Here is a 60,948-nt window from a genome sequence, read left to right on the forward strand (position 1 = left end):
TTTTGATATATGTTTAACTTATTCATTTAGATTACATTATTTTCACTATAAATATTGACTTTGATCCAATGATCATCTGAAAAATACGATTTCGCGATTTCTTCAAAGATCGAGCGAGCCTTTTTACCTGTTTACTTATATATATCTAATTTAAGGTTACACAGATGTAAAGTTGTCGTGGCCGAGTGGGTAAGGCGATGAGATGGAAATCTTTTGGGATTTTCCCGCGCAGGTTCGATTCCTGCCGACATCGCATACTTTTTGCGACGCGTTTTATTTCTTTTCTAACGTAATTTGATTTAATATAGCACATAAGCTATGTTTATTGTTAAATATGTTGAAAATTGTATGCACATCCTTCAATTTTAAAATTAAAACAACGTTATGGCTAAATTGATTAATTTACTGCTGAAAATACGAATGATGCATGTTGCGTTTTTATTTTTATTTCAAAAAGTAAACGGTAAATCTGTCTATTTTTTGGTATTTTTGCTGTATATAGTGTTTCTATAAAAACTTAATTTAAAATATAACTTAAATGATACTATTTTGAATTTTATGACACTTTGTTTTTAACCGACCCAATTTTTACTTGGCTGAAATCACTTACATTTCATGGCGCTATTCCATAGATTAAAATTTGTAAAAAATAAATGTCTGTAAAAGAATACTTATTTCATCTTGTTTAAACTTTAAACACCTTTACTGCATCTGTACACACCAACTGCATGCCCATATTTGGAAATATGAATGAATTATGGAACTTTTATATACCCCAGGGGTGAAAATAAACTGGACAAAAGCCGAGCGTGAGGGTGGTTTTGAAAAAATCGGTTTATTTTTTTTTAAGCATGGAAAGCTACCTACAAATTTGCATGTAGTTTAGTGAAATGATGCTGATTAGGAAAATAATTAATTAAATTATATTTGGATATGTGCCCATTAGAGGTGCGCAAGCTTAAAAAGGTAGAATTACCGAAATTCCCGTTCTTACACGTTGTAGCATGGATCGGGTATTGAACACGATACACGTGTGTATTAGCACCCTACTGTAGTCCCGGCGGGGTTATCAACTGCACCAATACACCGGTAAGCAACCAGGGGAATATCATATGAAAAAAGAACTATCATGCATGTTTGATTTGTTAAAGTGTGTCACAAAATTTCCCTAACTGCCGATGTCGGCTATAATTTCGGTATAAACATGCAAAGAAATTAACATATATATAATGTTAATGCCGATATGTTATTGGACATTTTGTATGTCAAATGTTCATTATTTGTATTAAAATTAAGACGATTGTATTGAACACGATACACGTGTGTATTAGCACCCTACTGTAGTCCCGGCGGGGTTATCAACTGCACCAATACACCGGTAAGCAACCAGGGGAATATCATATGAAAAAAGAACTATCATGCATGTCTGATGTGTTAAAGTGTGTCACTAAATTTCCCTAACTGCCGATGTCGGCTATAATTTCGGTATAAACATGCACAGAAATTAACATATATATACTGTTATTGCCGGTATGTTATTGGACATTTTGTATGTCAAATGTTCATTATTTGTATTAAAATTAAGACGATGCTTATTTGCCAGAAAGCGTTTATTTCAAATTCAAAACAAGCAATAATCATACATAATACCAAAATATAAAACTAACAAAATGACAACACTCTCGCTTAACGCAACGTTCAGAAGCACGCGCACTTAACAAAATTATTGCAACTAATGCAAGCTGTAATTAATATGTGACTACTTGCTATACAACCAGTATCATGCGAAAATTGATCTTATTTAATTGTGGTTCCCTCTTTGAATTTATGTTGCCTGTCGACTTTTAGAATAATGTGTCAGTAAGAAATGTATTGCTTGCTCTACAACCAGCATCATGCGAAAATGGATCTTATTTAATTGTAAATCCCTCTTTGAACTTAAGTTGTCAGTCGACTTTTAGAATAATGTGTCAGTAATAAATGTTTTTCTTCAGTTTCACATGTTTTTTAAAGAAAATTTAGTGAAAGATGCAAATGTGTCTTATTTATTTTTTTCTGTGTCTTCAATGTATCTTATTTATATGTGACTGCGTGCTTATTTTTTTTTAAAGAAATGAAAGATGCAAATGTGTCTTATTTTAATTTTATCCATGTCTTAAATGTGGCTTATTTATATAAGATAAAATGATATACTGCCAGTGTCATGCAAAAAAGGATCTAATTTCTTAATATCCACATTCACGCTTTGTTCTTTATTAGCACCGTCTTTAATTAGGCTATCTATTTAAAGTACAGATTACTGTGAACTTAATAATTGTGCAACGGTGATGTTGATCCATTATCGTTGTTAATTTAAAATGTAGACAACAAGTTAGCAATTAATGAAATCAGTTATTTTGGAAGTAAATCTAATTTTTTCTGTTCAGTAGCCAGGTGGATGTGTATTGAGCGGATAAGATAGGGATCACCACAACAAGTTTCTAATACACAGTATAGACTTCCCCTATTATTATTAATTACCTGATTGGAATAAATAAAGTGTTAAAGATCATTTCATGTGAAAAGCAGGATTTCTGACATAATTTCAATCGTTTTGCTTTTATACACAATTTCATGGAACAATGAATATATTGGCGCGATGGAACACAATTTATAAATCAAGCTGACAGTATAGTATCATTTTTTAATTATGTGTAATTTAATTCGCATCTCTCCCTTAACTCGTTCAATGACACGTGAACTTATATCAATTATAAAACATCACGTGCATCATTAAATTTTTTTTTTAATTATGAAAACATATATGTTCTACATGGTTTTGTTTAGTTTTTTTTCTCAACCAGAGAGACATTATAAAACAATGTTATATATAAAGCGCTTTACTTTTCTACATTACATAAAGATATATCGATTTTTTTGTTAAGTGTACGTGCTTGACATATTTATAAAAAGGCAGTGTTTATTTTTGTAATAAAATCGAAAATTGACATTTAATTTGATGCTATCCACATTGTTTAGCGGCCAAGCGCAGTATTCCGCTCTCGGCGGCCGATGGTGTATTGCAATATATACAATGAAAAGCTGGGTTTCTGACATAATTTCAAACGTTTTGTTGACGCGGAAGTGCTTTTTGGTGGCCAAAAAATACTATTGTTCCCTTTATTTAAACCTAAATCAGTATTTTTTTACACTTGAAGGTTTGTACAGCGGGGATTTCGGTACCGGCGCGGGTTTATGTGCTTGTTAAGAATTACCGAAATCCCCGCTAAGAGGCAACACATTATCCTGATTTATGCTTTGATTAAACATTGATAACTAAATTGCAAAAGTGTATAGCATATTGTAAATAAGGTAGTACGATATCATTTGTTTCATCAGATTTGTTTGGAAAATACTTTCTGAAGACTTATTATTACTATGCCATGTTATATTTACATATACTTTTGTGTAACCAATGTTTTAAATGTACATTTTACCTTTTTTACATTCGTTTACACATTTTTCACATTAATAAACTATTTAATAATGGAAAAAATATTCTGATAAGAGTGTTTAAATGATTAACACTAATATGATTGTGTACAAATCAACATTAATGCAAAGCCAAAACCCAAACATAATGACATATAGACCCTTTAAGGCGGAATATGGGGGATTGGCGTAAACATGGGTGATTTCGGCTCTGGGCGTACGAATGCAGCAGTACCGAAATCCCCGCTAATTATTTTCCAAAAGAAGTAACCGAATGGGAGATAATACATGTCACTGGTTGCTAATGAAAAAAACACTATAATAATTTTGTTGACACTTGAAGGTTTGTACAGCAGGATTTCGGTACCGGCGCGCGTTTAAGTTCTAGTGTAGAATTACCGAAATCCCCACTGAGAGGCAACTTAATGCTGTCAAGAGTGCTTAATAATTAAAATTAATATCATTTTTTTGCACCTTAACATTCATGTGAAGTCAAAAACCATTCATACCGATGACCTATTGACCCTTTAAGGCGTAAATATGGGGATTTCGGTACTAGGCGGGCGAATGTAGAATTACCGAAATCCCCTTTTCATCATCGCACATTAGTGTAACATAAATTTTAACACAATATATGTAGGGAAACTCATATGATTCGCGTAATGTGAAAATGATTATTATGCTATAATTCGACCACGAAACTTGACGTGACTTAATACCGGACATTATGGAATGGAGCTACGCTTGCCGTATTTGACATAAGATCCATTTTCGCAAATTATCTAATCAATGCTTATATGAATTTGATTGCTATAATCTAATGCGTATTCGACACGGAATTATTGTCAAGGTTTTTCATTTTGTCAATATTTATCATAGCAGGGGACATTGCTGACATCAATATGGATACTGTTTTCATTTTCTGTCGAGAAATGATATGACTTATTATCAAGATTATTTTATAGTACGGTAGCGTTCTCTTCACAAGTGAGATTTATTTGTACTGGTAAATTGCTCTTATACTCACCATTCGGACTCGACGATCGGCTCGAATAAAAATGTTAGTCGCTTAAAAGTACAAATTCATCATATTGAGCACGATTATTATTATTATTATTATTATTATTATTATTATTATTATTATTATTATTATTATTATTATAATTATTATTATTATATAGCTTTTAGAAACTTATACCTTAAAAAAAATCCCATTGGAAAAAAAATCCCATGGGACAAAAAATCCCATGGGACAAAAAAATCCCATGGGAAAAAAATCCCATGGGATTTTTTTATTATTTTAAAACACGATATAACGCGTTGAAATCGCGAGAAATGCTCATCATTTGTTAAAAGGTAGTGTTTCTGAAGGTTACATGAATACATCTCTAAAAATCAGAAAAAAATCCCATGGGATTTTTTTTTCCCATAAAAAAATGGGATTTTTTTTCTATCAAAGTAAATTGAACGAAAATAAGCACAAATGCTTTAACAATGCTTAAAATCGATAACTAAGCACAAACGAACGTGATTTATGTTTTTGAAAATCCCATTGGATTTTTTCTCCCATAAAAAAAGCTGGAGAAAAATCCCATGGGAGAAACCAAAATTCCCATGGGATAATGAAAAATCCCATGGGATATTACAAAAATCCCATGGGAACCCCAACTTTGCAAATAAAGTTCATAGTGAAGAAAACGCATTTAACAAGCAAAAATAACCAATTATTAATCACAAGTTAGACTTTTATCTTATACTTTATCACAAATAAGCAAGCCTTCAAGAAAAAGGGTACTTAAGTTTGCGAAATTTCGGTTTCGCAAAGTTTTTCCGGTGGCCGTTACTTGTAAACAGCTTTCAATGTTTTTCCTCAAAACTATCAAGATCGGTACAATATGCTTACATTGTTTATAAAATAAAAGATTTACAAGTTTAGGGCAACTGATCAATGTTTAATGATATAATTCAATTTAATAAAACGCAAAGAAATCACAGTGTGCCAAGGAAATATTAGCTCACTTTAATATTAGCAACAAATGTGTTTGTTTAACGTGTATTATTTGTTACACAACACAAATATAATCATTGATTTGCAAATTAACAGACTATTGATTCATTTATGAACATTTGGTAACTAAATAACGCCCATATGTTTTAAACGCAAAACATAATAAATATGTCGTTAAAGAAGATAAAGTTAAGATCTGGCAAACGTGCCATTTAAAAAAAAGTGAAAATACAAATTATATTTTTCTTTCTATATATACACAACATTATCTATACGGTCGGCGTTTTATCGTCTGCCTTTTAACAAGCGCGCTATAATTTTATTGAAGTCAGTCGAAATTGAAACATGATTTTATTTTACTTGATCTCATACCATAAATACTCTTACATAGTGTATAAAGTAAAGTTTATCATTTCGTATTAGTGCATTCAAAGTACTCGAGTAATTTAATCATTATATAGATTTTAATATTAGACCATATTTTTAATGAAACGACGGTAACGATAGCAAGAAATATCTTTAAAAAAATGATGTTCTTCATATATCCTGATTTCGATATCCAGTACATGTACGCGTTTATTCAAACTGCATGTGTACGTAGATTTAACTGATACTGCTTTGGATCTAATCACACGTTTATGCGTTTGTTTTCAGCGCGTTTTCTAAATGAAAAATCAAACCACAATGACGGTGTTACACGTCCCGTTAAATTTAATGTACTCAACAATTTAGCAATAAATGACATCATTCATGAATGTAAATCCAATTGACATCTCGCCTGGACACTTAATCACGTGGCTAATGCCTAAGTCACAGATAGACAACGATCACCGTCCGATCAGCGGCCGACGTATTTTTCCGCTAATCGGGCTGACGACCGGCCGATGATCGCACGGAAACCGGCCCAATTTGTAGCATCGGGCGGCGTCCGGATTAACTTTAAGTCTTACTTAAAATTTTACCCGACGTCGGGCCCGGGAAGGAATCGAGTTGAGATCGAAACAAGATCGGATGATCAACGCACGGGTATTGCCCGGCTATCGCCCGACATCGGATTCATTGAACGTGTATCGGCAAAAGTAAAGGTATTTCCCAGAGGCATATACATCGGCCGGCGACCGCTAGATTGCCGGAGGGCCTCCGCACAATGCCCGACGGACGCCGGACGATGCTCGTGATGATGCACGCACAATAAATCCGATGTCAGGCGCACGCCGGGCGATAACCGTTCGTTGATCGTCCGATCTTGTATGATCTCAACTCGATCTCTTCCCGGGCCCGATGTCGGGTAAAAGAAACTATGATATAAAAAATTATTCCGGACGCCGCCCGGTGCTGCAAAATGACCCGATGTGCGTGCGATCATCGGCCGGCGCCAGCACGATGAGCGGAAGAAAAAAAACGTCGGCCGCTGATCGGACGGTGATCGGTGTCTATTTGTGACTGAGGTTTTAAACTTTGTCAATCATCGACCGGCGGACGGCTCCGACGTGTCCAGTCTTCCCGATGCCTGTAGATCGGACACATCGGCCGGCGACCGGATTATCTGTAAGTGAGGCATAATAGGTTAGAAAATATCAAAGTGTCTTCTTTGCCTACAGATTACGCGATATTGCGGGTGATTTTTATGGACTTTTTAATCCCCTATAACACTGGCTAAAGGGGATTTTGTCATTAAGGTATAATGGAAATGCAGAAATTATTATTACAAAAAATATTAGCTATCTATAACGGGTATTTCGGTACGCTAAACACGCTCTCAAACGCGTGCGCGTTTACCGAAATCTAGCATGTCACTACTGTACGTGTAAATTAACACGTCTTCACTGGTATGTACACATGTTATGTACTAAAATATTAACGACATATTTTTCTCAACATATTTTGTACACGAAAAAGCGCTGTATACCTGGCATTTTGGTTAGATTTTACACTCTCTCGACGCCGAGTGGGTACCGAAATCCCCATGCTCAAACGTATAAAAGTGGATTTTGTTAAGTTACGCAAAGTGGGTACCATTCCATATTGTTGTTCATATACACGTGAAATAATCCACACTTAATAATGCTTATATGCCATTAAAAGTTCTGAAATAAATTAATGTTGTTTAAGGGGGATTTCGGTAATTCTAAACATTGAAGCTTACACTCGCACTTGTCAAGACCACATTTCCGCATTGGAAATGGTATACATGCAATTTCCCTAACTTATCTTTTGATCTACAAGCGTGGATTAAAAGGGCTAATTGATGTCACCATATGTCTGCACATGTGTAGATACCGTCATTAAGATAATATATCACTCGTCAAATTCTAATAACAGGTATAATGGAAATCAAGACCTAAGTCGTGCTGAGTTTTATTAATCTTAAAATAATGCAGATTAACTTTGCTTATATTAATAACCTTATAACTGATAAAAATATAATAAAACAATAAACATGAACTATTATGTGATTATCAGATCGATAGCATGCAATATAATTCGATCATTTACGCTAATTATTACCCCCCAAAAATTAACAATACAATCTATTCCAATGCCGATGTTGGTGTTGTGTGATATAGTTCTTAATTCATTAATCGTGTTTTAATATCCATTTTAGAAGTTCTGACTTATTTTTTAAAATAAAAACATGACTTACATGACTAATTCGTCCTTGTTAGGAATTGGATGCTCAAATTTCGGATTTTGATTATTAAGATGTAGAACTTTTATAATATGTGCTGAACTGAAAAAGTCATGTTTGACCAAAATAGTCAAAATCGCGTTCCCAGCTACATATAATTATTACTTTTCGCAACATATCTAAATGTCTGAACGAAAATATTGATAAATACATACTGATACGTTCATCACTAAATTGGTCTCCCGATAATTTTCTTGTCCAATGAGAATTACATACAAGGTGCACCGATTCGACAATATACGTACTAACTTAAAAAAAACGCAGTTTATCCGGTACATTGCAAGCTTTACATATACACGAAATTAAAGTAGTAAGAAAGTTAGCCATCGTTAAAATGAGTTATCATATTATTGTAAACTTATTCAGATTTGTTTATTAAATGCTGGGAGTCTCGGTGTTCTAATTTTAGTTAACGTCAATTGCAGATAAATGTATAGGCTGTACATTTAAAGGTAGTATTGTAGATTAGGCCGAAAGGTATTTAATCGTCGCATGCAGAAAGAATAACCGTTGCAGATTCTTTCAGAAAAACAAAAGCTCATATTTGACGTCAAACGTGCTTTCTTTTTTAACATACATTATATTGTAAAGTTCAATAACGTGAACGTTTAAAGGGGCCTTTTCACAGATTTTGGCATTTTTTTTAACTTATTCATTAAATGCTTTATTTTGATAAATGTAAACATTGGATCATAAAAGCTCCAGTAAAAAATCAAGGAAAAAATTAAAAAAAGGAAAAGAACATTGCCCGGAGCAGGTTTCGAACCAGTGACCCCTGGAGTCCTGCCAGAGTCCTGAAGTAAAAACGCTTTAGCCTACTGAGCTATTCCGCCGTGTACACATTCGTGACGTATTTTATACGTTATATAAGCAATCTTCGTAGTTTCACAAAATTTAACGACAAAAACAGAACTCTCCAAATTATTCAATCGTTTCGCGTTGCAACGCTTTATAATTTTTAGGTTTTAAAATCTTCAAAAGATGCATATAATGGCTATATTAGAGCATGGTTAATGTTCAGTATTACTGTTTCCTCACAAATATCATAACTAAAACGAAAACTTACGAATCTGAAACAACTTTTTTCAATTTTGTCAATTTACCAACGCGTGAAAAGATCCCTTTAATGTAAGCCTAATAAAAGAACATGCACAACCCTTTATTTTAAAACGTAATACATATAGTTCAAATTGAATAGATTTTGAAGAGTACATTAAACAAACTAGAACACAAACAATGACAACGTTATTCCTGCAGTTATCAATGTAAATATGTACACGCCGGGTATGCGAATACTTCGTTGACGGATGGCACTTCATTAACAGAGAAGAACAAAAGCCACGCGCGAGAGGTGAGTTCTTCAGCTTTTTTGTATTTATGTTCTGTTTATTTGGTTTTTAGACACAGAACATCGTTTGGGTGATTAATGGTATAGCACTTCGTATTGCGAAGAAAGAAATTCGCGGAAAAACGGTGAATTATTAAAAAAACGATAAAATTCCATCGATAATCAGCATGAATTGAATGATCAGTACATATTTTAACAAAATAAACATACTTGGAAATAAATCAAGAACGTGCTTACTATTCGAAATAAAAGATCAATATATCCAGTAATGTTACAACATGTTACATTTTAGTTTACTAATGTATTTGAGAAAATTCAAATGTTTTAAGAGTCGCATGCACATTTTTCATCTGCACTTCGTTTACCGATCATCTAAAAAACAATGGCACTTCGTTTCCCGACATCTAGACACTTTTTTACAGATATAACACACTCGTTTTTTGTGAATCGCTGTGGAATACTGATAAAGTAAGCAGGCAATAAATAAAAATGTATGTACTTAGTACGCAAATAAAAAACGAATTACCGAAGCATGTTCTTATCCCTTTGAAATATGATTATGATTTGGTATAAATGTGAAAGATAAATGTTAAACAAATTGGCTATGTCTAATGAGTAAAATCTATATGACCATAAATTTACGTTCTAAACGGTTGATCTAAAGCATTTATCTTTATGTCCAAATGAAGGTACTAAGGCTATTTACTTATATATTAGATAGCATGTCATGAATAATCACTCTACTTAAACTGCCTCTCAGAGATTAACATCAGCAGCGATGCAGGTCCGAAATTCTATTGGAACTTTTTGGTTCAATGCCAGTAAACGAAAATAGCAATAAAAGAACGGGCGGGGTCGATTTAATCACACGACAGTGGTGTAAAAAGTTATGCATATCCGTCTTTGTTTTTAATATAAACACAACACATGCTGCATATGAAGTTGCATATAAGTGACACAATTATTTATTACAGGATGAGTGAATCGGAGCTTATGAATGTCGCCGACGGTTCGTTGTTGGGCATTAGTTTAGAAGAAGAATTGTGTACAAGCGAACGGTTCTCGTGTGGAATTTGTGAGGCCAGTTATGCTAGGAAAGCCTACTTGAAGCGTCATTTGAAGACACATGACTTAGTTTTGACCCCGCATGGCCCATGTTTGAACTTTGCCTATACATCATCAAGATACAACTTCTGACCAAGTTTGGTGAATATCTGATGAATACTACTTGAATTAGAGAGCGGACACCATGCTGAATGTTAAAAAACGCACCAAGTGACCCCGTGACCTAGTTTTTGGCCCGGCATGGCCCATGTTCAAACTTGGCCAAGACATCATCTTAATACAACTTCTGACCATGTTTGGCAAATATTGGATGAACACTACTTGAATTAGAGAGCGGACACCATGCTGAATGTTTAAAACGCACTAAGTGACCCCGTGACCTAGTTTTTGACCCGTCATGACCAATATTCAAACTTGACATAGACATCATCTAGATACCACTTCTGACCAAGTTTGGTGAAGATCGGATGAAAACCGAGAGAGCGGACACTTAATACGGACCGACCGACAGACAGACAAGTTCTATCCTATATAGCACCCTAAACTTCGTTTGTGCGGGTATACTAAGTACTGACTCCATAATATGACATTTACACATTTTATGTACGCATTCCTTTTTTTCCAGAATCAGTTGTTTTTACGATTTAATTTTACCCGTGTTTCTTTAAACTCAACTAATACAGTGATTTAGGGTCAGGTGAATCGCACTTCGAGCAAACGTTAGCGTTGCTTAAAGGGAAGTGCTCCCTATAAGCAGGGCTCAAAATTAAGGGAGTTTTACCATTCTCTTTTTAAATTTGTTGCTACGCATAAGTATCGTCTTGATGATTCGATTAAAATAAGCACAACCGACATAGGATTTTATGAAGAACAAATGTGTCTTTGCCTCATAAAGACCCCTTCACTACCGTTATCCAGAGCCCTGCTATAAGTAAAATTAAACACGATTGTGTTGATCCGCATTATCCGTTGTATTTTCATTTCTCTGAATCTCAAGTAACCAATAAAAAACAAGTTCATTATGTACACATTTATTTAATAATACATATTATCTTATTTGAAAATTGCAAGTATAAAAAACATAGTATAAAATAATAGTAATGTGATTTTTGAAAAATATATTTTCAAAATGTTTCGTATGAATAGCCATAATATAAATAAATGCATTTAAGGTAGAAGATAAAACTCAGTTATTAGAGTGCCCGCTTTGTTGAAAGTCTCCGTAATCTGAAGTGCCCTTTATCGGTAAACAAAGTGCCTGCAACTTTATGTATGCCACCTATTACAACATGCACTATCTTTGTTAATATTTCATTGAATACCATCCAAATTTCAGTATTTGAAGCACAGTGATTGCTCTACATGCTGGAATAGCAAACAATTTCGTGCAATAATTCTAAGTAGTTTTATTTTGTTAAAATGTTTACTGTTCATCCAGTTTATGCTGTTTTCAGATCGAATTTTCTATTTTTTGGGCAAAACGGTACCATTCTTCCGTGAAATTGTGTATTCCCAATACAAAAGGATACACCATTTATCAACTCTACCATGTGTTTTGTCTTAAAAACTAATCTTTAGGATATAACTTTAAATAAAACAGTGGAACTTACCTCTCGCGCGTGGCGTTTGTTGTTCTCTGTTAGTGAAGTGCCATCCGTCAACGAAGTATTCGCATACCCGGCGTGATGTAGGAATCACGAAACTGTAGACAAATGTCTTTGAGATAAATTCGTATTAATCCTTTAGTTATTTGAGGCAAGTGGCGAATAGCCTATACAATACATGACGACACAAACATGCAATAAAACATAACACGATTTTATATATGGTACCCGCCTTAAAACTTTGAATTCAAATTATTGTTTATACCGATTGAATAACACGCAAAACTTTAAACCTTAAACTTAAACACACGAGCCGCAAATTGTTAATATTGTTTGCTTTCGGGTGAATATTTACAGCGTCGTTCTATCGAAGCCTGTGTCTTCATATATCATGTAGCTGGATGTTGTGTGGAAAGTCACCCTCCCTTGAAGTTGAATTTTACAGAACTTGAAGTCAACTCGCTTGTCTGGTTCCCTTTCAAGGCGGACACGGATAGCATAAGGCGGGTCATACTGTATTTTACACCATCGGGCCTCGTGTTTTCATCGTGGAAAATCATTCACGTCATTTTGCAATACAAATCGATATTTTCAATATGAAACCCGCGGCGAGACACATGTTCACACCATAAACAGGTTTTGAACAAACTTAGCAGATAATAAATCTTCGCCTTTACATATTAAACAGTACACTTTTATAATTTGTGGTTTTAGAGCAGTACATAAATTAATATATTTATTTTAATACATATTTCAACATCAATCTATTCAAACTAGTGTAATAATGTGAACTTTCTTTGTTGAGAACTATACTTTGATGTTTTATTAAATATTAAATAAGAAAAAGCCAAATAATCGTTGTTTAAAAAAAGTAATATTATCAATAATAGCATACATCCTTGTCTAATGCAAAATATACATAGATTTAGGTATGTTAACTAATTTGAAAAAGAACAGTGGTTGGTTCAAAATTGTTCCAATGTTGGTCAAATATGCGTATTTACTTTATTTTCTCTAATTCTATTTATTCAAAGCAAAGAGTAGTTTTTTTTATAGATTCAATATAGTTTCATAAACATTGATGTGAGTCCAGTGAAAAAACTTCACAATGACACTACAATTTCATCGGTCGAGCTAAACTTGTCAAACGTGTCAACAACTTGTTCATTGATTAAAACCTGTACTTTCAGGACATCGATCGCCTGTTTATAGCATCTTTAAAACAACACGCGTAAATGTTTTGATAACCGATCTAAAATACAATTTAGAAATGTGCGTATGTAAGTGTAAGTGTGAAGGAATATGTAAAACATCTACGTTTTGCGTGAATATTTGGTAATGATGACATTTAAGTAATTCATGTTTGAGTGTTTGGTATTGTCAGTCATGTGGAACTCATATAAACGACTCTTAAATGTAATATATTGAATTTAATTAAACATCTCCAATTATGCTAACAATTTCCACAGTATGGTAAATTGAATTGTCCATGATATATATGAACATCTACACTTACAGTTATGCATTAATGAATTATGTGCAATGTTTCATTTCGCGATTAACGCCTACAATTATATTTGCAAAAGCATGTATTATAATGAATATTATTTTATTTTCTTCGTTGCATCTGAATGTCAGTTAGATGATAAGTTCAAATAAGTTCAAATAAGTTCAAATAACTGTTATTGACTGATATGAAGCTACCTCAAAAATTTGAGTTTTGGTGTATAGTCTTCTATCCCTTTAAAGGGGCCTTTTCACAGATTTTGGCATGTTTTGAAGTTTGTCATTAAATGATATTTATTGATAAATGTAAACATTAAATTTTAAAAGCTCCAGTAAAAATCAAAAATAAAATTTGAAAAAGGGAAAAAAAAAAGACCGCCGCACGGCTCGAACCAGTGACCCCCAGAATCCTGAAGTAAAAACGCATTAGCCAACTGAGCTATCCTGTCAAGCTTGCATAAAAAGCGTATTTTATACTTTATATAAGAAAAATTCGTAGTTTCACAAATTTAAACGACAGCAACAGAACTCTCCAAATTATTCAATCGTTTCGCGTTGCAACGCTTTATAATTTTTAGGTTTTTGAATCGTCAAAAGATGCAATTAATGGCTATATTAGACCATGGCGAATGTTTAGTAATATTGTTTCCTCACAAATATCATAACTAGACCGAAAATTTGCTAATCTGAAACAACTTTTTTCAATTTTGTCAATTTACCAAACCGTGAAAAGATACCTTTAAAACATTATTTTATGTTTGGGTAACCTTACACACTCTGACGGCCATCTGTTTTACAAATAGAACAACAATGAATTCTTCCACAATTGTCTTACAAATGTATTAATTGATTAGTTCGTTTTTCAACAGAAGTTGTGTACTTATTACAAAAAAAAACAAGAGCTGGATGACCAACGACACAAATAATTTACAAAGTTATTATTGCCCTATACTTATTTAACCGCAGCACAATATTCCAGTTCTATGTCAAAGACGATTTGCTATCCGATCAGATGTACTGCATCTACAAAAACAATAATTTTGAAAGAATATGTTCAAGCGGTTGATGAGAAAATATAGTACGTTATTGAAAGAAAGTTTTCTATACGAATTATATATAAATGCATCGTATGGATAAAAGATGAATCTGAAGAATATATGTGATTGTTTTATGTTTTCAGTTAAGTGAGAAAGTATATGTTTTCATAATGATTGTAGAAGACATAGCCGTGTTAAATATACAAATACGAGATTAAAATTATATATAATGTATTTTTTATATATACTCTAAGATATTATAAGCAATAACGGTTTTATTTAAATACATTGCTAGCCATATTTTGATTTTGATGAATTTGTAAATGTAAGCTCACAAGACATTCTGCATTAAATGCAATTCAATTTTTAAAAATGTAGTCCCTACTCAGACTTCTAAAACAATTATGTCATCACTAAGAAATTAAAAAAAACACTACAAAACACTAATATACACTCTTAGAAACTGAATAAGATATGTAATGGTATATAATTACCTATCTTCTGGCAAATCGAGTGGGATTTCCAGGCACCATCTCTGCACGTGATTTGAAAGTGGTCTGAGTATGTGTGTTGGCTAGCCAGGAATGCGTTATAACCAGGTTGACAATACACCAAAGCATGATTAAGAATTGGTTGGATCTTCATATGTTGAATGTTGGGTCCGATTGTTTCCCAGTGTTCGGGATAGTAGAGATCGACGCAACCTAAAACTGTATTTATTTGATATAAATATGTGCAAAGTACTATAATTAATATACTATAGCATTTGAAGTAGATGAATCTTCGCAGCTAAATATACGGAATGTTTATATTATAATGCGCCTGATAAAGGCAATACAACTTTAGGTCTCATAAAAGAACTGTTCAAGATAATGGAATAAACATATGCTATTCTTATTTAAGCATACGTTTAGCTTTACCTCGTTTGAAACGTGTTTAACATACACATATACCATTTTTATACACACGTTTTGGCTCCTATGAAAACAATGAAAAAAACATGGGCAGTATTATTGCAGCTATTTTACTGTTTGTTTGACATTTGTGAATATGTGATAATAATGAAATGTACTTTCAAATGCATGGCGAATGATTAAAGTAACACAGTGGCACGATACACTCCATCATAATATGTATATGTATATATTTGATGTATTTTGTTTTAATTAATTTGGGCGGACCGATAAAAAAAATTGCAGTTTTAGACAGTTTTAAAAATTTAGATTATTATCGAGATTAGATCAATACAATAACAAGATTAGCCCAGATCTGATCTGACGCCTTGAATATTTCGTAAAAAATATCAAGCTAAAATTCATTAACTTTTAAACATAATTCGCTTTTTTATGCACTTAAGCAAGTATAAAAAGAGAAATGAGCATACAACACAAGATAAACTTCTTATTCAATAATACATATGTTAAAACACATTCGAATGAGCAATCCAAAGTTCCGTATGAAATTGGCATAACATGTCGACAACTTTGTCGAAAGCAATGTGTTTAGTTTATTGTTATTTGATTTAATAAATAATTGTGTTAAACATTATATATGATATTTTATTACATAAAATAAAGCAGGCTGTTTTCTCTGTCGGTATTACCTGTGCTGTTGATGGTACTTGTTGAAGTCGACATCGTTGTTGCCGTTTGCTTTGTGGTAGGCATCCAGTTGTATGCAGTTGACGTAAATATTGGTGTGGCGGCTGACGTAGTAGCTACAACTCATAACGTGACTATTATTAACATAAGTGAACGTATCCGTCTTATATGTAGTGACTAAGAATCCCAACAGGTGACTGAAATGCTGGCGGTGTAAATTTAAGATAGATGAACTATTTTTACGTAATAGTTGCTTTTTAATTTTATATCTTAAAATAATACATCTGCATAGTTGCAATAAGTGTAACTTCACACATAATTTTGAAATGCAATTCTCAAGGAATAACGCACAAAAGAAGGAAACACTTCTTCAAGTTTCCTTTTAATCATACACATGATCAGCTTTAAACATAAATCAATTTATTTTGTATTTACAGTTTAAGATATAGCATTGGTTAACAATAACAAAACACTTGTCTAACGTTTCAAACTTGTTTGATTTTATTATTTTTAATTTGTTTAGCAGTCACATAAACAACCAAGCTATGTTATATGGAATTTTTACACCCATTATGTCTGCTTCTTCCTGTATTTGCGCGATGATTATCTGAGATATTAACTCTATGATTCTATATTCTCAAATCTTTTCTATAAAGAAGGAATGTAGTTGACAATTGTTAATAGTTTTATTTGATCGTTCGTCAAAAAGTTGTAATTCTGTTACTCTTGTATCTTCAATGCAATTGAGTAATTAAATAGTAATCAAATTGAATGCGTTTTAATTCCCTTTTATTATTGTTTAATTTGAGTTACAATGCTATGACGTTAAATTTTATTTACACTTAAATGTATTATGAATATTGCTGGGCCAAGTGTGAGGTTGAGCGCTCTATAACCAGGTTTAAACCCCCAATGCTTTGCATTGACCGTTCCAAGGCGGTGACCCCAGCTTTATTCATATTTTGTGTTTATGTTGGTTTGTATTTTGCTGTATTGTGCTGTTTTGTACTGTTTGGGCAATCGGTCACTTGCCTTAAATAAAGGACCATCTAATTGTTTTTAATGAAAATTCAATACTGTTCCAGCAGCTAGAATTTCACTTCCTTATATTGAAGTTATGAGTTATGAGTGAAGCTTTTGGTATTTGGTATAAAACAACATTTTCAAGTAAGAAAAGTGCTGCTTTAGGGAAGTCTGCATGTGCGTAGAAAAGTTTTAAAAATTTTGCCCATATTCGGCTAGGTTCTGACACATTTTTTGCGGCAACAGCTTTCTGATATATTTAACGATAACGATACTTAAATTAAAACACATACTTATACTGACAGATCATACTCATAATTATGTTGTGTATCAATTTATACTATGTAAATATTTTTTTGTTAAAGCAGACATATAATTCATTTTACCTAACACAGATGTTCAAGTGTACGGTATACAAATCTATCGGACGCACCGAATGGAAATACAGGTGTTAAGGAAAACGACATTTGACACCTAAGGTGAAGCCTAAGAACCTTGTGTAACCGGATAAAGACTGTTCATTCAAGCATTCATTCTTATGAACAGTATCAGTTATAAATATGCCGACCGATATTGCTAAAGAGAACCAGACTTCAGCAACTTGCATGACGAATCATAATATATAATATATATATATTATTGAATTTAAACTTATATACAGGAAATATATTTTGGGACCTCCCATCTTCACTCTAACATCGGCACTTCTTAAGAAAGTAAATTTAAATGTGCGGCTTTGAAAGTCATATGTTATTTATTATTTTGTGCGTGGGTCTCAAAAATGCACGAAGGCCAACACTGGCTAGCAATATATTATAAGTCTAGCATTTTAAATAAATTGAATTGTTCCATCACTGATGTTGCAGATCGCCTCAATTCAACTCCAATTACCAAACGAGAGGCATGTGGTTAAGTTCTCGCTGTGCATAACATACAATAATACACAAACGGAAGCTACGGACTCGATGTGGAATTGTAGGTTATTTTAAGGCAATGGAAAATCATATTTGCAGGACTGGCGGACTATGACAATATGTTACACTAGTAGCATTTTTTGCATCGAACCGATTGGCAAACTATATGTTCGAATATTCAATATGCATATTGTGTTTTGCAACATTGTACGTACACGAATATATATAAAGAGGCACGATCTTGACTCATAAATTGCATTCTTTTGTTGTGCAATAAACAAGCAGTTCGCTCAACATCCCAGTTCCAATGCGGGTGATTTAAGAAATAATCGACGTGTAAGCGTTGGTTTTTGCGGTGATAACCAACGGTTTGGAGTTCCGATGCGAATTAATTACACGTCGATTATTTCGATTCTTACGCGATTTCTTAATAAGTTATCCGCGATGTAAAGGTTATAAATGAGAATTATATTAACGGAACGTCCTCCACCTTTCCGCGAAAACGTGACGTCACCGCATCAATGCAAATCAAATGACGTTTATAAACAGTGCGCGGACAATCAAAGCTACGTCACTTGAAACAACCGTTGGTATATCGGGGTAATAGGTTTCCTGCCTGATGATTTAGCTGCCTTTCGTGTAATATTGTGTATAATTCTTAGTTGAACTATTTGCAACGCGTTTGTTCAACGTGTAAGAATTATCCTATTTTAAATAAGAATGGAATATGTTTGTAAACTTTAAATGACATTTTAAGATGTTTTGTTTAGTGTTTCTTAATAATTACATTTGCGTTTAGATTAATAAGGGATGATATATACCAAAGAAAAGGCAATTTCTGACTTTCGCTGAAAACAATGACATCGACCTTGACCGTAATCAAATTACGTTTCACAGCTTCGATGAGCCAGCCGTTACATTTACAATATTTGTCATTTAAGTACGAGTTGGACTACAGCGGGGTTTACTTATTCTTAAAAGTGTATATAGGGTTATCACACTCTTCGTGGTGCAATTGGCCCCGGGATTACCCCAGTTTTAATTGCGTGACACGTGATGTTCTTTTCCTGTAAAAGCTTACCTGCTTTACACGTATTTATGACAGTGGATGTGTTGGTTGTCTTTTGGTCGGTCCCATTCGGCAGAATTGAAAACATTGACATCTTACAATACAGGTGCATGACTAGGACAAAATTATGACAATTAGTAAACTTAAGCACGAATTAACCAAAAAAGAAATGAACGTAACCAACACGTTTAAAATCATCTTAAAATAACAATAACTATTTGTGAAGGAACATTTCATGAAAATGCACTTTCATTAAATTTTACTTTTACACCAGTTTTATGTCGATCTTTTTCATTATAAAAATGTGCATTTACTTTTCTTCCCATTGATTGTGAAGTACACCTCAAGTGCATCACATTTCCCATTTTCCTGGCACGTGATGGAGTTTTTTCCGAGTATCTCATAACCCATCTTTATGGTTTTAATAACATATTATCGGTTTATATATTGTAGCAGCAGCCACTTATACAAATACTAGCCAGCTAAAAGTGCTACACAAATACTACACAGCTCATAGCGCTAAACAATTATTACATAGCTGTTCGATTTATTACAATTATCAAACTAAAGCTGTTTTTTCACAATGTAACACAATTATATGGTAGGTTGATATGACTTATTACCTGTGTATTATTGCATGAGCCTTATCCACAACAATAAGTTTAATGGAAGTACCTTAAAGTGCAGACAGATGTATAATACAATAATTTCATTGCCATTTTAATAATGTCATTTTGAATGTCAATTCTATATTTGATAGTAAAATATTTGGTAACTACAATCAAAAGCAAGAAAGAATAAAGTGATAGATACCTTATATTTTGTACATCCTTAAAACATTGCATTGATGTGTATACACTGTTAAGAATGGAACTGGATAAAGACATAAACTATGTGCATATGTACCATTCCTAGACTGCAGCACATGTCAAGGAGGATATGAAAAAAGACATGGGGCATGATGATGGCTTGATTAGACTGTTAGTTGCAACTAGTGCTGCTGGCATGAGTGTTAAATGTAAAGGGGTAAATCTAAAATTGAAACAATCTCTTCTAGTTCAGAAATTTTAGCATTAAATTTGGAAACATTTTGTTGTGTTCATTTTCATCCTTTTTCGGCAATAAAATGGGATTAATCAGGTATGTCATCAGAGCTCCAAATATTTTTTTCAGCCCAGGCGTATTTCACTCATGAAATTTTAAATTGAGGAGTAAAAATAGAAATCCGATAATTTTAAGAAGCATTTATATTCAAAGGATCAGAATTAATAATATATTGTACATGTAGTGTTAACTCTCTATAACAAGCAGTCATGTACACAATAAAGCAATCCCTTTTGTTTTATTTAACAGTTTTTCTGTTTTATTTGCCCTTGGCTTTTAAGTGTCGTATATTTATATAGACATCAAATCATCGTCATCAAATTAAATCGAGCATGTTCGTTGTGATAATATTACAATAAGCAGCCAGTACTCTCTTTTTTCCGTCTTGATTTAGCAAGCCACTGTTTAGCACACAATATACAGCCACGATCAAAATCTAAGCTTGGCCAACAAGACTTGTTTAATATATGTGTATGTCGGCTGCCATTTAAAAAAGTGCTTGAAGAAAAAGGGTTTTCCATATTGCCACACAAGAGATGAACTGATAGCAAAAGTTATATGCTTGATGTTGGACGATTGGGGTTTTATCGAATGTGATGTCAAATGTTTTCACTGTAAGCGTATATCGATTCTCAACAATGCAGCGAGGAGTCCGTTGTGTAAACATCGGCTTTTATCATGGGCCAAAATTAAATGATCTGACTGAGGAGTAAATTAGGTCGGGAACCACATTCTAAACATAGATGGTAATGTCACTTATATAAACGGCTAATACGCATTGAAGTTGCACACGATGCGTAATCCGAATTTAGCCAGGATTTTTTAACTCAGCACAATTTTAAGTCATGCGTATTTTCTTTGTTTTCATGCGTATTTTACGCAAATACGCATCTTATCTGGCCCTCTGTATGTCATCTGACATACTGTTTAAACCTTTAAACATGTTGGTTGTTTGGGACATTTTCATATTATTTGTGTTTAAAAGAATGAAATACTTTTTATCAAAACACACTTGTTTATAGAAGTATCCAGTGGTTTAATTTAAAATCTTCACCTCCGAACTAAAATAACAATAGTTTACATCATGTTGTTTAGGTTGTTTAAACAAATTATTCAAAAGGGTAATTTGCCAATTTTAGCTTTAAATTGGATATAAAATGTTCAAAATCCCCTGTAATTATGATATCAAGCTTTCTGAAAAATGTCTATATAGGATACCAATCGGGATATTTAGAAGCATTATTCCCAAATGTATGATTGGATACTTTTATAACTGATTATCAAGCTTTATACACACATAGCAAATATTTGTTAATTTGTTTATCAGGTCCAGGTGACCGTTTCAACAAACATCATACTATAAATTTTAAACACAATACATATTTTAAGGAAACATCATTGCAAAATACCAAAGTATATCATTACGAATTTCAAGTAAATGTATTCATTTCATCAGTGTCTTACCGTCGGAACATGTTTTGCGTGGATATTCATCGACATCTTGTATAGTTTACTTTTCAAATTTTAGTCGTAAATTAAGATTGTCGTACGATATTTGATAAAACGACCCCCAGTGTTTTATAAGCTCCTTCTGGAATAATTACCAGTATGCGTTATAAAAAGCCCTATTATTGGGAACATGTTAATGCATTACTTTTTTATAACCAATTTTTAAATATTCTGGTAGTTTTACACCTTTCAAAGAATTGTGCGTTTAATTATTTCGTTCCGCGTGTTCAACATGTACTTCAACAAATCAAACCCAAAATAAAAATATTAACGATTTGTTTTTTTTTTAACATATATAAATTGAATGTTTCACTACATACATGTAAATATTAGAATTAAGGAGAACAAGAATGACAATTTTAACACATAACCGCACATGCGCCCATGTAGTATACTTCCGAATTATCACAATAAAATAATAATACAAGTTGCATCATTAAATATGCTAACATTGTTAAGGGACCCATCATGAACTGATAGGACATGTCAGTTGCATTGAAATGTAAAACTGTTATAGAAGTACTCTAATTTCATTTGATATTGGCAAAAAAAATCGTTTCACATTTTTAGCACTGAGTTCTGCATTAGCACAACGAATGTCAACACTTCCTGATACAGTACATATCATGCACAGTAAATATGATGCAGCAAGATACTGGATGAAACATCAGAGATAGGAAAATAAGAATCAAGAGTTTAATCTGCAATCACGTCACATGACCCATCACAAATCAGTTTACGCTAACAGTGCAGACACATGTTAACAATCAAAATAAGTGGGAATTTATTTATTCCATTTATGAATTTTAAGCTCAGAATAGTGAACAAACACACTACTTTTTGGAATTGTGAAGTAGCCCGAAATTGGTGCAAACAGCATAAAACCAGAACAGCCTGCGAAAAACTCGCAGTCGGGTCAGGTTTTATGCTGTTTGCTGCTCATCATGTACCTATGGGTTGGAAATGAAGCCTTTAAGACTTGAATCTAGTAAGAAAGGTTTCTAATTTAATGTAACTTTGTAAGGTTCTACTAGATGCGTCAAAATGCGTATCTAAGTGATAAGGGTGAAAGAATCCTGACTCAGAGTAATATTATCATTTAATGGACAATTTAAAGATGGTAAAGCTGCCAACAACCTACCGTGACAGACTGCATCTACAGCTGGGGACCATGCCTGGGTCTCATTGGAGGTTTCTACGCATGTGTAGGTAGCGGTTCCCTGCAGCTGACCCACTCTGCAGCTGGTTATCGTGGTCGTGGTTCCCAACGTGTAATCATAGTTTGTCTTCCTGGACCGGGGCACGTCAAGTATGCCACATGACCTCACTACAGGTTGTATTGCAATAGATGTCAAGAACTTAACAAAATTGAACAAGAGCTGTCCCAAGACGTTTGCTCGACCACACTTCTAGTTGATAGTATTACATATACCTTGTATATGCCTTCTAATATAATTACCACAGGGGCATATTTGAAGTTGACAATATGTGGTTGTCATAAGGTATATATTAACTAAAAGATGAAGATCTCTAAAATTTTATCAACAAATTTGACAATGTCCAAGAATTAGATTTTTATTTTTGTTTCGTTATGAGCTTTGGTCTGTCAACTCGCATAATGATCTTCAAAACATTTGTGAATATCAGTCATAATTACAGAGATATTTAGTTGTTGCACGCACATCTTACCTTCATTTCATATTTCATGCATACCTTAACTTGACGTTCCTAAGTATAACAGGGGTGCATATTTCTTCTTAAACGCTTGTCACAGTTAAAATCTTGATGAGTGATTGTTCATGAACAACCAGAACTTGTCAATTCAATTTATGCACTATATAGAGATATGGAGTAGTAGCACACTAATGTTAACAAGAATTGTGTACGTACAAAAAGAGGCATAATTCTGCTATATTGCAGGTCAGAGTTATGGAACTTGGTCTGGGACCCTTACAATCACCCAAACACATGTGTGAAGTTGCAAATAAATACCTGTAGAAGGAACAGTGATAATGGAGATTGTAAGCTTCCGCAGTCAAATATGCTGCCAGTTTGGTGAGTAGTATAGCTTGGATTAATTGGTGAATAATCAATATGAAAATAATAAATGTCTTTTTCCTAGTCTATTGACATACATTTTACCTAACAAAACTACTTTCTTCTTCCATACTCATAAGGTAACAGCAAAATCGTAGTTCCAATTGTTTGTTAGATTGTGCATTACATTAAAAAAAATTATCAGCATGAACAACGTCAATTAATTGCAAAAAATATCATTATAAAGACTGTTATGACTAGATTGTAACATAGTCTTAGCTAAATGTCTCAAAACATATGTACCAAAAACTCAACAAAGTTGAATTAAGCACCTGGACCACAAAAAAAGCTTTTTAAAGGCAAAACCTTACTTATAATGCATTATCATACACACACATAAAATTATTGAAGATATTTTCTTTAGAATGATAACATACACAGTATCGTGCTTTTGTAAATATATCCACACTATCCACACATGGTAACCCTTTGTTAATATTGCAAAAAGAAAAAAACAACAACACTTGGCTTACCAGTTTGCAAGTTGTTGTGAAGGGAAGCATATCGTTCTGCTGCTTGAATGCTGCTCCTGGCTATAGCCTCGGATCCGGTGTGCCTGCCAAGGTCAAGGTAAAAAATGTGTTCAAATAGAAAAACTGAACTTAATTGTTGACAAATGAAGTCAAAGATTACTCATCATTATTTGTTTCTTTAGTGGTCCTCAGCAACAGTTCTATGGTTTGACGCATGATTTTGATCATTACGCTTGTTTAACAATTTGTCATCTGCTTAGAAGTAAAAAATAACGATGTATGCAAAGAAAAAATAACAGATACATGTTTGGGACATTCTGGGAGAAAATGGGACGTACAGAATGTATGCCTGTGGATATTATTAATATTTAAACAAAACAGAACTTTAGCCAAACAATATTACCTTGAGATCATTTATGCCTTGCTCTGGAAAAACAGGGCTTAATGCATGTGTGTAGTGTTTTTCTAAGTTAGCCTTTGCAGTCGGCACAGGCTAATCAGGTATGAGACTTTCCGCGTGTATGGTATTTTTCATGTGATGAAAGTCTCTTCTTAGCGAACATCGAGTTTAAAAGAGTGATGTCCCTGATAAACCTTTGCACACTTTACAGCCTAATCTGGGATGGCACTAAAAGCACATTTATTTGACCTTGATTTTCCAAGATGCCGCTCATTTTAATTCCAGTAACTATAGTCATAGATTCACTCCTGGTTCTGTTTGCAGAAGATTGGATTGTCTGTGTTCAGAGGGGCTGGCTCAACATTGACTGGTCCCAGCAGGGAGTGGTTGGCAGGCAAGAGGGTTCGGAACAGGCTACCATTCTCCTGCACAGCCCCTTACAGAATAGAACATACATGCTTGTAAATGAAGGGTGTGGGTTTGTTAAACAATCATAAGTAAAATATGCTCTGGCTGTTATTGAATACCAATCGTACACGTCATTACTTACATATGTCAGCATAAAATAAAAAAATACATGTGGTAATAAAATTAGAACAAACAATAAATGCATGTTAGGTAATATTTTGATAGTTAAATAAATGATGTCATTTATAAGTATGTTATATCTTGCACTGATTTATACAGAGTTATATAGTTTAAGTATAAAAAGGAGATTTGTTGTTTTTTGTTAATTATCAATTTTGATTCATGAGTGATTAGAGAAAATGGAGCACTTGCAAAAATGTATTTTTTTCTATGATCATGTGAGGATACAAAATCAAAACAAACGATTATTATGCATTTACACCTTTTGTTGAAATAAAAGGGCTAAATCTAAATGTTTGAAACAGTGAATTACCAATTTTAAATCACTAATTTCACTTTTAACCCCAGAAAAGAATACCAGTATAATACATGTCTGGATTTAATGATTTCAACAAAAACAAGAGCTCGGCGGTCGGAGACAGATGCCCTCAAAATAGGACCTTGACACAGGAATTATTTGCAACAAAACTGATCATACGACTTAATCTTACCATATTAGTGTGACTTAGCCACTAAAATGAGTTCTTAGCTGACAAAGAATTATTCACTTCTGTTAAATCATCGTTATAGTAATTGGGTTGAGAATATTAAAGTATTATAACTAGTGATGTCACGATTATCGAATGAAATCGATTATTGATTGTTAGATGAGAAAGTCTTATTGTGACAGTGACCTTGACCTTTGACCTAGTGACCACATTTTCAATAGTGATCATCTACTGTCCGGGGCAAATAAACATGGGGAATATCTAGCCAATCGGTGAATCAGTTAACAAGTTGTTGGTCGGGAAAGATTTCACACTTAGTGTGTCAGTGACCTTGACCTTTGATATAGTGACCCAAATTTCAATAAGGCCCATATACTGTTAAACACCAATGAACATGGGAAATATCAAGCCAATCGGTCAATCTGTTCATAAGTAATTGATTGGAAACAATTTTCATTCTTTGTGTAATAATTACCTTGACATTTGACAGAGTGACCCCAATTTGAATAGGGGTCATCTACTAGCAAAGGCCAATACACATGAGAAGTATCAAGCCAATTACTCAATCCGTTTGCAAGTAATTGATCGGAAACAAACTGGTCTATCGAAAGACCGATCGACTGTCATCCAGCAAAACAATATACACCCTCTTCTTCAAAAAGGTGCATACAAATGGTCAGTAGCTTGAAAACTCAAGTAAGGTACTTACATGCAAGCTGGAATTTGTTGTATTCATCAGATGCACGGAGATACATCATGTTAATTGCTGTTCCATTTGGCAAGAGCATGCGTCCAGAAAGAGTTCCGAACAGACCCAAGACATTATTCTGTAAGGCAAGAGGAATATCAATCGCTTGCAAAACAATTTATTGTTAAAGCTATTTTACAAACATTTAGCTATTAAAAGTTTACTGCAGAGGGCAATAACATATTTACTCCATTTACCCTTTTGCACATGCAATCTCTCGATAAATTGAATAATTTGGTTTGCCCAAATTCAAACTTAGGATCATTTATAAAAGATTATACAGTATCTAAAATATATTTACTCATGACATAGGTAATGACGTCTCAAGACTAAGTAGAGTTGTCACAGTAGTTATAAATATCTCTATAATGACTTATCACAATATCAAGAACTTTGTTATAATAATGTTACCGAAATGTGGGGAAACAAAGTTCTTGATTTTTATAATTTTGGAAAATCAAAATTGCGCATGCATAACATGGTATCATAAATAGCACGGCATTCAAGTTTCTTTTAAATGCTGGCTCTAATTAGAAAGTGTATTATACTATTTTGTTGTTTTGTATAGAAGACATACACTAAGACATATGGATGGAAAGATGTCTTTGGTATCCTAAATCCCTATATCTTGTTTGGGTAACAAATGATACAAAACAATTGTTTTAATGCACACAAAAACTTGCAAAGTAAATAAAACTCTATAAATCTTAAATAGAAATGTTTCCATTTACAGTCAAACGTAGAAAGTGGTCCACAAACAATGAGACTCACATAACATCCCATACTTGTTAAAATGACACCTCCTGGAAGGTGGCTACAGTGGATCGCGTCCTACCGTGATGCAAACTTATAACCACAGCTACTATTTAAAGATTTTAACATTTTGCCACTTTGTAGGTACATTTTTAGGAATATTTATGTGTTATATCTGTATTTAAAATATATGAGCCATGCTCTGTGAAAAGGGGGTTTAATGCATGTGCGTAAAGTGTCGTCAGGGACGATACTTTCCGCTTTTATAATATTTTCTGTTTAAAGAAAGTCTCTTGTTAGCAAAAATCCAGTTTTGCAGAAAGTGTTTTCCTTGGTCAGCAGTTGGGGACTGCACAGGCTAATCTGGGACGACACTTTTCGCCAATGCATTAAACGGTAAACCCCCTTTTCAAAGAGCATGGCCCGTATTTCATTTGTGTTTTAAAATATGAACAAATAATTGTATGATATTCAGGTTGACATCATTAGTAAAGATTATATCCTCTCGATATGAAGTGTAAATTTAAGACGCTTTTCAATAAACAAAAAGGTGTCAGAATGACACAAAATTATACAAATTATCAGTTGTGTAGGTCTAATGATGGAACTGCTATCATTCGGAAATGCGGTATTGGATCGTGTCTATTCAGATCCAAAGCTAGCATTGATAAGGAGCTGTCCACTTGGGTTTTGCCAGATTGAGTATAACATCGATGAACATATTCATACTTTTTGTTTCAATAAAAAGGGAATTCTGCGAACATAAGACCTCACCGTCCGCAATTTATATTTTGCAAAATGTGAACCCCACCAATATAAATCGCAGAAATTCAACAGTAAAATAGAGACAAAATGTGAATACAATATATTTACAACATGGTTTTCATCTTAATTGTTTTTGGATCTAGTCTGCAACCAATTATGATTTTGAAGCCATTATGTTGTGATTGAATGTCTGTTGTTGTTGTTGTGTTCATTGTTTATTTCAATGAACGTCTATTATTGTCACCTTTTGTCAGACAATTTGATAAATCAGCCTGTATTAATCAAACTAGACCTGCATACATGTACATACAAATGCTCTGGGCACCATGAGGTCTATCTGGAGAGTGTTGGCAGGCTCTGCAATCTGGAAGCCAATACCATTGGAGAGCAGCACAGTGAAGTTGGACTGCTCATTGCGGTCGTCCGTGTTCACTATGGCCACGCCTGCACATACACATATTGGAATGTCAGTCATTTTCAATATTGGATTGTTTGATTTCTTTATTTTGATATTTTGGTATAAGTTAAATATACATCTGTTGGATGAATATTGACTATTTTGTTTAAGACACCATCCATTTCTAGAAACCCATTATTTGAAAAAGCACATATCTCCTTTCAGAAATTAAGGCATGCTTTTCATAAGTAATTATATCATAAAAGAATTTTAAAGAAATTTAAAGTAGCACTACCATTATTCATAAACATATAGTGAGATTTATAGTCCACTAACAAAACAATGAGGTATTCTTACCCTTATAATCTTGCCAGAACAGTGATTTCTCGTTGAACGCTATGTTCTGTCCGTTGACTCGCACGTTGAGATGCTGAGTGCTGCGGTCATAGTCAGGACCTCGTAGCTGAATCTCCACACGGTCTTACGTCCATTTGTCCTGAACAGCAATCCCCACGAGAGTAACAATGTCCAAAATAGTATGACTGTCTGAAAATGGAAGGACCATTGAGGCTTTTATGTATCTCATGGAAATTGAGCCATCTGACCTTTTTGGGGGGTTAACATAGCCCCAGCCCCAGCCCCGCCCAAAAAACAATAACAAATTGTTTGCATTTGAAGGAAAATAGCATAGTTAGTTTTTTTGCGGGGGGATGAGGGTATAATGTTATTTGTGGAATTTATAGGTGGGTAGGAAACAGCATAGTTTGAAGCATTGTTGGAAAATAGCAGAGAAATGAAATATCAGGGGTTTAAAGATAAATTTGATGGTTAACCTGCTTTATTTTAGAAGACAACACTAAAATATCATTTCCTCTATAGAAAGAAAACATGCCTGTGTGTAAAGGAATGTTTAGTTTATATAAGGTTGGAATGTATATGTAAGTAGGTAAAAGTTTACAGTTGGTTCTAACATATTTTGTATGTACAAACAAATACATTAAACTGACTTAAACTTAGGCATATACAAAATACCTTCAAAACTATAACTAAGAAGGTCATTGACACAAATATATGCCTTTCGTTAAAAAAAACAACGCATCTCATTTGATGCCACTAGCTTTCTTTGGCCATATTGTGTTGATAACATTCTTGAATAATTACATCAATAATAAATGCAATAATGCTATGTGCATATAGACGAATACGTTGAATTTTAGTGCAGTCAATTGTCTCATAACAACTGAAGGAAACAATGTGCCCCCAAACAGTCTGTAACAAACATTTACATATCGTTTTCTTGACAATTGGCAATATTTTGTCATTGACAATTGGTAATATATAAAACATTTATATTCCTCATCTTTGAACGCATTTTATGCATCTTTTCACACTCTTTTGATTGGTTTGTGTGCTATTTGTAAGAAGTTATGTGAACAATTGATCATAAGTATAAGTTAGTCTGAGTAACAGAGAAAAAACACAAAATGTTCCATTCAAGTATAACGAAAAGGCAATAACTCTGAAGTGTATTAGGTAATAAGGCTGGTATCAAACTTGACCTCCATTTTGCAGAGTTTGGTGAACATTTTATGAAAACCACATGAGTAAGAGAGCAGAAAATGAAAATGTATTTTTTGTTAACAAAGGGCAAAAACGTCGAAAACCTGATGTGAATTTGCTGGTTATCAAAGTTGGTTATGATTTTATGTCAGAAAGTTAGGAAAAGAATGACTATCAACTGTATGATATTAGAGAACACAATATGTGCATTCTGGTATGAATGGTATGAATAAAACGCAATAATTGGTTTGGTTATTTAGCTTGGTCTTAATGTTATGTTAACAAACTCCAGAAAGTTTGGTGAAGATTCTATGCAAAATGTACAGCTTAGAGAGCAGAGACAATGAATACACCATCCGCCAGCGCATCCATTAAGGCTGATCCTGTAAAACGTCCCAACAAGAGACAGGCGTTTAACTAAAAAGTGATGAATACAAACCCTTATATTTAATTAGTATAGCATTATAATTATATATATATAGTGTAACTTTTACTTTAAGAAAAAAGTTAAATGTGATAAAAAAACATTAGACCAAGCCAGGATGCAATCAAAATGAGAATGAAAACAGTAAATATTCGTTATTTAAAAGTAATCAAAAACATTTTCATCTGGTTTATGCCGCAGGCGCTCGATGGCAATGAATCAATGATCGACAATCCGTTGGGACTTTTTGTGAAATGCAGCTGCAGCCGTGATTGTTATACACCTGTGTATATAGATATTGACAATATCTATATACATAGTCGAACTATCTGTTTTGTTGTTTTAGTATGTGTAAGCATTATAATAAACAGGTTTATAAAAATCACAGCTGCAGCTTCATTTTCAAAAAGTCACAACGGTTAGTCGATTATTGAGTCTTTGCCATCGAGCGCCTGTGGTACATGCATTATAGGTTATTTATAACATATGCAACTTGTAAAATCTCAATTTAAATACATTCATGGTTCTTAACAATTTCTGCTTTAATGTCACAATTATTGAAGGGTTTTGTCTATAGTATTTCAAACATGAATATTAAGACATCAGTATACCTGTCTTTTTTGTTGGGTATGGATTCCTATTAAAGCGCCCCTGGATTTATGTGTTTCCACTCCTGAAGAGAACGTCATCACCTGGTCCATACATACGCCGCGGTGATACCCCACTAAATGTCATTACATGACCTTGACCGTAAACACTGGCTGTGAAGCAGAAATTATTCATATTTCATGACTGTTTATATTTTAATAGGCATGCATTTAATTGAGCGAAATAATACCCCGTTTGCTACCAACTTTAAATTAAAAATCTTAAAATGTCAATGTAAGTATGACTACATGTTTTACAAAAACAACATTTACATCTTTTGTACATCATATATAAAACAGAGAAATATAAGCATGCAATTTACAATTCAAAAGATTTGTTTAAAAATGACAGCATAACAGAGACAAATTTAACACAAATCAAAAATTACCAGGTATTGGTGGGTTGTTGCCGGCACAGTTTTGTGTAGGCCTCTGATCCATGTAGTAATCACATGAGTTGTACCCAGTCCAAAGGCAGCAATAGTAGAATGTAACCACATCTTCCAGCCAGTGGGAAAGGCTGGGAACATAAAACTTTTTTCCATAGGGGGCTGCCCCCCCCCCAATCGTGCCTTTTATCCGGCGTACTGCCCTGGAACGTGTCCTCTGCGTAGATCAGAAGTCCTGTACTACTGTAACAGCACTGGTTGCAAGCTCCGTGACTAGAATTAAAAGAGTTTTAGATATGATTTTATTTTATTTGACCTTGCTTTGGGAAAACAGTGCCTTAAGAATCTGCATGAAGTGTAATTCTACTCTTTTTGTTATTTTTGGTTTCATTGATGTCTATTCTTAGAAAAAATTAAGTTTAGACAAAAAGTGCGGACGTAACATTCTTATCTGAGACGACACTTTTCACAAAAGAAACTTCCATGACACAAACATTTACAAACCCATAACACAAGTGAAAACTGTAAACAATAAAAAAGGAGCCATCACTCTGGTTGTGTCTGAAAATAAGAAAACCAAAATAAAGATGCACAGGTTCACACGCTTTTTAAAAATGTTTGTTAAGTTTAAGCCTCTAGTAGCGATACTTAAATTAACGCCTGACATAATATACAATTCAACATATTGCAAAGAAGGGCCCATAACTCCAATTGTGACAAAAACATCCATAACAAAAAATAGAGTTGCTTAACTTCACAAATTTGATAATATTTTTTGTAGGTTTTAGCCCTTAAGCAAAAATACCATTTGAGTTACATGCAACACAAGTGAACGTATGATTTTTTTAAAATTAATGGAACTTTAACTCCAGTTGAAGGACTTTTTTTCTGTTTTTGTTTAGTGACCTTAGCCCCCCCCCCCCAATTTTGTAAAAACGGTTCAAAGTTGTGAAAAAATGAGTAGCCAATTTTCTAAAATTGTGAAAATTAAAGTCGCATACTTTCAGTCGCGAATTTCTCAAAATTGTGAAAAACGGTCATTATAACAGAAGGAAAAATAAACCTGAGTTGTATTGCCAAAAAAAGCAAACCAACATATAGAGATCTGCAACTTCACATGCTGATTAGTAAGTTTGTAAAGTTTCAGCCATAAAGCAGCACTACTTTTTAAGTTACACAGTTCACAAGTCCAGTTGCGTGGAAAACATCCAAACCAAATAATAGTGGTGCTAACAGCAAATGCTTCTTTATATGGTTGTACAGTTTTCGCTCTCTAGCAGAAATACTATTTAAATTACACGTGACATAAATTGTGATGTTTCAATTAAAAAAAGGGGTCATTACTACATTTATGAAAAAACACATCTAAATATGGAGGTATGCACGCACAGATGCTGGTTAATAATTATATTATTATATGTTCTGCATTCTCACATCAATTCTTTGTATGCCCATTAACAATCTAACTGAAGAACGGATAGACGAACGGATGGGAAAGTGGAAATCTATATGCCTCCCCCTCTAAAGGTTGGGGCGTAAAAAACCTGATGAATTTTTATAACAAGTTGTAAATGCGAAATATTTCACATGGTTTCCACCTACACTGGCTGCACAGCTCTCACACAGTGGACTGCTGTAGTGTGGTAGAAGCAGTTGTTTGGATTTTTTGCATTCTGAAGGTTGCACGAACCGTCTGGCTGCCATCGGCCAAAATCAGAGACAGCCTGAGTCAGCGAGCAAGGGCAGTTCAGCAAGTCATCCAGCCAGCTCATATCCTGAATATACCAGAATACAAATGTACAACTTCGATGACACACCGCGCACTGCATGCTGCACAACAACAGAAACCAAACATAAGGTTTTGCAACACCTTATCAAGGGCACTTTGTACTCAGATGCACTAAAAATCCTTAATGCAGCAAGTATCAATAAATGCAATCTTTGCTAACACTTTAACACAACCTGTTTACACTAAGCTTCTTAGATAAAGATAAAACTTGGGTGAACGTTCTTTAATTACATTGAAGTGTATATCATAAAACCAAATTATGTTAATTCATTTGTTTACATAACGAATATTTAAACTACATAGTAGTGCTTTACTTACATAAAAAACTGTTCAGTTTTCAATTACATTTTAGCAGACAATGTTTTATTACATACTGGCTACAAACAACAATGAAATGAAACCTGCCTCAATAGACTTGTGAAAGCTGTCAATGATTCAAACCATAAATAGAAACAGCATAAAAACCTTCAACACTGCTAAACGCATGCAATTTTTCACACCTTAATTTGCAATAAACAATAGATTGTCACACTTTAACTTTCAATTGCCCCAGTAATGTTAAGGTTGTAATTAATTAAATTGAGCAATTATTCAATAAGCACAATACGTGATGACATATTTAATGGATAAAATGGAAGGTTCGTGAAAAAACTAAAGACCCACCTGCGTTATATTGAATTCGGCATTATTAAGAGGCATTATATTGTATTTAGATAGTAGCATTCTTGGATTTGAACAAAATAATATACAAGAGGACCCTGATCGCGCTTAAGCATTGATCTAATGTCATGGACACAAATGTTGACGCCTGGACTTGCTAAATGGTACGACCTTAGTAAAACAACAATAAAATAGATGTTAATGAACAAGACATGCGTCCAAATGGAATAGATGCCTCCACAATCAACTTCTGTCTCAAAACACCGCTTATGTGTAACACCAGCTATTAATGGTAACAAATTAATGCACCTTTTGACTTCTAAGTGTGATCTTTACCTTTGAGGTTATGAGAAAATTAATACATGCAAAACTCAGTCTCCTCGTGGTATTCCTTTGAGATTACATTTTTTTAAAATCTAATTATACATTTTTCTTGTATATAATAAAAAGCTACAGAGAGGACAAGCTGTTTTATTACAAAAAAAATAACTTTGTGTTGTTATTTTGACTCTGACCTCTGAATTAGGGACACAAGTTTTTCACACAAATTGTTGTGTTCTCATGGTACCATAAGTGATAAAATAGCATGATGAATACAAAGTTATAGGCCGAATAGGTTGTTTTAGCACCAATTTTTATCTTTGAAGTGTGACATTGACCTTAAGGAAGATAGAGGAGTGTTACATTCAATATGTTATTTTATGTTAAATGACATTTGTGCCAATGTATCTTTTAATCCTTCATTACATGGAAAATGTATGGCTGAGACAGGAATTTTAAAGCTGTTTTAGGGACAAATTTGACTTTTGACCTCTAAGTGTGACCTTACTCTTTGAGATAATGCAATTATTGCTCGGCACAAGATGATAGCTCCTCATAGTTGGCGTTTGTGGTAAGCTTTCTTAATAAGGCATGATAGAAGAAAAAGTCACATTCCCAAAAAACTGTTTGAGAGCCATATTTAATCTTTAAACTCTATTTTTTTCCTTGAACTTTGAGTTACTGGAGAAAAAGTTTTATATAAAACTTGTTCAGAAATGATGGGATTCATTTTTACCAAAAAATGTCCAAAGTGATCGATTTATGGCAAAGTTCTGGTGGCGACAAGAATGTTCAAGATTTTTTATTTCAAACTTTGAATTATGACCTTCACATGTGACTTTTCCCTTTGAAATAAGAAGATGTCTGCTGCTCGTGACAAAATCTTAAAATGGAGGAAACTTGTACACAATTATTTCAAAATTAATCTAAACATGGCAAAAATATTTTAAAAATAAACAATCTGACCATTTTTTTTCGAAATAGCATCATAATTGTGGTATTTATTGTGTAAGCATGTTTTTGTTAGATTTGGCATGGTGACCTAGTACTTGGACACATGAGATCCAGATTCAAAGTCAGCGAAGAAAATGTAAAGATAAATATTCCAACCAAGGTTCATCAAGATTAAGTCATACATTGGCCTAAATGGTGATTTGACCTGGTGACATTGTGTTTTGATGCACACTGTGTCCAAATAAACCTTCTGACAATTTTTCATAAAGATTGAATTATAACTAGGGTCACTAGAGTGGTAATAACATTTTCTAGGATTTGACAGGATGACCTTTTGGTATGGCCATGATCCAGATTCAAACTTCGAATATATATTGTCGAGATACAAATTATAGCCAGGTATTATCAAGACTTGATGACACATGTGGTATCTTGAGTTAACCAGTTTTAAGTTGATGACTCACGACGCAGGACAAAGGGTGTAATCACAATTGCTCTTCCTTAGCACTTCCGGCGCAGATGAAGACAAATATGCAACTTTTGTTCATTTGTTTATTATTTCAACCACCAACCTGGTATTATATTTAATGCTTAAATACAATTTATGGTGATAAATAAAATAAAAGTGCAAAAGTTAACACAAATATTTGTTTACAAGTTGCAAGTATACACATATGTGGCTAATATTTGCCCATGTTCATAAATGTGAATCATTAAATTTACACAAAAGCTAGTCTATATGTATTCATAGTCCATATAGTATGATATTGGACAAAAGAGATATTAAGTAAAATTTGCAAATAGTAATCACAATATCAATAAAATTGCTTGATTATTATGGAAAAATAAAGTATCTTGTCCAACAACCTTTAGACATTTTTAAGGTCTAAATCAGAACTTTGTGTTTAAATATGAATAATGCACATAAAAAATGTATGTCAGAGAAGGAGAAGGTATTTCTGACTTCCTTTACCTAAACAGTGTTTATATATTTTCTGACATAACCCATCTTAAAAATATAAGAAAATATTAACAGCAAAGTCTACCAAAATTTGACAGTTGATCGAAACTACCCACTCCCATCCCGAACATTGGCTTTAAACGCAGCACTGGTATAAATATTTGATACATTGGACAATAATGATCTGCGAAACATACAACATGTTAAAGATATGATACTGATGTACCTCGATATGTATTGATTTCCTCAATAGAGTGTACATTATTGATTAAAAAAGTGATATAAATATGTCACTACTGCTCTTGGTTGAGACTGTCAAGTTACAAACGTAGTTTTATTTATATGTCAGTTCCTCTGTTTATAATGTGATTCATATTTATATTCTGCTTATAACGTTTGTTATAACATATAGCATATGAAATGTTACCGAAATGACAATTAAAAAGGTAGGACATTTTATTTTGGATTTACACCAAAGCAGGAGTAGTTGAAGCTGGATTTCAATATAGTTTGTGCCTAATGGTAATATGGTTCAAAAAACAACAGTGTGATTTTTTTCCCGTTTGAATTTGCAGTTATTATTTGTGCCAGTTAATTTCAAAATCCTATGATGTAAAACAATGCTATAACCCGGACACTTACCTGTATTTTAACTACATATATTTACATATAAGGAGCATGGAAAAAAGTGTCCCTGTGACGTTGGCCTTGAAGTGATTGATATGGTTGTTCATGCAACATTTCATACATATATTATTAGTATTATTTTGGTAATTTGTTTTTATTTACATCAGGTACAACAAAGTTATGAGTCAGGCATGAACATTTACTCTGAAAATATCCATATAAGGACTATGCAAATACTTTAAGAGTCCACTGTACCTTGAACTTACACATTGTCTTGATATGATGATCCTTACTGCCAATTTATTTCCAAAATTCACACAAAAAACACAGTTTTGAGCTGGACATGAACATGTACTTTAACTTTACATGTGACACCAGGAATAATGCATTAAAATTTTGAATTTTAAAAGTTATAAACTTTTAGAATACCATTTCCTGTCAGAAAAGAATTGTTCTTTGTAGAGATAGGCAGATGTCCTCGGTGATTCTACTGCTCATGTCTAAATTTTGTTCTGGGGTGTGGATATACATAATTATGAAACAATGCCTGGGACCAAAAAATAGACCTACCTGTTTGTCTTGGTTGTACCACTTGACACACATGTCAGTAGGCCAAGTGGTTCCATACTGTGTTAGCATTGATGTCTGGACGTACCAAGCAAGGGATATCACTTCACTCGACAGATACCTTTAAGAAAGAAAATGTCAAAAACAAACACCTGCAATGAGACAAATAAATAACTCTGTTACTAATTTAGAGATATTGAAACTATCAGGTAAAATATTTATTGCAAAGATTTTTGTAACATGTCATTATATAAATAACAGTATCTGAATTTTGAAACAAATCCTTTGTTTTAAGTTTCAATTAGGATTATCATAATGCAACCAACCAGAATTGTTTATCAATGATATAATCACAAAATGCATGAAGATTCATACCATCAGAAAAGCTACATTTTTATGGACAAAAGGCTTTATGCATGTGCGTTAAGTGTTACACCATATAAGCCTGTGCAGTTCTCACAGGCTCATCAGGAAAGCCACTTTCCATATTGTCTGGATTTTTGTTCTGAAGAGACTTCCGTTAAATTGTGTTTCCTTATTAGCATAAGTGCTGTACCTGATAAAATGTACCCAATGCTGCGGTCACCTGGGACAACACTTTACAAACATGTATTGCGCCATGTTTTCCGAGAGCCAAAATGCTTACATGTATTTCATTGGGAATGCTTTGTCTATCTGTCTGACCTCGAGCAGTCCAATCTCATACTGGCAGTCGCTCCCTGAGCACTGGTGCTGCCTCGGGTCCAGGGTGTAGGTGCCCGCTGAGGCAGGGATGTTGCTGCCCAGACTCGTTAAAAGCTTGTATGAGCCCTAGTTATAATGCATAAACAAGGGTTTAATTAGGTTAATGCTTACGTGTCAAAGGGACTTTACACTCAGTGTCAAATGATGCATCACTTATAATCAGGCATACAAAACGGGATATTAATGTGAATGTACTCAAGTTACTGATCACTTATGTTTTTTGTGTGTTCTTTTATATGATATTGTGTTGCAGGACTCGACATTAATGCTAGTTCAACTATTGGAAGAACCAGAATATTGGTCAAAATTATTAAAAGCAAAAAAAAAAATCGGCCTGTCCAACATAAAAAATAAAAAATAAAAAAGCAAGAATTTGGTAAAAAAAACAAACAAACACAAATTTGGCTGGAATTTCCTTCCAAAGCTTTTTATTTCGGACAATTAAACAAGTGTGTTTTAACAATGGTATACAATATTTCTGTAAAAAATGCTAGTACTGATTACCATTTCATTATCTTCCTTATAGCCAATCAGGTTTATTTCCACACGGTCATTCGAATTGTTGCTAAGCAACTCTGACTTCCAGGTCAAGGTCAACTGTGAGGGGTCGCGATCGTACCAGGTTATATTATCCTTACTAGACACAGTAGGCACATGTTCTCCCTGAGACAGTCTCCCGGGAAACACTGAATACATAATAATTCAAATATGAGGTTGTGAAACAATTTTATATCATATTTATCTCACATGATAGTTACGCCGAAACAATTTTTTGGTAGGGATGGCAAAATTATTAGATTATTCGAATATTCGTTTGAATGGTCAGTATTCGATTAACATAATTGATATTCGCATATTCGCACTTTTTAGTTATTTGATTTTGTTTCACGAGACAAGAGCAAGGAGAGGTCAGTTAAACGGAAAAAAATATATGATGTAACATATGTACGCTGTACAATATTGAATAGAAAAACTTAAACTCAGCGTTTTAGAAAACAGACGCTGTATGAAATGGACAACACAGTAGTAAAAAATGAAATTACATTTTCCGAATTGTATATTCCCAATATGACAAATTCCTGATGAATATGTTTAAGTGCTAGGAAACAGCAATGTTTGTACATTTGTGTGCTTTTTCGTTCAATTTAATTTATTTAAAATATCTAATGACAATACACTGTTTATAGTAAGAAATTATTAATTGTTTAACATTTAACATAAATATTGTCTGCACATCTCTATTTTCACCAACAAACTTTTATGTTAATGCATGCAAGCATGTTTAGCCTGCCATATTGTGCCATGTGTACTATCAATCAGAGGAATGCGATCCTGGTGGTAACTGTAATTGTATCATTGAATTCTTTAACAAAATTAGACAAAAAATAAGCATCTGAAATAATCACCTATGAAGAAATCTGTAAAGTATGTTTTGCCATTGGCAATGAGAGACACAGTGATGTTGTCTCTGACCATTAGACGTGGCACAATGCAGCGTACACGGTTAGGGCTGATGTACGTGGCATTACTCTCATCGGTACCCTGGACGTAAAGGAGAAATATGCAAATGTCACATTGAGCATCACTGTGAAAACTGAGCTTAATGCAGTGTCGTCCGAGATAAGCCTGCTGTGCAGTCTGCACAGGCTAATAAGGGGCAGCAATTTTCAGTTCTTGAATAATACGTGCTAAATGCACAGGCAAATCTGGAGTGACACTTTACACACACACGAACGCACGCACGCACGCACGCACGCACGCACACACACACACACACACACACACACATACACACACACACTTAAAGCAGAGTTTTCCAACAATTTTTGCTATTTTTGTAAAATGTACTTTATGACGTTAAAAATAAAACAAAATAAAACTAGTGAATGATAATTGGATGTTTATTCTTTCAAAAACTGAAATCCTCGTATTTCACACAGAATGTTATATATGACATATACACAAAAACATAAATTATGACTTCACTTTAGTAATATGAATATAATAAAAATACAGAATCTTTCTGATTTGATAGATGTATAAAAAGTGCATATTACAGTGTAGGCATCTTACTTCAGGCAAGGGGCTATTTATGCCTCTTGCTCAGGATGACATGTTCTGCGGACATTTGAAATCAAAAAGAAAAATGTCCTTATATATAAATATTTGATACGATTTTCTTTTCGTTCGGCTTTAAATTTGTCTATATATTATTAAAAGTAAACCAAATCTTGAGCTAAACATGTTGAATGTTTTTCAAACAGATTTTGTTTCTTGTTACAGTTACCCAGTGCATATTTCAAAAGACAAGAACATGAAGAAAATTATGAAGCATTATGGGAATGATAAATACAAAAACTTTTAATAATTTAAGATAAAGAGAAGTTTTTTCTTGCTTTGCTCTATTGTGATATTTCAACACTAATTGTGATATCTATATAAATATATTCTATATATTTCTGTACATTAACGTCTATAAGGGTTTACAAACAAATTTGTTGGCCATGGTTGCCAACACTTAATTTAAATGAACACTTGTACAAGTATTGTAGGAAATGTTGTGACTCAAAATAGTCAAAATTGGCTATTGCGCTCGTGTTAATTTCCATTTGATTTGCATTAGTACACCCACCTTCATGACGTTCTTCCACACTAACCTGTCCAAATCTGCATCTGTAATGCTGATTCTTTTCAAAGCAGGGGCCGGATACATCAATCATTTTACCTCCAAACATTCCCGGAAAGGTTGGGTAAATACTAAGTTGATCTGGAAAAGAAAATTACTTTTACACACCTGATTGTACTAAGCAAAACATTGTTATGATATAATCAATTTCCAATTATATCTCCTCTAACGCCAAGTCATCCAGGTGAAGGTTTACCATAAAAGTTCCAGAATTTTATATGCTACAATGTACATGTAAATTATACTGATTTTACTGCAAACCAAATTATGATGTCACATTAACTCAATGTGTATCTTGTAAGTATAAGAAAATTACGGATGAATGAATTAACATAAAAAAGTATGTTAATATATGTAAAACTTGCCTCCAAACATAAGGAAAAAAAAAATAAAAAAATAATGAGCCTTGTTCTGGGAAATAGAGGTTTATCCATGCTCATAAAGTGTAATGTCCCAGATTAGCATCTGCAATCTGCACAGGCTAATCATAGATGCCACTTTGAGCTTTTATGGTGTTTTTTATTTATTGGAATTCTCCTGAGCAACATCTCAGTCTAGGTGGAATGTAACGTCACAGATAAGCCAGTGCAACGGCATCATGAACCACACTTTAAGCATATGAATTAAGCCCCATTTTCCCAGAGCAAGGCTCATATGTAAAATGAAACAAAATACATTAACAAAACAAAAATATTAATTATTTTGTCAATTAACCTGAAAAAAAAATCCGTAGAGCACCCTGCTCTGACAACACGTCCTGGAGATATCTTGAATACGTATCTTCCTACAATGTCACTGCTCTGTTGGGTCTAAAGATTTTGGAGGTCTGTTTTACGAGAAATGATGTCAGTCCAGCCAATCGTGTTGCCACCGTTAAAACCGGCCTGAAAATTGGATTGATGATACAAAACAAACAATACATCATTTAATCATCAATTAACTAATCTTAAATGTGCTCCCAAAAATCAGATCATCATCAATCAGCTAATCATTAATCAGATCATCATCAATCAGCTAATCATTAATCAGATCATCATCAATCAGCTAATCATCAAGTAACTTATAACTCATTAACAAATCAGATAATCATCAATCAGCTAATAATTGATCAGCTAATCATCAAGTAACTTATAACTCATTAAAAATCAGATAATCATCAATCAGCTAATAATTAATCAGCTAATCATCAGTCAGCGAACATCAGCTCATCATCAGCTAACCATCACTCAGCTTAACATCATCTATATGCTTATCATAAATCAGCTAAACATCAATTAGCATAACATCAGTAAGATTATCGGTAGTTTAACATTTAATAACATTGTTTTCAAATGGAAAAATGAATAATAACACAAATTTGTAGGGGAAGATATGTTATATCCTGAATCATTTTTAGTCACTTTACCTGACAATATTCGCAAGGTAACATGTCCATCTTCTCATAGTTCAAAATTGCAAAGGAATCCCTGCCATCAGTTATCAAAACCAACTGGAAGGTGTTACTCTGAAACACAAAATGGTATCCTACAACTGTCATCAAATCCTTGTTTTTTTTTGTTGTTTTTGCTACGTTATATCAATGCGGTAAGTTAACCTTCTCACCTTTTTTACCACCCCAGTTAATAGACGGGCTAAGATTTGTAAAGCTACCAATCTAACTTAGTAAACTTGGAAAGAAAAACTTAACTGAATACAGCCGTATAAATTACGTCTATGTGTCTTTTTTATTTAATTAATATAAAGGTTAAAATTCATTGGATGAATTTTGATGAAGAATAAATTTTTAACAGCGATGATCTGGTATGATTCATATACTGCATTCCACAAAGCTAGAAGTATAGAATTGCATCAATATTTCAAACATGTTTTTTTACAAGATGCAACATGTTTAACTCTTAAAATCTTGCTATGTGAAAGTTAACATTTTATATATCATTAATTATGCTTAAGCTTCTAAAAATTATTATTATAACAAACATTTACCGGACAAGAACTTGCTGTACAAGTGAGTACGTTTGTGGATGTGACATTTCCATGCTATGACCAACCCCAAAGTTTGAGTGAAATAACTGGCCCCTACAACTTGGGAGCTGCAGTATTTCCTAAAGCCACGCAAAGTTCTGTTGTCTGGGTTGGTAGGTCCAAGTTGTTCATACTCCACACTGCCGTTGTAATCCCTATGAACACCTATTCTTTCTCCGTCGTGGTAGTAAGGAGCTATGACGGGTACGTCTAAGAAAGGAGATATATCATCCTTGCTCCAGTCCACATTATTGACCTCTGCTTTACTGGTGTCATTTGTGAAGGCAACCAATCCATTCGTACTTATCTGCATACAAAAAACATTTAAACTAAATTTATAATGTATATTTTAATGGAGTTGGCGCAGTGATATTTGTTTATAACTATTTGATTTATTTGGGTAACCTTTACCTAGTATGTTTTATTGTAATTTGCACACACCTAGGATATGGGCCTAGTATCAGAGAGATACTTAAGGCTAATATTCTGACTCAAAGTTGAGTTGTTTCCTTAGTTTAGAGCGGCGATTTCATACATAAAGGAAAGTGCACATATATCACAAGAAGTTGAGGAAACAGATGTTACACGTGATGAAAGTGGTCTTCTGTCTTGTGATGAGACTGTATTCATGCAAACTGCAACAGTTAAAGTAACTGGAAAATATGGTGATAAAAGTGAGCGTGTGCGTTTGCTACTTGACTCCGGTTCACACAGGACGTATATTTCAAAGGAACTTACTGACCGTTTAGGTTTGAAAGAAGAAAGCGAACAGGAAATAAATGTTGTGACGTTTGGAAGCGAAGGGTCTAAAACCATTAAAACAAAATCAACCACATTAAAGGTTATGCTTAAAGATGGCAGTTATATAACCATGACAGCCAATATAGTACCAAAGATCAGTGGGATGTTACATCGTAGTGCTGTGAATAAAATTCAGTTAGAAAAGCTGTCTCAGATGACTAGAAATCTACACTTAGCTGATACTATTCCTACAGAAAAGGAAGTGCATTCATTGGATCTACTGGTAGGTAATGATTTTTACCTAGATATAGTTAATTCCGAAAAAATTCAAGTGTGTTCTGGATTATACTTACTTTCATCAAAGTTAGGTTGGATTCTGTCCGGGAGAGCAGGATTTGTAAGTGATACAATTGCTGATGATATGAGTATGTTAATTCTGTCTCATAAAGACAATGACGCCGATGTGAATAATTCTGAATTTGATAGTGTGATGTCTGTTAAGACAAACCTTGAAGAGTTCTGGAGTATCGAAACCATCGGGATTGTGGATCCACCGGAAAGTAGTGATGACGAAAAAGCCATGTTGAACTTTAAAGAGACATTGAATCGAGAAAATGGTAGATATAGCGTAACATGGCCTTGGAAAGGTAACAGCGAGGAACTCCCAGAAAATCGCGGGTTAGCTTGTGATCGACTTAGGTCACTTGTAAAGAGAATTCAGAAAGAAACTGATTTAATGGAAAGATATTATACAGTGATAAAGGACCAAGTTGAAAAGGGTATTATCGAAAAGGTTGAACGTAATTCCTACAGTGGATCAAAGCATTATATTCCTCACCATGTAGTGATTACACCAGATAAGAACACGACAAAATTGAGAATAGTATATGATGCTTCTGCAAAAGCCAGAAAACAAAGTAAAAGTCTAAATGAATGTTTATATCGTGGACCTGTGTTGCTACGAGATCTTTGTGGAATATTTATGAGATTCAGATTACCTGAAATAGGAATTGTCTCCGATATAGAGAAAGCTTTCTTGCAAGTGGAGTTACAACAAACCGAACGGGATGTTACACGGTTTCTGTGGTTTAAGGATTTCACTGAACCAATTATTGATGAAGATCACATCCAGGAATATAGATTTTGTCGTGTTCCTTTCGGTGTGGTTTCTAGTCCCTTTCTATTAGCTGCTACAGTGGAAACACACTTAGATTCATACGATACGAAATTGGCTACTCAGATGAAAGACAACATTTATGTAGATAATATAATCACAGGAGCAGATACTGTTGAGGAAGCAATGACCTTGTACAATGCGGGAAAATCAATGTTTTGTGAAGCAAAAATGAATTTGAGGGAATGGATAACCAACAGTGAAATAGTGAATAGTTTGATACCCGATATTGACAAAACACAATCTGAAAAGGTAAAAGTTCTAGGTCACACATGGGACACAAAGTGTGATACGTTTTCAGTTCAAACCTCAAAAGTGATCAACAGTGAATTACCAGCTTCAAAAAGAAATGTATTAAAGCAGATTGCGTCAGTGTATGATCCGTTAGGGTTCTTTGTTCCAGTAACAATTCAAGGAAAGACTTTACTTCAAAAGCTTTGGAGTAAAAAACTAGAATGGGATGATTTACTGGATCCAGAAGATAAAGCTGAATGGGTTGCTATTAAGAGTGATTTGGCGATAATATGTGAGGTTAAACTGAAACGGTGTATTTCTCTATCAGGAGATAAAAACAAAATTAATTTCACTCTAGTGTGTTTCTGTGATGCCTCGATCAAAGCATATGCTACTTCAATATACCTTGTGCAAGAGTTTGATGGTGTATCTAAATCTGATATTGTGTTCTCAAAAAGTCGTCTATCTCCAATAAAAGGAATGACCATTCCGAGACTAGAACTATTAGCTGTGTTGATAGGGGTTAGATGTATTTCATTCGTGGAAAAGGAGTTAAATTTACCAATAAAGGATGTGATTGTGATGAGTGATTCCCAGTGTGTGTTACATTGGATATCTTCCAAGAAAGTCCTTCCCGTGTTTATTGAAAACAGAATTAAAGAAATAAGAAGTCATGACAAGATAGAATTTCGTTATGTTAACACGAAACAAAATCCAGCAGATATTGCCAGTCGTGGGTGTCCTCTCGAAACTTTACAAGAATACGACATGTGGTGGTATGGACCAGAATGGCTAACTCATCCTCAAGAGCAATGGCCAAACTGTGAAAGCGCAGAGGAAATGTGTTCAAAAATGAAACCAGAAAAGGAATCAGTTGAGTCTCCAAACGAGAGCATTATGATCTCGCAAACAGGAATTAGTGAACCCCCATTTGGTATTGAAGTACACAAGTACTCTTCCTCTACAAAACTCATACAAATAACGGCTTGGTGTAGACGTTTTTTACTCAGGTTAAAAGGTGAAAAGACCAGTTCAAAGTGTTTAACGAGCGAGGAATTGCAAGCAGCTGTGATGTTATGGCTGAAACATGTACAAATGAAACATTATTCCAGTGTGTTCGAGTCTATGGATACTAAGAAACAGACAAGTATTGCTTTACAGTTAGATCTTAAAATTGATATATGTGGTATAATAAGATGTGGTGGAAGGTTAGAACATGCAGAGTTAAGTGAAGCTGCACGGTTTCCAATATTGTTACAAAAAAATGAACGTTATACTCATTTGTTAATTGAAAAAGTACACAAAAGATTGTTACACTGTGGTGTATCTCAAACGTTAAGTGAAATAAGACAACATTATTGGATACCTCAAGGGCGAGCAGTGGTTTGAAAAGTGTTAGCAAGTTGTTAAGTGTGTCGACGGTTTGAGGGTGGTGCGTATAAACTACCACCTATGGCTTCTCTACCAAGTTCACGTGTGTCTAGGACTACGCCTTTTTCAAAGATCGGTCTTGATTATCTTGGACCACTGAATACAAAAGAAAACAGAGACTCAGTTACACAAAAGGTTTGGGTATGCCTATTCACCTGTCTCGTAACTAGAGCGGTACATCTCGAATTGGTATCAGACATGTCAGCACAATCATTTCTACTGTGTTTGCGTCGATTCATTGCTACCAAGGGTACAAATTATTAGCGATAACGCTCAACAGTTCAAACTATCAAGTGACGTAATTAAACGGATTTGGAGTGATACTGTGAAACACGATGACGTTCAAAATTACGTTTCAGGAGAAGGAATAAAATGGACATTTATCATAGAATTAGCCCCTTGGATGGGAGGCTTTTATGAACGGTTAGTGGGCATCGTAAAACGTGCCCTACGCAAATCAATAGGCCGGAAAATTCTGACAACAGTTAACAACGCTACTAAAAGAAAGTGAAGCTGTTGTCAATTCACGACCATTGGTTTATGTTGGAGAAGATCTGAAGTCATCCATTACTCTCACGCCAAGGCATGTTTTATGTTTGAATCCGCATATAGGTATACCGGAAATGGAAGACGATACCAATGATCCAGAATATAAACCATTCGAAAGTAGTGCTGATAAATTGCTAAAAATATGGAAAAAAGGTCAACGTATATTAGATATGTGTTGGACGATTTGGAGATCTGAGTACCTCTTAAGTCTCCGAGAACGAACACAGCGTAAACATAAATCGCATAGAATACAGTGTTCCGAAAATCCAAGTGTTAATGATATAGTATTAATCATAGATGACGTTGCTCGTGGTCAATGGAGAATAGGGAAGTTGATTAAACTGAATGTGAGTCGTGATGGTCGAATTCGATCAGCAGAACTTGTAACTGGCAAAGGAAAATTACTGAAAAGACCGTTAAACTTGTTGTACCCATTGGAACTTGCTTGAAATAGTGAAGAATAGTTAATGTAAATAAGAAATTATACAAAATACAAAACATAAAACTTTTTTTTTTCAGGGTAGGGTCGCATACAGGCGAATTGTGTAAATAATTTAGTTCAGAAAATAGATTTTATGTACAGATATATAATATGCAACTCCGGTTAGACCGGAGCTATGCTTGATGATAAAAGGGAAAAACACGTGAATTTAGTGTTTCATATGTATTTACCGGAGCAAAAGTTCCGTTATATTGTCAGACCGGAGCATAAAGCTAAAGCGTTTTCTATGTTTCATGATAAAAGTGAAAAACATGATAAAAGTGAAAACCACGTGAATCTAGTGTTTCATATGTATGTACCGGAGCAAAAGTGATATACCGTAGTAATGTTTTGTAGTAGGCAACTAAAGCGTAAAACACGTGAAATTCGTGCTATATGTGTATAAATATAGCTGTAAATGCCGTACTAAGTGATGTGCTGTTTCAGTGTTTTGTTATTATTTAGCGAAGTGCGGACGTTTATTCTTTAAACAATGTTTCTATGTACAATGTGTGATAAATTATACAGACACAAGAGGAATCTTGATAGACATGTAAAAGAAAAACACTCTAATTTGAAACATTACAAATGTGTCGAAGAATTCTGTACGTCTAAGTTTATCCGACGTGGATATCTGTTAGACCATTTGAACTCTGTACACGGATATCCTAGAGCTGAAGCAAGAACGTTAACGCTTTCAGCCAAACGTGAAGATGTTGTCAAATTAAACACATACTACGAGCCTTTGTCATCATCGGACGATGACATTTTCGATATGATCGCCGAACAGGAGGAGTATCTCCAGGAACATCGGAAAGCTGTCGATAATTTCAATCTCGACATGTTGACTTCAACTTATAATGACATTAGTTCACCGGACGTCAGTATATACCCAGATGATAGTGACGTTAATGTTCAAACGTCCGACAACACTTCAGGGGATGACGCCAATGTTGACGTCAATGTGCCGGATACCGTCGATAATTTCAATCTCAACATGCTGACTTCAACTTATGATGACATTAGTTCACCGGACGTCAGTATATACCCAGATGATAGTGACGTTAATGTTCAAACGTCTGACAACACTTCAGGGGATGACGCCAATGTTGACGTCAATGTGCCGGATACCGTCATTTCAAAAATGGACGTCAGTATACACCCAGCTGAGTCGGATTACGTCAATGATATTGATAACGATTCCCACATCGGTGATAATTCTGAGGATGTTATCGTCATTAGTGATGTAAGTGATGATGAACTGGTTCCAGTAGTGACTGAATCCGGAAAATGTCTATCTGTGGAAAGGCGATCGCTAAGAACGGAAGTGGAAGTCTGGACGAGGACCGGGATAAGATTTACCACCTACAGCGGAATTGAGCCTTTGTTTCGTTGGGCTCGATATGAAGATGACTTTTATAACTACACCATGAAGCAGTAACTTTACAACAAAAACTAGTGTCATATACACATGTTGGGACAATTACACATAGTAATACTTATACATTATTTCTTGGGATTTGATTAACATTTGAATGTCATTGATGGTAAACATTGTACCTATATCTAGTTAAGATTGAATTTATGTTTGTAATGATGAAAATTGTATGTTCATGTATAATTTTGATTGTGAAATTGTTTTTTTTTTTCATATCACATTATATTTGTATATGATTATTAATAATATCTATTAAGTGTCATTCTCAGTCGGGAGTGTCGTGAAGATCACGAGTTTGTTGTTGTCCTGTGATCGTTTGTTATGTAAGACTACTCCGGTTTTATTGTTATATAATCTTACCGGAGGTTAGGTTATGTTTCCGGAATATATATGTTATATTACCGGAGTTGTTTCCCGCCTAGAATCATGTTCATGTAATTTGCATGCTTTTCTCGAGTATTTGATGTATAAATACGAGAGTTTATGTTGTTTAAGATTAGATTGGATTTGACAGTTTTTTAAGAATGGTTAGAATAGATTTATGTATTTAGGCTATATAACATGGAAATGATTACTATTAGTGTGCTAAATAAAGTAAATATTAAAACTAGAAAGTGTTTTGCTTTGTTGGATTAAAAATAAAATATTCGATGTGGCAATTAAATTCCTAAAGTGCAAAAAAACGGTTGCACCTATACAAAGGTTCGCCACACCTGGTACCCCTGAACTCCATTAGCATAAATGTTACGCGCGAATTGTTTCCTATTTTTGCATTCGGTTTTGTTCCAGTACGTTGTGCACGTGGCTATAACAGGATACCGGTACTTAGTGAGGTACGCTTCAATTGATAATCAAAGCGCTGAAGGCACTGAAGTTGCATAATCTTAGAAGCAAATCAGTTTTCAAACTTATTTTATAGTTTTTTATATCGCAAGTTTGAAATGAACACAACCCATTCAAATTTTAAAGAGTGTGTCTTAAAGCACAGGTCGAGATGTGTGTGACTGTTTATCCTCATATTTATGTTAAAGAGATAACTTAGACAAAATAACAACAATATGTCTTTTTTCACAATTGGTTGCTGCACTGGCAACCATCTTTAGAAATTTGGTTGCCTTGCTAAAGAATAACAAGCCTATAATCATGTGCATGTTGTGATTTGTGTATCTAATACTTTATCTATTTTCTTTAAATTATTGAGAAACAATTTGCCCACATGACAGACTTTTAATGCAGCATTAAGCCCCGTTTTCCCTGAAAGCAGCCAATATGTACAGATTTCAATGATAAACTTACCAATGTCGTCGCACAAGCTGTTATAAACACTAGACTGGCTAATATGTCCCACAAGCTCTTAAACCTATTGTTTACATAATTATAGGCTGTCTGCTGCAGTGTACCAGTGAAGTATAAACAGGCAGCGGTAATCGTTCCTAGCGAAGTGACTTGCAGTTACCGTCCTTAGCGTAGCTAAGCACATAATGATTTGCAAAACATGTTCTGTAAATTAAGTCGGCAGCTAACGCGACCAAATAAAAATCGCTTCCAGTATGGATATTGATTTAACCTCCGTATCGGTACTTTAATATATTCCTGCATGAAAGTCAGCGCCAGGTTACCATTGACGAGCCATACACACGGTATCTATAATAATGCCTTCTTTACAAATAAGGTACGTAACTCAATTAACCGAAAACACAACATCATACAGCCACCGATTATCACGCGCATGTTCAAATTCAAATGCATGCGCCTTTTGCATGATTATGTCAGTTTTATATTAATATTATACTATTCTAAAAATAAAGTATAATCCTCAACTTCTTCATTTTTCATTGTGCATCTGAAATATAAAGTAACTAAATACACTATAGTCCAGTTGTATTAATTATTTAATTAAAATTTGAGTATAATTAATAAATATTACATTTTTTTTAAATACTACTCGCTATAGACTTCATCGAAACATTGACACAACCACCAATATTGTTTAATCTGATATACGGAATGATTCAAACGATAATCAAATAAATAATGACAAAAATGCTCATCTTACATTAAAACACAAAATTGACGTGTCTTTGTTAATACAGACGTGCTCAGCCTTTAACTTAAGCACTGTTAATCTATTAGAAAACAACGATGATGTTTAAATACGTGTATGGTGAAATGCATCATAATCATTGATCATTGTAAAATGCTTGCACATATTTTAGATAAACACAAGTTAATAGTGTTCAAAGCAATGCTATTGCCACATGTTATTGTCTTTTTAGCATTTACCACGATACAATGTGACCGCGACTCGCAATAATGAATAAACTTCACGTTATTCTTTTTTATTTCCATTTATTGAAATCGTAATTATCCATATTGAACAATGCACACTATACACCGTTTGTAAAATAGTTGCGCCATTACCACACTTTGGTATCCTTAAAAAGAATGTGATACAATGCCTTTCGTTCTCTTTGAACGAACATTCATTAAAAGCATATATTTTTAAAAGACGCCAATTTAAGATTTACATATAAATGTGAATGTGGAGCATCGTTGTCAAATAAACAATAAACTAAACTTACTTGTCACACATTGAAATGAAACAAAAATAAAAATGCAACATATAAATCCATGTTCCGCGAAGACCGCCATTTTAATTATATTTTCAAATGATAACGCCTACAGTTTGTTTGATTAACTTCCACATGTGGACGTTATTTCTGATATCATGACCGTATCAGTACCGTTGAGTCAGTATTCGACAAGGGTAAAAAATGTCCCAGATAAAGCCTCGTCTAAATGTTTGTTTGTATGGCGATTACAGTTCAGCTCGTAGTAATGTGTCCCTTGTCGAATCCGCAGACAAACACGCGGTGACGCGGTTTAAAGCCTCAAGATCGCGATGTAATCTCGGGTCATTATAACGACGCTCAAAAAGATACCGATTCGGGACGCTGTGATATTATGGCTGTCCGCGGTGACATCACAAACAATCCGCGGTGACATCACGAGAGTCCGCCCGCGGTGACATCATGAAAGTCCGTGGTGACATAACGGCCGTCCGCGGTGACAACACGGCTGTCCTCCGTGACATCACCGATATCCGCAGTTACATCATGGCTCTCCGTGGTAACTTTACTTTTGTCCGCGGTAACACCATGCAGGCATACTGTGAACACCCATCTTAAAAACTGCAGTTGTCGCTTAACATGAATATTACACGGATGCGTGTGTTTGTCGGTTTTACATGTGCATGTACATATGTTCATGTCGGTATTGATGGCTTAAAATTAATTATTAGGGATGCACATATAATAGGTTGGCTATCATGTTTATGTACATTGTTATGTATTGTCAGTTAACATTGTAAACAGCCATACGTACAATATGAAAATTATTTTAATTTAAACACACGGTTTCCATGCATGCATGTAAACATTGATGTGTTTTGTCACATTAAAGTAATTTTCGTACGTTGATCATGTTAATTAATAAAGACTTAATATATATGGTCAAATATTTGGTAAATAAGGAATTGCGCATTAATTATTTGTTGGATTGAATAACAATTAAGGAAAATCCCAGACTAAATTTTCCACAGATATCTAGGCTTGAAAACTCCCAATTGTGATATTTCAACTTTGAAATATTTTAATCATTTAGATATTAGCGAACATTAATGTTTTCGTCGTGGGGAAATACTTTTATACTAACAAGATTAATATGCACTATGGAATGCACTCCTTTCAATATGCCGAGATTAAATATCATAGTTTACGCTGCACGCAACGCATGCTTATCATGAAGATTTATAAGTGGGTCAAACATTATTACCTTAACTTAACCATAACTTAAGGTGTAAAATTGATATTGCTAAGAGAAAGATATGATATCCATATTTCATTGCCCAACCGAATACTCGTAGATAAAAGGGTATACAGGATTTTGCGATCTTGTAAGTAAATAAACACTGGTGTACTATCTGGCTTTATTTTGAGGCGAGTACCGTTATTCCTTTTTTGTTCATGTATTTCATACTTATGTTTAAACATACAAAAGTTAATATAAATATAGCGTTTGAAAATTCCTGTAGTTTTCGAGATATGCCTTCAGCAAATCTTTATGAAACCATTTACGACCGTGTTCATATAATACTGTTCCGTTCCACCATGGACAATATTAAACAACCGTTTTTACGGTACATCATCAATGTTAACAAGTAAGTATTATAATAATTATAATAAATTACGTTGATTTTTTTTCTGCTTATCTCTGGGCGAGTGTAATAAGTGTTAATAGTATGGCTTTAGGATTCCGTTATTCTTGCAAATATTGGTAGTGTGTATCCTTACAGTTGGGTATAGGCTTTTGAACGTATGACGTATTATCATTATCGCGGCAATATTTTATTTTCAGATTTTGACATATCACTAATATTTGATAATGTCGTCTGTGTCATCAAGCTCATTGTATTCACAGTAGGTGCATAACACTTTTCAATGGTTTGGTTTCATAATGATATATTTCTTCCGCGTCAAGGAAGTTGCATATATCGAAATAAAATTTGAGCAACATTTGTTCCCAGGACTTTTCGTACAAACTTTCCAATGTTACCATGTGCCATTGCTATTTTCGACTTTCCAATAGACCAGAACGCCGTGAAAACTGATGACTTCCGGTTGCAACGTAATTCCGTTACTGTCGTAAAAACGCATGGTTTTAGGTAAGACTATCAATTATCGTTTAAAAATATTGAAACTATTTGTTGGATGTGTTTGCATTTTGTTTTCAATATATTTAATATTGATGTTTATGTGTTGTCAACCGGCTTTCATGTTTGTTTTTTTAAATACACATTAAACACTTGTTACGGTGTGTGGGGTAAAGTGTATTGATGTAGATTTCTTGAAAAATAGAATTGTGTGGAGACTTTAACTATTATAGTAACGGTAGTAAAAAACACACACGATACATTGATAGATATTGAATGTTTTTTTTTTAGAAATTTATTACATTTTACATGCTGGGTTATATTGTATGGTAAACAACACTGTCATGTAATGCTACTGGATATACAATGTAAATATTGTCAGTGTTAAGCTAATCTTGTTATTTCCATGTACATAAGGGCACTTATGGAGTGAGATAATGATACTAAATATTACAGTTATATGACTTCATTGCAAAATGTAAAGTGTTTATTTCTATAATATAATTTTCTATTTTAAGATATTTGATGCCATATGGACAATTATTAGAGTGACAACTACACTTTCATCCGAGAAGATTCAACATATCAGACATGCCTTCTCTTGTGCATCACAAGGTAGGACATCGAATGACTAAAAGAGTCTGATAACCATGTCATTTATATTTTCAAATACTCCGAAGAGATGCGTAGCCTAGTACACTTCTTTTCTGGACATAATTTAACATGATTTAATAGAGAGTGTGCCGTTCCTAAAAAAGCTTCATTTATGAGGCTGCTCAGCATATTTTGTTTGCAGTACTTACTCATTCTCTTTGTGTTTGTTGACATATGCTTATCATAATCTTGAATTTTGTAACACATTTTATTTTAATATATATGGTTATGCAAAGTATCTGTGTAACAAGCAAACAATAAAAACCAGACATATAAGTCCAAAATGGGTTGTTTTGCTTAATTAACCATTAAAAAATTCTATGGTTGTACATACATTGTAATATACATTCATTCTCAATGTAAGCAATGATCTGCTTGGTTGTCAGTATAAATGTGTTGTATAATGTGTATTAACTGATTATTTGTTTTATTGTTTAATGTTTTGCAGTTGATTTCATCTGTTTTTTGTTCTTTTCAGGGAGATCAAAGTATTTTTGGAAGTACCTTCTAGAGACTTACTGATACCTTGATCAATGAAATGTTGTCATATAGTAAATTTTCAAAAGTTTCACGGAATAATGTTCTTTAAACTCTTAAAAATTGACCAGTCTTTAAAAGACTGTTTGTTTAATTACCAGAGGGTGCAAGTATTTCAGTGAAAGAAACAAAATCAAAGGAGACATTAAATACAAATTAAATAATTGACAATTCAATAAATTGAACAACATTTAATGTTTATTACTTGGTGCAGTTGTAACAAGATCTTGCAGCCCCCTTTCATGACTGGGTCGAATGAGTATTTTCATTAAGAATCTTAAACTATTTTCAGTTATTCAGATTTCATTTGAAATTGAGTTCATGAAGTTTTAATACAATTCAATATGTTTGTTGGTATTATAACCCCCTCCCCCCAGTCAAGACATTTTTGTGATAATCATGTGTAACGTGTTAATTGGAGCATTTATATATTTGTATGGCAAGATTTGCAAATTCATTAATTGACAGATTAAAATTACTTTGTGAATACTGCTGTACTTCTTTATGTATTTGATGCGTAATTACTCTTGTAGATGTGAATGCTGACTATATAGTAATGTTATTATTAATGAAGTGTTTATTTTGATATACTTCAGATATTCATATAAAGATGATATTGGAAACAAAATAAACTCAATAGACCACAAACAAGCATCATTGGGTTAATATTGTTATTTGTTATGAAACAACTGTTTAATTAACATACTTAATCAGATTGCATATGCATCTAATCAATTTCAGCAATGGCATAGATACAAAACCCATAAATATACACAAATATCAATACGTACACTTTGCTTTGATTATGCAAAAATAAATATTAAATGCTTTGTTACCATAGTGAGTTGAAAAAGCTTTCCGTAAACACCACAAAATGGTGATAGTTTTGATAATTAATTTGCCGCATAACATCTTCACTGTGGTTTGATGGTGTTCATGTAATTTGTACACAGATTCGCACCTTAAACGCGTTACAAATCCATCGACTAATCCTTGTCAAGTCTGAAAAACAACAGAGGTAAAACCCATTTAAAGGGGCCTTTTCACAGGTTTTGGCATTTTTAGAAGTTTGACATTAAATAATTTATATTGATAACTGCTATCATTGGATATAAAAAGCTCCAGTAAAAAAAAAACAAGAATAAAATTTGAAAAAGAAAAAAAGTAACCCTCAGCAGGGCTCGAACCACTGACCCCTGGTGTCATGGATTAAAAAGTCCCCCGCTTAGACCACTCGGCCATCCTTCCGAATACAATGTCAGGTTTATTTTATACTTCATATAACCAATCCTCGTAGTTTCACAAAATATAACGACAGCAACAGACATCTCCAAATTATTAATTCGTTTCGCGTTGCAACGCTTTATAATTTCTGGGTTTTTAAATCGTCAAAAGATGCATATAATGGCTATTTTAGAGCATGGTAAATGTTCAGTATTACTGTTTCCTCACAAATATCATAACTTAAACGAATACTTGCGAATCTGAAACAACTTTTTTCAATTTTGTAAATTTACCCAAACGTGAAAAGGTCCCGTTAAAGCAAGGTATTTTATTTCTCTGTCATTCATTTATCTAAAAAAATGAACCCAATTTTATGACAAGGCAAAAATATCAATCAAGTATGATACTTTTTTAAAGACAATAAGTGAAAGGAAAGAAAATATTATATTTTAACATGTTTGTTAAAAAAGACCATTGACTGGATAAAATTATACAGTGTTTTGATTTAGAATGTATGTTCAGTTAAAAATAAATTGTTTACAATTTAATTCACAATAAATTCAGTATTCCATCATTTCATATTTGTTTAATTTGATATATTTTCAGTTTAGACTGAAGTATATGTTATAGATTCTTACAATAATATGTTCAAATTAAATGCTCGATGAACAGGACCATCATCAGCATGCTAATCTGCCATAGATAGATAGATAGATTTATTTCGGCAAGGAATGCATACATGGGCATTTACAAAATGTACAAAATATAAAAATATCACACACATGAAGATAAATATACCATGACATACACACCAACACCAAGGATTACACAAAAATGAGTAGACCCATATTTCCATCGTGGTCCTTTGTGCTGGTGGCAGGACATAAAGTGGCATTTATAAAAACAGAGAATGCATAACATTTATGGAAGATAGGATCAATGTTGATACACATTGATGACTAGAAATCATTCCTTAAAGTCACTATCACGCTCACCAATGCATACGGCTACTGTATTATGCTATATAAAAACATTCGACAACAAGTAGTACCATACGATGGTTAATTACAATAGGAAGACCCTAAAAACAAGTAACATTGATGTAAAAACGTTATATTACAAGCATTCGGCAAGTTTTAAGCATCTAAATATCTAAATATCGTTCCACGATGTAATCTACTTTCGCTTTCGAGTCAGGATCGGATTCATTTGGGTTGCGTTCATTTGCATAATTTATACAAGCCATTTTCGCATTCGCTAAGTTCCAGTTACCCAGAATTCATTTTGATTTCACAGAATGATTATTCATGAGAGCTACGTCATGCTTCCGACGCTTACCGTATCCAATCTCGTGTTCGCCGGTAAATGTTCGGATATTTCACGGGAGATACAAATCGAATTATTTGTGGCCACAAAAAAAATAAAAACGAGCATTTTGTATCTCGTTAAATCAATTCTACCAGACAACATCTAACGTTGAAATTTTGCATTTTGCTAAAAGGAACATTGATTGTTTATGTGTTAGCTTGATTTAACGAAATATTCGAAATTTTTTAGCGTGATTGTTACTTAAATCCAAAAAAACCCAAACAATTCACATACAAAGTTACATATTTTCTAATAAATGAGTTTTTAAAGATGACTTAAAAACATTGCCATGTCAATATGGCAAATTTGACGGTACCAAAAAATTAAATTTCTCGAAATTATAAAATACCAATGAAATGTAGCATGCAAGGTTGTTACTTTACCCCACCCACTACGGCACTAGTTAAACCCCGGGGGGGGGGAGGGGGGGGGGTAACTTCCTAAATTTTAGGGTAGTAGTGTCCTACTGAGACTTCCGAAATGTGACCCATTTTTATACCGGAACTCTGATACAGTAGATCCATTTCGATACAAGATTTTTGAAAAAGAAGAACCATTTGTATACGATACCATTGAGTAAGTAGACCCATTTTAATAAAAGAATTATCTCTATCAGTCTGGTTTCTACTCCCTGGAGAGACAGTAATGTTCAAAGTTACAGCTGTATAATTACAGGTTAAGTGATTGCGGATACAGCTGGGTGAAATTTACTCTTTGATACCCATTTGAATACAAGAATGAAATTTGTCATTCCCATTTTGATACTGATACTCTCACATCTATATGAATTTTTATCCAAGTACATTTCTGATTTCAATACCCATATCAATACGTAGATGCTCAAAACCATACCCATATCTATAATTTTAGTCGAAAAACACACCCCACATTTTTGGCACACCCCTATTTACCCGTATATAGGAAGTTATCCCCACCCCCCGGGAGTTAAACATCAAAATCAGCTGAAAACCCGATTAAAGAAAATTACATGCGTTTGAATATACACATTTTGATATAATTTAGGTAAACTATAGATTCCGATTCAAAACATTTGTAATACATACTTCATTCACCGAAGTAGATTATTTTCGTTTCTGCCCAGAAGAATCGACGTTTACAATTAACCGGAAGTCATCCATTCCGAAATGATTTATGTGTAACTGGAATATAGCGAATTAAATGAAAAACAGTACATAAACGTTGCCTGTCAAGCTCAAATAAGCGCCATATTTCCTTGCAGCCATTTGAATTAATTAGTGTTCTTGACCTTTTCAGAGATGACAAGATTTCGCGGAGGCGAGAGGTATACCTGGAATGGAGTGACTATTTCATTGCCATTGCATTCTTGTCTGCCCAGCGGAGCAAAGATCCACGGACACAGGTTAGTTCGGGTTAGTTACTGATACTTTCACAAATCTAAATAATATTTACACTGTTTGATACTTTGAAACCATTTATTTTGTCAGCGTGGAATTTGTTTTTTTGAATAGTTACCGTCGACTGTTTTCAGGATGTTTTTTACGGAACGATTTCAGATGATTAGCTGATTTTTGGTATGCGAGTCTACCAACATGACCTATAGATAAAGTGTGAAATTGTTTTTTGCCCATTGATTTTTTGGCGGAGTTATGTGCCTTGGACTTAGAATTGTTAATCCCTATAATAACAGATTTTCGTATTTTTTTAACACAAGGCTTTTAGATATTGAGCTGATTTTTGGTATATGAGTCTTCATAGATGACCTACAGATGAAGAGTGACATTCGTGCCGGCCTGTTGAATTTTAGGGGTAGTTACGGGCCTTGGACTGATCAATTTTCACTATAATAACATTATAACAGTTTTCCGCAGGTTAATGACGCAAGGCTTTCATATATTGGGATGATTTTTGGATGTCAGTCTTCCTAGACTACATAACCTACAGATGAAGTGTGAAATGTGTTCCGGTCCATTGATTTTTTGCGAAATTATGGGCCTTGGACTTAGAAATTGTGTGTACCCAACGCTTTAACAGGGTGCAGCATCAACAGGGTTTCCCGGGTTTTACACACGGTCTTGACAAAATGTAAACACACTGTTAAGAACTTTATTTTTCCAAATTTCTCAAAATATTAAAATACATTTGCAAAAATATTAAGTGCATAAAAGACAGTTTTTCGTGCAGTTTTTGCCAATATCTAAAGGTATAAGAATATATCCTTGAATACGTCTGAAATCTTTCATGAAGTATAACCCTGTACAATGAATGCAGTAGATACTGAATTATTGAACAAGAAGTCATGCTTATTAAATAAAGTAATTCCAATGTATTTCACATTGTCACTCGCAGCATAACAATTTGACTTAAATGCATCAGTTGAAATTCTTGAGAAAAATAATTTTAAAAAGTTATTTAAAATAAATCACCACTTACCGTCGTGTATACATCCATAAAAGTTAAAAGGGAGAACCCCACATTTTTTTTCGCTAATGTATGGTTCTTGGATATAGAAATATTTGTATTATAACCTTTTTTCAGATTTTGTTTACGCAAAGTTTTCATATATTGAGCTGATTTTTGGTACTGGAGTCTACCTACACGACTTACATATGAAGTGTTAGTTTTGTTTTGGTCCATTGATTTTTGGCTAAGTTATGGGCCATGTTTTCTCTAAAATAGCTGCTGTGAAACTTGAAAGCGCTGAACGGGGCATTGTGTTTCACAAACGCAGCCCTAGTGTTAAATGAGGTGCCGAATGTGTTAGGCTGCTAAATCGTACTCTCTCAATTATTGTTTGTGTGAGAAAAAGACATTGTACTGACTTCATTTTTGCTGTGGATATTTATTAAATATGTGTGCATCATGAATATCAACTTTGTCTTTGGAATTTTAATTGTGTTTACAAAGTATTTGTGTCTAAAACAATTAAACATTAACAAAGATTTGTGTTGTAACTGGTTGAATACTTTTTAAATGCATAAAACACGAATTGGCCTCAGACGGATTATCATATACCGCAAGTGAGATGATGAGTTTTCGCTCACTACCTAGACAATGGATTAAGCCTGAACAACAAGTGTTAGCCAGCTTACAATGTGTAGGTATACGGAACTTTAGAAGAACTCGGTCAGGGACAAACAGAATCACTCTTCACACAAGAAATATAGGACACATTGGTGTAAATATTTCAAATTTGATATACCCTAAACGATTCAATAATCTTAACAATTTTACAGAGAATGTTACCTGTCTAACTTTAAATTGCCGTTCATTGGTCATGAAAGATGTATTCGTTGGTCAATTGCTCCGTGAAGACAAAACTGATTTTGCTCTTTTAACTGCGACATGGTATTTAGACGCAAAACAACATCATTCCGAAACATCAGATTTGAATCAAAATAGTTATAAATGAGTGGTGC

The 60,948-nt window shown here is 33.8% G+C and overlaps 2 protein-coding genes across 2 annotated transcripts; one reads left to right on the plus strand and one right to left on the minus strand.

The window, feature by feature from the left end:
• Window positions 1–9,312: 9,312 nt before the first annotated feature.
• Window positions 9,313–43,321, minus strand: LOC127852371 (sushi domain-containing protein 2-like). The gene is given in 22 exon segments (XM_052386331.1): window positions 9,313–14,714; window positions 15,223–15,438; window positions 16,332–16,451; window positions 23,090–23,275; window positions 24,519–24,601; window positions 25,225–25,354; window positions 26,704–26,821; window positions 28,571–28,704; window positions 29,015–29,137; window positions 31,334–31,402; window positions 31,678–31,846; window positions 31,848–31,950; window positions 33,280–33,452; window positions 37,560–37,677; window positions 38,203–38,366; window positions 38,805–38,986; window positions 39,707–39,842; window positions 40,958–41,067; window positions 41,822–41,870; window positions 42,392–42,490; window positions 42,970–43,023; window positions 43,070–43,321. Coding segments are annotated over 22 exon segments (2,811 nt in total). The 3' UTR covers window positions 9,313–14,691.
• A 315-nt stretch (window positions 43,322–43,636) lies between these two features.
• Window positions 43,637–49,059, plus strand: LOC127852374 (uncharacterized). Its single transcript, XM_052386332.1, has 2 exons — window positions 43,637–46,107; window positions 48,291–49,059. Exons 1-2 carry the CDS (start codon window positions 43,637–43,639, stop codon window positions 49,057–49,059), a joined length of 3,240 nt encoding a protein of 1,079 aa, XP_052242292.1.
• Window positions 49,060–60,948: the final 11,889 nt, after the last annotated feature.

This window comes from Dreissena polymorpha, chromosome 12 (assembly GCF_020536995.1).
Source record: "Dreissena polymorpha isolate Duluth1 chromosome 12, UMN_Dpol_1.0, whole genome shotgun sequence".
Classification (NCBI taxonomy): Eukaryota; Metazoa; Mollusca; class Bivalvia; order Myida; family Dreissenidae; genus Dreissena; species Dreissena polymorpha.

What these genes read in the sequence shown, in the direction of transcription:
- LOC127852374 (XM_052386332.1), top strand. Translation starts at nt 43,637, where the DNA reads ATGCAAACTGCAACAGTTAAAGTAACTGGAAAATATGGTGATAAAAGT. An exon ending in TTTGGTATTGAAGTACACAA is followed by an intron (nt 46,108 to 48,290) that starts GTACTCTTCCTC and finishes CGGATATCCTAG; the next exon opens with AGCTGAAGCAAGAACGTTAA.